This window comes from Cuculus canorus, chromosome 6 (assembly GCF_017976375.1).
Source record: "Cuculus canorus isolate bCucCan1 chromosome 6, bCucCan1.pri, whole genome shotgun sequence".
NCBI classification, from domain to species: domain Eukaryota; kingdom Metazoa; phylum Chordata; class Aves; order Cuculiformes; family Cuculidae; genus Cuculus; species Cuculus canorus.
In genome coordinates, this window is record NC_071406.1 from 24,861,789 (window position 1) to 24,933,313 (window position 71,525).

The following is a 71,525-nucleotide window of genomic DNA, read 5'->3' on the forward strand; positions in this document are numbered from 1 at the left end:
CAGAATATATTCTCACCAGTCAGTCAGCATTCATTTCATTGTGTTGGTTTACTGTGGGATGCAGATCATTGGGAGCCTGGGATGTCTCTTCTAGTAATGTATGGCGTGGGAAGAACCGCCAAGTTGCACAAGCAGATGCACCCAGCTCAGCAGCCCTCAAGTCACTCACCAAGGCCTTGTGTCCCTGTTAACAATAATGATAAAATCTGTAACTCCCGTAGGATTATTTGCCACCTCACCAACCAATATCTTAAGTAACCCACCTATGTTATTGCCATTCATTAGCATTTCATCATTAACTTAGGCAATCCTCTTCTTTACAGAACATGCACCTTTGTATTCTCTCCAATCTGTTTACAGATCTAAAGGGGTGATAACTGTAAAGCAAGATATGAGAACCCTCCAATAAAGCCTTTTGTCTCTTGTTTTGCCATGTAAGCCCTGAACTACAGAGGCCTGAAGCTCTTCTGGGGGCTGCACGACTGCTTGCGGACACAGGCCTCGGCTTCGAGGCTCCAGCAATACGCACATCCTCCATTGCCGTCTGAGGACAGGAAAGGTTATTGGGAGTGGTTAACATGGATTCACCAAGGGGAAATCACGCTTTACCAATCCTACAGCCATCTATGGTGCCATAACTACCCAGGTAGATGAAGGGAGAGCTGTGGACATTGTCTACCTCAACTTCAGCAAGGCTTTTGACACTGTCTCCCATAAAATCCTCATAGGTAAGCTTAGGAAGTGCAGGTTAGATGAGTGGACAGTGAGGTGGATTGAAAACTGGCTGGATGGCAGAGCTCAGAAGGCTGTGGTTGGTGGTACAGAGTCTGATTGGAAGCTTGTGGCCAGCAATGTTCCCCAGGTGTCAGTATTGGGCCCAGTCTTGTTCAACATACTCATCAATGACCTGGATGAGCAGACAGTGTACTCTCACCAAGTTTGCTGATGATACAAAACCAGGAGGAGTGCCTGATACACCAGAAGGCTGTACTGCCATACAGGGAGACCTTGGCAGGCTGGAAAGTTTGGCAGAGAGGAACCTAATGAATTTTAACAAAGGCAAGTGTAGAGTTCTGCATCTAGGGAGGAAAAGCCCCATGCACCAGTACAGGTTAAGAGTTAACCAGCTGGAAAACAGCTCTGTGGAGAAGGACTTGGGAGTCCTGGTAGACAATGAGTTGATGAGCCAGCAATGTGACCTCCAATGTTAAACTGAGGTGCATCAAGAAGAGTGTAGCAAGCAGGTCAAGGCAGTTTATCCTTCCCCTCTACTCTGCCCTAGTGAGCCCCTATCTGGAGTCCTGTGTCCAATTCTGGGCTCCCCAGCTCAAGAAAGAGCAAGAACTACTGGGAGAGTCCAGCGGAGGGCTACGAAGATGATCAGGAGCATCTCTCTTATGAGGAGAGGCTGAGTGAGCTTGGGCCATTTAGCTCAGAGAAGACTGCGAGGGGACCTTATCAATACTTATAAACATCTAAGGGACAGGATGGGGCCGGAGGTGTGCAGGGACAAGACAAGAGGCAACGGGCACAAACTGGAGCACAGGAAAGTCCACCTCAACATGAGAAAAAAAATCTTTATATTGAGGCTGATGGAGCACCTAACAGGCTGCTCAGGGAGGCTGTGGAGTCTCCTTCTCTGGAGATCCTCAAGCCTGCCCGGACACCTTCCTGTGCAGGTGATCCAGCTTGAACAGTATCACAGAACGGTTTGGGATGGAAGGGACCATAAAGCCCATTCAGTTCCAGGCCCCTGGCACGGGCAGGGGCACCTCCCACCAGACAGCTGCTCAAGGCCCCATCCAGCCTGGCAGGAGGACTGGACTGGGTGATCGCTGGGGATCTCCGCCAGCCCTGACCACGCTGCCACTGTGACAGCCGAGCGCCCCCCGCAACCGGCACTCCCCGTACCCACCGCCCCCCGCTCCCATCGCCCCCCGCAACCGGCACTCCGTGCACACCCCACTCTCCGCACGCAGCGGCCCCCGCACACGGCAGCGCTCCCCGCACACAGCACCCCCGGTCCCCCGCACACGGCGATTCCCCCCGCAGGGCGGTCCCGGCCCCGGGGGCGGAGCGGCCCGGGCCATATGAGGGGTGCGGCGGGCGGGCCCTTCCGCTCCCCCGACCTCTCACCCGGCGGCGGTCGCGGCGCGGCAGCGCGATGGCGGCGGCGGGAGGCGGCGGCGGGTCCGCGTCCTCGTCCTCGTCCTCGTCCTCGTCCTCGTCCTCCGCCCGGCGGCGGCTGCGCATCATCTCGGGGCACCTGCGGGGCGCGCCGGCCCCGAGCCCCTGCAAGGCGCAGGGCGGCCCCGCCCGGCCCGCCTCGGGCTCCATCCCGAAGAAGCGGTGGGTGCGGGAGCGGGCGGGAGAGGCGCCGCGGAAAGGGGCTTCGGCCGCCTCGGCGGGACGTGGGGGGGGTGTCCGTCTGTGGCTTAAGGGGCGCCTGCAGCTGGTGGCGGGGAGCGCGGGGATGGGGCACGGGGTAACGCTTTTAACCCGAAAGATGGGAGATTTAGGTTAGAAATTACGGATGTCTTTTCTTCTGAGAGAGTTGGGGCGCTGGCACGGGTGGCCCAGGGGAGCTGTAGCTGCCCCATCCCTGCAGGGCTTCGAGGCCAGGTTGGACGGAGCTTGGAGGGAGGTGTCCCTGCCCGCAGCACGGGGATTGGGACTGGTGATCTTCAAGGAAAGATCTCTTCCACCCAAAACATTCTGTGATTCTGTGAAGGCGGGAAGTCCTTCATAGTCACTTCAGTGACTGGAGAATCATAGGAATCCCTAGATTGGAAAAAGACCTTTGAGATCATCATCTCTAACTGTACCTGTTTCACTACTCAATCGTATCCCTGAGCAACTTCACCTATCCACCTCTTAAATACCTCAAGGAATGGTAGGTGACTCAGCCACCTCCCTGGGCAGCCTGTTCCAGGTGCTTGATAAATTCTTTTTGTGAAGAAATTTTTTGTAATATCCAATCTAAACTTCCCTGATACGGCTTGAGGCCATTCCTTCTGGTTCTATCACGCGTCACCTGGGAGAAGAGACCAACACCTGCCTCTACAACCTCCTTTCAGGCAGTTGTAAAGAGTGACAAGGTCTCCCCTCAGCCTCTCTCTCTTCAGGCTAAACAACCCAGTTCCCTCAGCCACTCCATGTAAGACTTGTTCTCCAGCCCCCTCACCGGCTTCATTGCTCTCTCTAGACACGCTCCAGGACCTCAGTGCCTTTCTTGTAGTAGTGAGGGGCTCAAAACTGAATGCAGTATTTGAGGTGCGGCCTCACCAGTGCCGAGTACAGGGGCAGAATCACTTCCCTGGTCCTGCTGGCCACACCGTTTCTGATACAAGTCAAGATGCTCTTGGCTTCCTTGGCCACCTGGGCCACTGCTGGCTCATGTCCAGTCAGCTGTTGACCAACACTCCCAGGTCCTTCTCTGCCAAGCAGCTTTCCAACCACATTGAGAAGAGGCTCAATGTTTGTGAAGTACTTTGAGGCTGCTGTAATGAAGAGTGCAGTGCATTTGAAGGTTGAGGTTTGTGTAAGGGCTTTCAGTCCTCCTCTGCTCACACATGTGGAACCCTCGCGTTATGTGAGTGCTGCTGAAAAATGTACTAATGTGTTAGGGTTCAACTCAAGTTTCTTAGAAGTGAATGGTTTTAGGCATATTAACTACCTTTTCTGTTTCTTACTGTATTTAGTAGTAAGGAATCTCAGCACATGAGAGACCAAGGGAAGAGAGATAGTCAAATTGTCCAGTTCAAAGTTGTTTCGCTGGCTCTTAGATTTATTTATTTAGTAGATTCCTTTAGATGCTACAATTATAATACTGTGATGTGGTTTCGTGTAACTTATCATGTGACCCACCTTTCTGTTGGGGTGATACTTGTTTTGTGATTTCCCTATTCTATCATGTGGATTTTCTGTATGGTGTGTTGGCTTGCTATGCGTAGGAGAATTTTAAGTTTTCTGTTACAGGCAACCTACAGTTTCTCCATCGCGCTGTGTCTAGGGACTAGTGTGGTTAATGTATGGGGGGCAAGCGGAAAGAGTCAGTTCAGGCAAATAGTGGACAAGAGAGTTGTTACTTCTTTGAGGAAAAATTCAATTCATGCCCTTGGTGTTGCTCTCAACTTTTTTCCAGAGAAAGAGCAACGGGGCAAGTAGTCTGAATTATTCTAACAGACGCTTTGTGCCAGGGCCACAAGCTGAGCTTGTCTGCTTTGGGAGGACTGGCGTGTTATGGGCATGTAGTCAGATGCTAACGACTTTGGAAAGCCTTTAGCTCTCACTGAGGGCGATTTGGTGCTCTTGCAGGAGGTGTCAAACAGTGCTGCTCATAGGAAAAAAATGAGTCATTCCAAATTTGCCTTCCATGGTGAGTGTTTTTCTTTGGTTTGAATTTAGGAAAGGAATTACTTTTCTGAAAGAATGCCAGTTTAGCTAGTCTTCAGGGATTTATTTTAAATGGATTAGTGTTTAATTTCTACAGCCAGTTATTGCACCCTCAAAACAGGAGAAACAGGCCCTTGTGAAGATGCATGTGATAAAGTGTGCATTTTTACATAGCTTCTTTCTCTGTGAAAACACAGGCATAGCAAACTTAACGCTTGTGCTTCTACAGGTTATCAACATTACTCTCCCATGTTAAGGTTTAGCTATAGGATCATAATGGATTGCTATTTTTGTGGTAAATAATTTGTTCTGGATTAAGAATAAAAATTACATTGCTTCAAGGAGCTTATGATCAATGTGATGTATTCCCCCAGGGAAGTATCCAGCAGTTGTAAGAGAGCTGCTGGAAAGCTTGGTCTGTACAATAGGTACAACTGTTCTGATGTACCTAGAGCATAGCCTTTTTGTATGGATAGAAACAAACAAAAACTGTAGAGCTCTCCAAAGGTTCCCTCTGAACATCTGAGATATGGTTGAAACATGTTTGACACGTTGCATGTGAAGGTTCTGAGAATTAAATATAGCTTGAATATGAAGATCTAGGTAGAGTTTGGGTTTAATACCCACATTTTGAAGTGAGCAGTGAGGGAGAAAGACAGTTCTGTTGCTTATACTGATTTGGAGGCGGCAAGTGATGAACACCTGAGGCCTGATCTAGTGACTTCCAGCTAATCGAGAGCTGGTTGATCTACTCGAGACACCTAGAAGATTGGTTGAAAAAAAAAAAATGGTAAAAATAACTGAGCAATAGGTGAGTACAGTGATAACTGTGTGGCTTTTATCAGCAATATTAGGACAGTCCAAACCCAGATGTTTTTCTTGCAGTCTTCCGTACAATGATTCCGTTTTTCTGCCTCTTTTGAACTATTACTTTAATTTTTCATAGAAAAGATGCAGCCAAAAGTATCTTAAGCGAATTTTTTGTCTGTTATACCTGTTGCATCTTTTCTGTAGTATTTGAAATAGTGTTAGAGCTACAAATGCTGTTGTACCAGATCTAGGTGCACTCTCCTTACACTGCATTTCTTCTGTGAAGTAGAAGACTTTCTGTCATGGAAAAAAGAAAGCCTTTGTAGTACTTTAGACGTATGTGTCTGCTCAGTAAAACGGAGTTGTTTTTTCTGGCTGCTTATCCAATAGTCACTAGACAGTGACCTGCAGAAGCAGTTTTATTGTTGATAGTTCAAAAACCAAACTGTAAGGATCTTATCTAGATGTTTTTAATCACCAGTGATTGGAGGATGGAGTGTGCATGAAATTGACTGAGAGTCTGTAGGTTCTTATCTAACTTTTCCTGTACCCAAATGAAAATGCTGCTGAAGGCTAAATAATGTGTCTGCGAATAGATGTGTTTAAGGATTGTAATACACTTACTACTTTTTAAAGTGACAGTTGTTGAGATGGGGAAATTCCTCTAGAAAGGCAGTCATCTATTCTTAAATGAGTATCCTTTTGAGGGAAATATTAGATATTAATAGAGTGGAGAGGTGTTATTTCTTGGTGGCATTTCTGGCTTGAATTTAACTTTTCAGTTTGGTATTGCAGTGGAAGATGGAGATCGTCGTTATACATTTTGTGTTGAAGCCTTAACAGGATGATAGGTATGCTGAAAAACTTACTAAAAAATCAAGTTGGAAAAGAACCCTTCCTTCAAATAACTTTTTCTGAACTTGCATGTTATACTGCTGACTTTTGTGTATTGGTTATTAGTAAACTCACTTTGCTGGCAAGACTTGTTAAAAACACATAGTTATTTTGCAGATAAGTACATGAAGTGTTCAGTTTGTGCTGCTTTAAAAACATGAAGGTACTACAACTTCCTTGAACACAGTTGTACCAGAGTAACTGTTATGTATGCTAGTAAGTAAGTGCCTCAAAGGTGGAGCATACACCGATGTTAATCTTGCCGTAATAGCTTGTATTATAACTTACTCAAATCAAGCTTTAAACAATTTGTTCCTTGCTGAAAGGGAATATTGATTGAATGGAACTAAATGTTCATTCTGTAGCTTGTAGGCTTAAAATTTTTCTGTCCCAGAGCAAGAGAAAACCAGGCAGGCTTTTGTGATTTTTCCTATCTCTTCAATGGAGAAGCTTCTTTTCTGTGAGATGGAGAGGCTTGTGGATCTCTTTTCATTATTATGGGCATAGTGTTATCCAGGGTAAACTAAGGGATGAGTGTATAGTCAGCTCCTGCTCTGTACCAAGTTCACACTTGGGTTGCTCAGGGTAATGTGTTAGTATTGCCATACCTTTATATGGACTCTTGAAATTCTTATTGTAATTACTGGTAATGGTTATGACTATACTGAGCAGCACTGTGAATTAACTCCTGCTTGGCTGTGGAAAACCTTCTCTTGCAGGAAGTTGTCAAGATGCTTGAAAATGTGGTAATCATTGGGAGAGAGATCTGGTGAGTAAGCTGGGGAAGGTAGTTTGGTAGCCCGGTTCATGCAGCTTCTGTGGAGTCATTTGTGAGATGCAATTAAGTGTTGTGATGGAGAAAAGCCGGTCCTTTTCAATTGACCGATGTTGGGTGCAAATGTTGCAGTTCTTGGTGCAACAATTTCCTGGCAGTGCTTCTCTGCTGTGATGGTTTTGCAAGGATTCAAGAAGTTATAGTGGATGATTCTACTTGCCAACCGCCAAACAGGGACCATAACCTTCTTTTGATGCAGCATCAGTTTGGGGAAGTGTTTGGTGCTTCACCTCAGTCCAGCCACTGCACAGATCACTGTTGGTTGTTGTATGGAAGCCATCTACTGTCACATATCACAACACGATCAAGTAATGGATTATTTTTATTGTGCAGAAGTGCAGAGCAGAGTTCATAATGATTTTTTTTTTTGGTTTCATTCAGCTCATGTGGCACCCATTTGTTGAGCTTTTTTGATTTTTTGATGCAAATGTAGAACAACTGTTAATGAGCAACTTTTAGTTCTGCAGCCTCTTGAGCTGTTTTGCAGGGGTCTGCTTCAATAATGTCCCTTAATTGGTTGTTGTCTATTGCAGCAGGATGTCCACAACTTTCCTCATCTTCAAAGCTCTGATTTCTGTTACAAAATTTTTGAAACCATTGTTGAGCTGTACATTTGACAGCCCCCTGGCCAAATGCTTGATTGATACTGCTAGAAGTTTCTGCTGCTTTACGCCCCCTTTGAACTTGTGCAACAGGATCACTTGAATTTGCTTTTTTAATATCTTTAATTTGACAGCATAATATAAGAAGGAATAAACAGTGAAAACAAACCAATTGCATAAATAGGTAGGGCTAATTGTGCTTTAAAATGGTATGCTACGTGAACACGGTCAAAGCTTAATCCAAAATAAGCATCACAGTTTACAATGACAAAACCAGCAATTATTTTTGCACCAACCTAATAATATCAAAGAGGCTTCGTATCTTAACACCAGTGCTCAGAGCAATCTTGACTTAAAGGCTTAACTTTTTAGGCAACAGCATTTAAGCAACACTTAACAATACACGAAGTCTTGATATAGCTGACGTCTGAACTTAAGGCGGTGGAGATTAGGGTAGAGAAGGAAAGGGCTGATGCCACCAGACAGTCTTAACAAATCAGAATAGTAAGAGTCTGCTGCAGTAAGGAAGGGTGACTGTTTTGCCAGAGGCTCTGGGACTGTGTCGAAGTGGTTAATTGCTAGTCAGTGTTAATGCTTAAAGTGGAGGGAAAGATAAGATGATTATCATCATATGGAAACGTTAATCTGATAACAATGTCATAATCAGAAGGCAAATGTGACTTCATGTGCAACATCAACTCATGTCTGTCATCTAGCTCCAAGTAGTTCAATGTCAGGCAATAACATGCCAAGAAATCTGTGAGAATGCAAGTAATATGATAGGTATTATTTGATAATTTGATACAAAGTAAACAAACTGGATTTATTCATTATTTATTTTTTAGGGAAAAACCTAAAGACAAGATAGGAGTGTAAGGTATGTTTAATATGCACTGTACAATATGGATTGTTGTATGAAAGCAAGAAGTAATTAACAGCAAAAACTGAAGGAAGTAGATCTACTCCTGACATCTACTGAGATACGAATTGTTATGTACAAGATAGTGAACATGTGTATATATAGCAGTTTCTTTAAACATTATTTGTTTATTTAAACTGAATAGAATGATCTGTTTATGCAATAGACTAAAGTAAATATTTGAGCCTGTCTAGAAGCTGCTTTGAGCCGAAGCAAAGTAAGGACAGGTGCAGTGTAACAGGTTGCAGCCAACTAGACTTTCCTAAAATGCTATTTGATAGACAACAAATAATGCAAAGTATTAAAAATCAATTGTAGGCTGCATGTGATGGACAAGCATAATGCCTGTGTAGTGTTATATCCAAAAGTGGGCTGTTGTGTGCAGGTCTTCGGGGCTCATGTTGTAGAAGAAAGTGTTCTTCAGCAGTTAGCTCATGTATTTGCTACAGATCATGCTAAAAATTCTCTGTGTAATAGGTAAAACAGTGTTGCCCAGGAGCTGTTGGTTGAATTATCTTTGGGTTTGACAATAAATGGCAGGCAATAGATTTCTTTGTTAACTCATTTCATGTCACAAAACAAGTTTTCTTTTTTGCAAGCTTTCGAAAAATACTTCTCAAAGGACTGATCTCTAGTGTTTTGAAAATATTTAAGTGCTTGTTTTTTTACTGCCTGGAAGTAGCCATGTGCATGCATGTTTTGTGGCAAAGCAGTCTCTTCAAAGATAAAAATGAAGCTGGTGTCAACTGTAGTAGGAGAAGTAGAGTTAACTTTTAGTTAAGTGTTCTGTTGCGTATGAATCATTATTTGGCTGTGTGAGAAGCACGGGTATAATGTCCTGGCTTTCCTCAATATTTAATTCACCCTAATTGACTTAAGAATTCTACAAAAGAACACTGGAGGAACACCAGTTTTCTTATTCCCTGGGGCTTTTTTTTCTTATTACAATGTGGTGGAATGAAGAATAATGAAATAGTTGAGGCTAGAAATGTGTGTAATGAGTTAGTTTGTTATCAGAGCAGTGTTCAGAAAAGCCACCACTGTGCTTTGGAGTGCCTAAAAACCCCTTGTCTTAATTTATGCTTAGAACCGTTGTATCTATATTAGCCACCTTACAGTAGATATAAACTGTAAATATGACCCTAGAAGCTTGGTGATTGTGATATCAGATATTCAACAAACAGAACTATCACTGAATTTGTGGTGTATGTGTGGCTGCAGGGGTTCAGCTGAAAATGTGAGCTAGAGAACTTGAATGTGTCTGGTGCTTTAAATCGGATGTTATTTGACTCAGACTTCAAAGTGATTACGTTTAGTTTGCTGTAGGGAAGATCCTCCAAGAGGGAAGAATTGCAAGAATGACAAACAGCAGATACTCCCTGCCTACAGCATGGCATTCTTCTCCAAATAAATCATGCTTTTGCAGAGTAGTTCTTGAAGAGATACCTTGAGCTACATTCCCTTTCCTAATTTCCAGGCACCTGATACTAATTTACTACTGGTTTAAGAAAACACTCTGGAGGGCTTGCTTTCTTGGTTGTGAAGTGGCATGATCCAGACAGCAAATGCTCCCGAGGAGAGGGAGAATGACTTTCTGGTCTCACCACAAAGGGTTTTGAATTTCCAGCTGATGGTCTGAATTGGTAACCAAAAATCCACCTGAGGTGGCTTTGAGGAGTTACTGTTTGCATAATGTCTTGTTTAAACTCCTTAGTACTACAATACTACCTCACTCTTGCTACATCCATGTACTGAGTTTTGTGCAGTCTACAACCTGCAAGACCATTTGCATTATTATATTGGCAAATCCTTGACTCATTTCTAGCCCATGTGGTAGCACTTAAAACTGCCACTTAAACTCATTTCCAAGAATATGCTGGTTCTTGGATCACAGATCAGGAGTGTCTGAGTATTTTTTGTATATGTTGTTTTAAAGTCTGAGCATGCAGCTCGTCATTGAATGGAAAATGCTTGTTGGTTATTGTGAGGAAATGTGATGTAAGCATCTTGGCTTTGCTTCACCTGAGTCACATCGTTTCAGCTTGGTTGAACTGAACTTTCTATCCTCCTTTTCTGAAGAAAATAGGTGAAGCCTGTCAGTTTGTCCTTAGAGCTAATTAGCTTGTTTGTCTAAGCTTTTGAGTACAATGTATCAGATCTTCAGATTATTTTGGAGAAGTGGGAAGTTCTGTTGATATTTGTGCTCAGATGGTACCTCTGTGTAATAGGCAATTCCATTCTTTGTTAAATCACATGCTGGCTCATGTATTGAAGTTTCATTTGTTACTTTATCTTCCTTGGGTCTTTCGTTGAAACATAATCTTATAACTTCATTGTAAGTGAACAAACAGTGTTTACTTCTGATGTTATAATATCAGTGTGCTTTAGACCTTAGAAAATAAGAAACTGTAACTGTTGGTGATACTTTTGCAGTATAAAACTCTTCTCAGTGGGCAGCTGTATGTATTGTGTATACAGATGTCTGATACGCACTTGTGATGTGAATTTGAAACTACTGGAAAATGTTTTCCATGGTGTAACTTCCATGGGGGTTAAACTTCGAATGCTGATTTTGGATACCTGTGGGACGCTGTGCTTGTTCTTCAGTTTCCTAAGGAGAGAAACTTTTTTAGCCAGTCGCTGTGTATCTCACTAAAACATGAGATTTGGAGAGTAATGGCAGGTATAGATTTGTTGAAATAGAATCACAGAATTGTTTAGGTTGGAAAAGACCTTTAAGATCATAAAGTCCACCTGTAAGCCTAACACTGGCAAGTTCATCGCTATGCTGTGTCCGTAAGCACCACATCCATGCTTCTTTTGAGTACCTTCAGGGATGGTGACTCCATCTATTTCCTGGGCAGCCTGTTCCAATGCTTGACAAAGAAGTAATTTTTCCTAATATCCAGTCTAAACCTCCCCTGGCGTAACTTGAGGCCATTTTCTTTCATCCCATCTCTTACCTGGGAGGAGAGACCAGCACCCACCTCGCTACAGCCTCCTTTCATGTAGTTATAGAGTGTGATAAAGTCTTCTCTCGGGCTCCTTTTCTACAAACTGAGCAACCCCAGTTCACTCATCTGCTCCGCATAAGACTTGTACTCCAGACCCTTCACTGGTGTCTTTGCCTGTGCTTCAGCAGCTCAATGTCTGTCTTGTAGTGAGTGGGCCATAACTGAATTTGAGGTGCTGCCTCTCCAGAAATGGCATAGGTCTGGAGGCCTCTGCCTGCCCAGCTCAGTGACCGGAAGCCTCAGGAGCACTGGTTCAGCTGGTGGGCTGGGGGCCACCCGCCTGTCCCCCTGGCCTGGGCATGCTGCCACCTTTTAAGCTTCTGCCTGATTTGTAGGCATCGCAGTGGTTATTTGAGGACTTAATATAATGCCTTGTGCTGTGACCTGAAGGGGCTCTGCCCATTCTCTCCTTGATTATTCCATAGCCAGTTTTCTAGAAAAATGCAGAAAATGCTTGTACTTGTTGAACAAATATTTTGCTGTAGAAATCCTTATTGCATTGAGTCAAACTAGTGCTTCAGTGCTGGGCATTGTAATGAAAGTTAAATATCTAAATTCATTAAACCTAGTCACTGTTTTCAGCTCCTATTGTCACTGTTTCCATGGTAACTCATTTCTTTTACGTTTTTACCTTCATGCAATGTAGTTTTTTGTGTATATATGTGAATGTATATATAAAGTATGTATTAAAAGACATTAAGTGAGCTTTGCTTTATAACGTTTCATACACTTCAGTAGTGATTTTTCTGGCTTTTAAGTTAAAAGGCAAGAAAGAACTGGTCACTTCCTAGTATTTCTGGCTAAAATATTCCATATTTCTGTCAAAGACTAAAGTGAAGTTTAGTGAGCTTGGTATTTTCTTGAAGCCAATGTACTGAATAGGAAATGTGTTCTGTAAAATGAGACAGTTCAAGTATAAATCTAGAGGTGAGTCAACATCAGGTTGTAAAGCCAGAGTCAAACTAAGTGTTCCTGAGTCTGTCTTTGCTATTATATATTTTCTGTGAAAGGGGCAGGAAAGAAGAAGGAGATCCCGTGCTTTGGTGTGATTGTACTTGAGGTATTTCAGTTTTGTCGATTGTATTTTGTCAGTTGTGGGTTTGGTTTTTTTTTGTATTCTCCTTCTTATATGACCTCAGAGCACGCCACCATTCAGGTTACATTTGGTATGTTATTCCTGCAGTTCTTAGGGGGTTTTTTTAACTTTCCTAAATGCGTTTTTCAATTCAAATGCGTCTCTGGGAGTGCCTCATCAAGTGAATGTTAAGAATGCTATGGGATTACAGTAGTGATGTCAAACAACTAAAATTTAAAATTATTATTCTTTGTCAAGATAATAATGTTAAATGTTTCTTTCATTCTGGAAATATTTAGCTGTTACCCATGTTAGTATTTATATATAGATATAAAAGAAGCATCTTTCAAATATTGCTCTTGCCAATTTGAGAATATCGCCGTACAGTGTAGGTTGACTTCAGCTTGTTGTTTTATAAAGCATATTGTCTTTCAGGTTTTAGGATTTAATCTGGAGGAGGAATGGTTGAGACTGCAGAATGGCTTTTTGCTCTATTAAGCTATGCACTTTTGATATGCATTTGATTTCTTGAATTACTATCTGATTAAGGCATTTTTCCAAAGCCATATAACTGCAAGTCATTTCAACCTCACAATATGCTAACTTTCTCACTTACATATTTTTCTCCCTTTAAGGCAAGAACTTCTGAAGTGGAATGGATGGGGATATAATGACTCCAAATTCATCTTCAATAAGAAGGGTCAAGCCGAATTCACAGGAAAAAGGTAAGCTGAAAATTTATATATCTGAGTATCTTATTTAGTGATTTTTTGAAAGATTTAAAAACCCACTCTCTTCAGTAATCCAAAGAAAGGCAAAAAAATTGCTATATCTTATAGAATAATTTGTTTAGTTATCCTGCATTTAACAGGCTTAGTGATTCTATACACAGTAGTCTAATGTATAATAAAGTATATCTCTGTGACTTATTGAAACATTTATTAAAAGTATTATAAAGACAAGTTGAATGTGAGTTTTCTCTGTAACTCTCTATACTCTACATTAAATTTGCCTTGGAGAATGGAATCAGACTGAGAATCTGCACTGTTTCTAAAGCTTTAGATAACATGCAGCTCAGTGCAGTTTTTGTTAGTTTCAAGAACCATTGAGCATCAACAAGTTGTCAACAACTTCCAATTTGTATTTTAGGTTTCTTAAATACTGTCCATTTGAGCTACTTTATCTTCTGAGCTTAAAATTAAAAATATGCTCCTCAGTTTTCATTCTGTAGTGGCAACACTTTTGATTTTATTACTGCTAGCTGTTTGTAAAACAAACTTGGGTTTTGTTTGAGAAATATATTGGGCAATGTATGGGGAAGAGAAGTTGGTAATACGTACTGTCTTCAGAAAAATTCCTTCTTGGTATTTGAGTTTCGTTGTAAAACTCATATAAGCTAGCTTAAGTCGATAGCTGTAAAAAACTAATAGGATGTTGAGTACTTTAATCCTTAATTTCTTAATTTTCAAACCAAGATTAAAATGCAGAGCCTTGATTTAGGCGCTTGAATCACTGTGTAATATTCAGGGAGAGCTAGATATTCTCTCCTCTGCCAGGATTCTGATCTTGTCACTTTGTCACTGTCTTTCATCTGATATCTTTAATTTATCTGGGGTAGATTATGCTGCACAGAAAAGTTAGGTGTGTGCTTTGAAGGAAAAAACAAAAAGCTGCACTGGATTATTTTTTGGGGGGGGGAGGAAGCATTGAGGCTGCTATTGACTGAGTACCAGTCACTGTTCTTAGAATGGGAGAATTGTGTTGTTTTCCCCCCGAGCTGTATTATCTCTCCAACTGATAGATAATGTAAGAAAATGCCCTGTTGGGTGACACTAGTGTAGTCTCTATGGAATAGTTGATAGAGGCAAAAGGAAAGTGTTTGAAATGAAGATGGGAGAAAAGGTATCTTCAAAGATGATGTACATGCCTCATCCATTTAGTATCCACTTACAGATCTGTTATGCATGCATTTGTCAAGTCTGCTGATACTGTCTACCTCGACAGTATCTCATGGCAGCAAGTTCCAGGTTGCTGTTGTGTAGAGTACTTGTGTTTTAAACCAAGTGTCCCTTTACTGGTTTGCTATGATTAGGTAAACAGTAGTTCTTCCGGTGTATCTTCTGCTTTGTTGATTGTATAGGACTTAATCAGACCCTCTCTTCCACATCTCTCTGTGCTGAGTCCTGGGGCCCTTTAGTCTCTGCTTCTCAGGACCCTTGGTCTTTACAGTTGCTGTTCTCTGAACCTTCTCTAGCTATACTGCATCTTTTTGGAGATACCAGGACAAAATTGCATGAAGCACTCAAGGTGTGGCTGCACCAGAGTTCTACAGCAAAAAGAGAACTGGTCTTTCTTATACCTGCCTGGTCTGTAACACTGCTGGCTGCTGTTGTATGTTGTCACTGAAGATGCCATGATCTTTCCTGTACTGACTACTGGTCTGATTCTGCAAAATGTGCAAGTAATGCTTTTCTTCTCCCCTGAAATTATTTACATCTTCCATCTTCATTTGTCTGCTCAGGTTTTTTAAGGTCGTGAGTTCCTTCCTACCAGTATAGTATCTGTCTTCCCAAAAGAGCTTAACATTGTCCACCTGGTTGGAGAGTCCACTGATGAATCCAGGTCACTGATGAAGACGTGATGTAAAACTAGTCCCAGTACCAGTGTGTGACGGTGATCAAAAAGCCTTGCCCTTTGCTTCTTATCTTAGCCTCTTCTTATCCTTCACCATGTAGAAGGACCTTTCCCTCAGTACTGTAGCAATGTATTTTCTTAAATAACTTTTGGAGTGAGCAACTATTGAAGTATAAAGGAATTTCATGTTTGTTGTGTCACCTTTATTCAAGTTCTGTTTTCACACACTGATAGAACACCAAGGGCTAGTGAAACACTATTTTCCGTTATGGAAGTCATATTGACTTTCCCAACAGACCACGCTTTTCCGTGCATCAAATGATCTTTTATTATTGACTCTTCCATCTCACCAGGGATAAATGTTACTTGCTAGTCTAAACAACTAAACCTGGTTTTGGGGTGGAGGGGGAGGTCTTCTGAGGAGCTTCTTGCACCATCAGCATATGTACTGAACTTGCTTACTGAGCAATCGTGCTTTGCATTCGGTGCAGTAAACTCACTAATTCCCTCTGTGCTATGACTCCTGTCTGTCTATGTCTTGACTTAAAAGTTGTCGGGTTTTTTTGATAACTTTAGTTTGAGCTTTGAATAAGCGATTATGGTTACCCTTGCAAGCTAGCCCTAGTAATATGTTTGCAATTCCCAAGAAGTATATCTGGAGAAGGAAAAACACACTAAGCTGACTTGAATCACTCTGTACCTTTGTTGCAAACTCCTGATGCAAATGCTATTAAACTTCCATTGCTTGTTGCATTTCTCTCTTAATAGAATTCACTTAATTGTTTCATGTGGCTATGATGATATGATAACAGCCTGCCACAGGAAGAATAGCTGAATTTTGTCTTCCAGGCTGAAGAATCTAGCTTTGAGTTGAGATATGGTTGTAGCCCTATACCTCTAGCGGTTTAGAGTAGGGTCTCTTTGCAGTTGAAGAACTGGAACGTATTTGACATGAGGGAAACAAAAGGAAATTGATTCTTTCTGCTTAATAGGTGATGAAGTTGTAGAGTTGGTTGCAGCAGCTTTGAGGGACAGGGTCATAACTGGGTAAAGAGTGAGTGAATAATCTTAGACCCATGAGGCATAATGCAGTGGCCCAGGTGCAAACTATAGTAAGGATTCTCAGCTGCTGAAAGCTCTTCATAGTCATAAAGGTCCTTTTTCTCCATGGAGAATGCTTGTGTATAAATAGACATGCACAAGGTATGTAAACCTATACAATTAATAGCAATAGTTTCTACTTGTTTAAATGTCCCCAGCCTTATTTGTTTTCACGTGTGGTACACATGTTCACAAACAACTCCTCTGACCGTTGTCTGTAAGTCTTCATCTGTCATATGGCTGAGCTCCTGCCAAAGAGATTGCGGTAGAAATAAATTTTTATTGCTTGCTAGATTCTGATGTCTTCTGTTGATGAGGGAAGAATCTTTAACACTGTCTTTCTTCAGAACATGTTATGTGTACAGAGCTGTGTTTGTGTCTGTAACTGGCATGTAATACTGTGACACCGCTGTTCTGCATTACTGGAAGGGAGAGACCTTTGTTATAAAGTAAATATGGGGTGGGATACTGCCCACAATTCCAAAGATCATTGAAGGAACATACTACCTAAGATGTTGACAATGTTATTTGCAATTTATTTGATTTTTGGTGAAAGTGCAGAATACAATGAATATGTGCAGTTGCATGCAAACTAAATGTTTAGTAAGCTTTGGCAGTCTTGTAAGTAAAGGAAATTTTATTTAAAACTTATCTGTTTGTTCATACATAGAATTGAAAGAAGTGTATCTGACATACAGTCTTTTTAATTTAAAATGAACCTATGTGATATTGACTTTTCGAGGTACAGATTAGGTGGTATGGTTATTACCAACTTTTAAAGAATGGATAGAAAAAACCTTTGGAGCAGTCTGGAGCACAAAACTACCTCTAGAGTAAGTAATAGCTGAACTAGTTACTCTGAACATTAGTTCTTGGCGATAATCAAGACCACATTGTTAAAGATGATTCAGCTGTTGTCCTGAAGGTCCTTTGCATGTGATTTAAATATAGGTGTGTTGATACCTCAGAGTTTTTGAAAGAAAGTGTTCTACATGAGACATTTAATGGCAACAACTTGTGTCCCAGATTAACTGGTAGTACTTTTGTGGGAATGAAGGTCTCCACACAGGAAGAGGCTTTTTTTGTCAGTGTTATGTAGGTTGCTTTTCAAGGTTGTTGAGAGTGTTAGCCTAGAGGAAATTGTTTATGCAACTTCAATGTTGTTCATGATAACAAAGACCAGAAGATACAATAAAGTTGTGTGATTGTTTCAGTGTATTTAGTGATAACCAAGTTCGTATTTGACCAGTAAATTTTATTTTCCGTGTGCTGAAAACTGCGTACTTGGGAAATGCTCCAAGATTGAATGGAATGTTTTCAGAAAAAACACCACATTTGGAATGTTCTGGGTTTGTGAAGCATCCATGTTTTGTCTTTGAAGAAAAGTAACTCACATCAGACTCGGGAGACCTTGACTCCGTTCTAAGAATTCCTGAGTGGAGTATAGCTGCTTAAGCAGTGTGGAAGCATGCTGTGCTTGTACAGTGACTATAGCAGCCCTGCTTTGGTAACAGTTTTATCATTTCTTGAGTTCAATATTGTCCATTTTTTTCTGAAGTAGGTAATCTCATACAGTCTGAAAACATGAACATTTCTTCCATCTTCTGTTAACCAGGACATTTTTTCATCTGCTATGATTTGCATCTGCCAATAAATTTGGAAAAAATTCTCTTGATGGTCTTTCCTTGACCATGGTTTGGATCTTTAGTAGCTGCTTTAATTTCCTGTGACGAGAGGTCCCAAGAGACATTGTTCCTTTCTACATATAGAGGGAATATAGAACAAAGTAATTGGAGGACATGGATGGATTCTTCAATAGTATCTTGATACAGCAGCATGTATTGCAAAAACAGCTCTTTGGCTAGCTTGCCAGCAGTGTTGAATGCTTTCCTGTCCACAGTGTGCCCCTCTGCTTCTGTTCTTGTGATCTGAAACAGGCTAAGTATCTTAGCATAGTATAGGACTCTTTGGAGTCTCCAGTATGTATCTGCTGACTTCTCAGAGCTATTCTTAACCTGCTACTGCAGGTCCCCCACTTGAATTTTCTTTTGTCATAGTTCCTAGTTTTATATTGCAAGTTGTCATGCTGGATTGGGATTTCACCTTCTATCATCAGAGCACGGAGGAACTCTAGTATAGGAACAGCAGGAGGAGCAGGGATCTATTGTCCTGTGTCTGTCTTCCCTTCCTGCCTCTCTTTTATAAGATTGGAGGATTGCCTGTTTGCATGTAATCATTCCATTATATGGCAAAACACTAATTTTTCAGACTTGAAGATGAAAACTAAAGGATTAAAATACTCATGGAAGAGAGATAAAAACCAAGATACTTAAAATCATCTGCAAAAGAATTGTTATAGCTTTTAAGAGTTTATATCCCACTTATGGAAAACAAAGATCTTCAAGGACTTGATGTTCAACTTGAAATGATAAGAAATAGTTCTGTCTGTGGAAATGCATGAAGAAAAAGGTTTAAAAATAGAAAATGTAAGCATAGCTAGTGGGGAATGTTTTTGGGTTTTGTTGGGTTTTTTTTAAATTGCTTTAAATATCTTTATTTGGCACCAACTTATTTGTTTTCTATGTTTCTGTCAGAGCTCTGCTCTTTAGTTAGCGAACAGCACTGTGTGGATATGTGTAATAGCAGGATAGTAAGAGCTAAGAGCAGCGATCCAAACCTGACTTCCTCTGCTTATTGTGACCTGGCCTTGAATCAATGTATATTTCAGTAGTGGCATACTTCCCGCCTAATCAACACTTAATCTCAGCTTCTCTGTTAGTAGGTGACTATGTTGGGAGGGAAAAGCCTTTTCCTCAGCTGTGAAACACCTTATTTCAAGAAGTATATTATCCTTAAAGCAAGTCAGAACAGCCTATATCCTCTTCTAGATGTCAGATCATTGTTAAAACTTTTATTTTCATTAGGTCATATCTCATATGAAGACTCCAAAACAAACGCTTGGCTATTGTCTTGAACCTCTAAATGTTGTTAGCTATCAGTTATGAACACCTCTCATGCAGATATTGCTTTTCTGCGTTGTCCTGTTCACCAAGTTCACTTAGTTTCTGCATAACCTTAACATAGTTTCTTGTAGGGTGGATGCTGGTAGGCAAGTTCATCACCATGGATCTTTAACTACCTGGAAACTTTCACATTTCCCTTTCTTTGGCTTTCAGTACTTTGAGTCTCAAACCCATTTGTGACAGACTCCCATCTCATCACAGCAGCAGACTTTTAGCTTGGTAACTGATGCTATTCTCTAAGCTTTCATCTTAAGACATATGTTGGTGAAAAGTATCAGCTATTCTGGAGGTTATGTAGAGCAAAGACAGGCAGAACTCCATTCCAGGAAGTGAACTTGGATGGCTGGGTATATTCTTTTGTAGCACACTGAAGCTTCAGAAGGTGAAAGGAAAGTGAATTCAGTTTGCTGCTTTTAATTTTACTTGTCAAGAAGCATAGGCTAGGCTTGTTGGATGAATGGGCTGAGTTTCTTTGGCTATGTGGAATATTTTGCATAAAATCATTTTTTGTGGTAGGGCTGTAAAGGAAGCTCTTCCTGGCATCATTAAGCAGCCATAGTCTTTCCTGATAGCTTTATGACAAAATTGCAGCAACATTCTTCTATTTGAGTGATGTTAGTTAATTTGCCAGCAAGGTTTTCATGACAAATGTTAGAGAGCATTTTGCTCCATTTTAACTAATTTTTGCACAACTTTTTAGAGTGTATTTGAAATAAAAGATGAGGTACTGAAAATGTTTCAGTTCTCCTGTTCTTGGACCTGGAGGACTTTGAGAACTAAAAATAAGATCCTTGACCAACTTTTCCTTTCAAAATAGGAGAAGTCTGGAAGGAAGTTTAGTCAGAAGACAAGCTTTATATCTAATTAAGGAAATCCTTAATTAGAGGCCATTTGTAATAGAATGCATATTCCTTTATGGAGGTTACCCATGGCAAACTGAGTTTTTGTTCCATTTTTAAGGAGGGAGAAAGAGCGTGTTGGTTTTTTTGAACCTTCACAGCACTTAAAAGCATTATACTTAACGTCTACAAAATTTTAATTTTTTTTGAACTGAACCTGTAAAGAATCCTCGTTCTATAAGTGGGTTTAAAAGTCACCATGTGAACTATGTTTTTATGTTCCTGATATCTATGTGGACTTAAGAAAATTAAGTGGCTAGTTTTGCAGTTTGAGAAGCCTTAGAGTACAAGACATCTTTTCTAAGAAACTGGAAGAATGGATTGTTAGAAAACCTTAAACAGGAGTTCTCCCTTCTGAGTAGCAGAACCTTGATTCAAGGCTTGTTGGTAAGCCAAAATGTCTGGTGTAGCTTCTTTGAAAGAAAAACTTTTCTCCAAAGTGTTGATCAGGACTTTCTGGAAACACCTGCATGTTAGTGACCGAACATGAATATTATGAAGTCTAAGATCTGCTTAAAGTATGCTGGTTATGTTACATCAGTCAGACCTAGTTTTGCCTTGCTTTGGCATTCTCATTAAGCTTTGGTCTGAGGTGGATTTGACTTCCAGTACAGGACAGGAGGAGGGGAAGTGAGCTCATAGAAACAGAACTGTAAGTAGAGGAATTTGCAGAGCAGGTAGTTGCTTTAGTAGGTATTCCACTGTAATGGAGAAGGTATTTATATTCAAAAAAGGAATTCTGTCTTTCAGTCTGTACCTCTTTATCAACAGGAGACCCTCTAGTTTGTTTCAGGCAGCTGTTTTCCTTGGGCTTTGAAGTCTTTAAATTTTGTGCACTCATAAGCTGGTGCATTTCTCTGAATTTCTCAGGAGGAAAAAGGGTAAGAATGTGCTACGGAAATGAAACTGGGATCAGTAATTGAAAAAGGACTTCTCTATATCTGATTCTTAAAATAGTTGTGTTTGGGAGTCAGTGTTGACCTGTTCTGATTGCTTCTGTTGTACAGAAATGCTGTAAGAGTGAACCGATCTTTAATGAACTTATTTTCTTGTTTGCAGACATCCTTAAATGTTAATGATGTACCTCCATCTGTTGTAAATGAAGAATTTCTTCAGGATCTTAGAGCCACTAAAATCTCATATTCACAGGATGCAGAAGATAGGATATTCAGAGCTCATGGTAAGAGAACTTCATTTACGTAACTGCTGCTTTCGATGCTTCCTTGTTTGTATGTGTTAACTTATTGTTTGTGTTTCAGGTCACTGCCTGCATGAGATATTTGTACTCAGGGAAGGAATGTTTAAGCGAATTCCTGATATAGTTGTATGGCCTGGTAAGCCTTAATTGTCTTTATTCTTCCTTCTGATAGGCCACTATTTATTAAACTCCTATGCTTTCTTGTTGTGGGGAAGCTGTCTCTTGGTTTGCTGACTTCAGTTGTTTTTACAGAAACAGAATTAATTTTTCATGAATGGTAATCATGATTGTTTAGCATCCAGTTTCCAGGTTCTGCGTGTGAAATCCCATCACTTTGTGGAGAAGTCAAATTTATTATTAAACGTAACTGAAGTTTCTATTGACACTGAATTAATGACTTAAGTAACCACAGTGTAATTTGAACTTGTATGTTCACCAAGAATAGTTGTCTGTTGGTGATAGAGAGAAAGTAAAATGTTTGTATTAAAGAACTTTGTTGTACTTTAATAAAATTAACACCTCTAACTCCTGTCAGAACACTTGAGAAACGATCATTGACTTGAAGAAAGAACAGTGCAATCTGAGGGTAGGCTTAGGCCAGTTTTGAATAGAGTTATAACTAATGCTGTTGTATATATGTCGCAGAAAATATGCTTGCTTCTGTGTAGTAGAAGGATACAAATACTTAAACTGATATGACTTTTTGCACACTCGTGGATTTTCTACTTGTTTATCTGTCACTAGGAGCTGCTTTCCATGTGCCATTCTTCAGTAGCTAACCAAAAAGTCATTTCATCTAAGTACCTGTCAATTTCTGTTCATCTGTATGAATCCAACTCTTCCCTTGCCTTTTATATCTTTCTGATATTTCAGTAGCTGAACTGCATTGGAACCCCCCAGAATTCTAATAAGAACTTAGTCCTGGCTCAGTGTTGCTTTCTTTATTTACGGTGAATAAGATGCATCTCATTTCTCAAGGACAGGTGCTGACACTGCAGCACTGGTGACTGTGAGCAGCACTTGCCACAGTGTTGTTTTGTGCAGCTCCAAAAAGCAACCAAAATTAAATGATTGACTACCTTTGTTAAAAGTTGATTTGCATGGCAAGAGCTAAGTAGCCAGAGTTTGTGAGCCTTTTTATTTAGTCCTGCTCATTCTCTGCTACTTGCATAAATGCATGTACTTGCTGTATTTGATCTTTTATTTGATCCTTTTCCTTGTCTGTGTGCAAGTGTTTGTCTGGTCAAAGGAGGAAGCAGAATGCATTCTGAAAAAGTAAAAGTCACCAGTGACTTTTTTTTCAGCCAGGAAGAGAAAGATACATTGTTCAGCTCTCAGAAGAGCCTCACTTAAAATAAATTCAAAAGCCTGTTTTCGTAAAAGCTTTAAACTTGTTTTGACCTCCAAGATACCTACATTCATTTTTAAGTTTGATGGCCTGTCTTTCCTTGAGAATTTGCAGGAGGTCTCAATCTGTGAGTAGAGAAGTCATCTAAGGATGTAGTTAGTTCTTCAAATGTAGGATTGTTTCAGGTCTAAACTTTACTCCAGAACTGATACTTCTGAGCCCATCTCTTTAGTGCACAGAGGTGCACATAGTGTCATCCTTGCTTGTGTCATAAAAGGAACTATTATTCAAACTGCAATGTTTAGTACAATGGACAAATAACAGTACTGAACTCAAATCCTGCTTTTTTCGGTTTTGACTTTTTTCAGTTTGCCATGAAGATGTAGTTAAAATTGTGGAATTAGCCTGCAAACACAATCTCTGCATAATACCATTTGGTGGTAAGTGTTATGAAATCTCAAATCTGTTTAACGCTACTAGTGAAAATGCATTCTACTTGAATTCAATGTTGATATATCATCTTAGTAATAAATTGTATGAATAATTCAATAGATTGTTTTAGCAGTGTTGTAAGCATGGTGTTAATTTTTATGATCTTGCAGTATAAAAAGCTGCTGCATTCAATATAGTGGAAGTCATTAGAAGTACATCAACACCTTGAATGTTGAATGTGCAAGAGAATTGATTATATGAAGCTGAAATCTACCTCTGTGACTTGGTAGTCTTTTAGGAAACAAGAGATTCAAATACCTGTGCTAAAGGTATCATGTTTTTGGACATGTTACTTATGCTCTGTTCCCACAAACGTGTATAAATTAGGGGGGCTTTGTTGGACAGTTGGAGCTCTTAGATCCATAGAGGATTATGGACAAGACACAGTACTGCAAGATCATTAACGATAATTCTGATGAATCAGTTTGCAAGTTAGAGTAGGCTCCTGTGGCAAGGGTCTTTCAGGAAATCTTGCAGGTCCGGAGTACAGGTAAAGGCCTGTTTTATCAGCATCCTCAGCCTAAAGAATTTCTGAAAGACTTCAGGTTTTTAGTTGTGGATGCTTTTTCCTCTAAGCCTGCTGAAGTAGGGTGGTGAGCTACCTTGTTTTAACTTAGAGCTCAGGAAACATAGGATGTTGGCTTTCATGAGCTCATTCCATGAGAAGCTTGTTGTCTCAAACTCTATCGCGGGATAAATCTGTGTGTTTTACTCGATACTTGCTTACGCTGTAGTTGTATAGCCCCTGTAGGAAGGACACTTGCTATTTGAGAAGATGGGCATGTCACTTGAACATAATACCAAACTGATGAAGCTGGTTTCTCCCTAAAACACTTTCACCCTTGCCAGATACATCTGGAGAGGTGCAAGACTGCCACAAGTCACCTTTGGTACCAGTAAATTGGTATAGCTGAAAGCAGCAAAATTCACTATCTCTGGTTCACTGACCAGGATACAGAAAGATCTTCGGATTGTTTTTGGGGTGCTTTTATATTGAACTGTGGTCAGATTCTGGGAGTCACTTGGTTGTCGTCTAAGGAAAATGCCACCTTTCCCATAACTGGAAACAAAATTGACAGGCTTTACTGCTCTTGGAGAGTGTTTTATTAGTTGTCACTGTCTCTGTGCTTGCCATTGGCTGTTCTTCTGGTAGCTTGTGGATCTCTTCAGCATCCTGGTCTCTTCCTGTGATTTTTTGTAGTCTTTGAGAACTAAAAGGCTTCTTGGATGCTAACGTGTGACGTCCTTTAAAGATAAATTGGAAACCTCCAGAGAAGTTTGACATTTAGTGTTATCCATATTTTATGGTTATAGCCTTTCAGTTTCTTGCTTTCAGTTAAGTATTGCATTCCTATGTTAGGTAGACTTCTTAAACCAACTTTCTAGATAGAAGTGTAGCAGCTTCCATAGTCATCTTAAAAGAATACATAGAAGCCATACCTATATCTATTTCTTGGATGCCTTTGTTATTTCTTATCCTTCTTTTCTTTAAAACTCTATTCTGGACTTAACAGGAACAACAGAGGTGATCACAGAATTTTATGGTTTGTTATCGAGTGCTATTAGAGCATTTTCAGCTTTAATGTTGGCATGATTTTGTGAAACCAGTTTGGGAGAAGGGTCAATCTTAACTGTTTGAGGCTAGTGATTAGCTTTTTAACTTCAGTGATCTTGCTTTATTCAGTTCAATATCGGAAAGGAAGAGAGGGATTGTATTTGAAGAAAAGCTGTCTGAGAATTTTATGATCAGTGTCCCTCCCATATTTGCAGGAGGGACAAGTGTCTCTAGTGCCCTTGAATGTCCTGAAGAAGAAAAAAGAACAATTATCTCGCTGGATACGTCACAAATGGTATGTCTCTCTTAGTGTGGGTTGGGTTTGGTTTGTTTGTTTTTTAATAGTTCTGTTGTTTTGAATGGTGATCACTAGAGAATGAACACTTTCTTAGCAAGACTAACATAGGTATTGAAGTATTAATCTGTACCATGCATGATTAAATTGAACTGTTTCATTTTAAGAAATATTTTAGTGTTGTTAGTCCTGTACTGCTTCATATGACCTGTATTTATGCAATAAGGAAGAAAAAAAATCACTGTTAAGTCTTCTTGTAGCAGCTTTAAGTGAAAATCAGAGGAAGCTACTGTTCTTCTGTGCTGGAAACTATGTGAGGTTAAATGAAAGGCTCAGAGGAAGCTGTTTGTCCTTGCAGATTTCACTAGTTTTTGCAGACTTGCAGCAAAGGTTGTTAAGGTGACCTAATATCTATAAATCAACTTGAAAGATCAAGTTGAAGAAAAAAGCTAGGATTTTGTGAGATAACATCTTGAGAATGTGAAGTTCATAGCTTTATGGCAGTTTAGAGATGAAGTCCTGTAAAATTTAGTTTTCATCTTTACATTATGAAGGAGCTTTATACTTGTAAAATGATAGTTTTATGACTACATAGTAATGAGGTGCTTTAGAAACAGCTTTATCTTTGATATAAGGCTCTACTGACTCTGAGCACCTGCTGAGCTTAAGTCCTTTAGCCTTGAAGGTGAGACCTGGGGTTTGGCTCCATTTTTTCTGCTCAGTCAGTGGTGCTTCAGTTAAACTTGCTTCTCAGTGTGTCTGGCTATAAAGTCATCTCTTCTGCAACTCTGGCAGTCGCGTATTGAAGGAAGCTTTTCGAGTATGTATAGGGAGAGAAATCCAAAGACTACAGTACTGACTCAGGCCTGTGTTTGAACTCGGTGATTCATAGCCCACAGGTTTGACTTCTGGCTATTTTAGGAGTGGGAAAAGAATGTGGTTAATTCTTACTATCGTTTTTTGTCAGCTGGATATGTAAGTATACACAAAGTCAGAAATTAGACCATTTTTGTAGATCTGTAATTACTCTGCTAGCCAGTTCTTGTAATCATTAATGAGGAAGGAAAATAAGGAAATTAAGGTGAAAAGCATTGTCAGAGTTAACTGCTCCAAGACACAGGTTTTATGATTGTTAAAATAGTAAACTTTAGCCAAATGCTTCATGGGTATCTTCATCTCATGTGTAGGGTTTACGTATGCATTTCAAGTCAGTTAAGCAGTTTTTTGAAACTGAAGGTGTCTGAAAGGAGATGAAATAATAGCTGACTTTGAATAATTACCTACCTTAGATGTTGTGAGGGGAGACAGTTGCTCTAAAGTATAGCTTCGGTTGGATTACAAGGTGCCCACGTTTTTATCACTTGAAAAATCAGGGCCAAGGGAAGTTAAAGCTGTTTTACAATATTCATATACAAAATTATAGAAGCACACCAGAAGCGTACTTGAGAATGAAGAGTGGAAGCTGAAGCTTCTGTGTCATCCTTACTGTAAACAAAGCTTAAACCATATTTAAGTTTCTCCTTCGTGTGGATTGTCCTCATTGCCAGTTGTGCGTAGTGCACTATGTAAGTTGTAGTGTTTACTACTTTTCCCATTTAGTAGATTGTACTGATGGGACAGCCTCACGAGACAAAATCCTTCTAAGTATCTTGAATTTCTGAAGTGCATGCATACTCTGACATCCTGTAGTATATTTTTATATACTTCTATAGTATATAGCTGTACTTCTAGCTCACTGTGTCAAAATCCAAGAACTGAACTGGAATAACTGAATGCAGTCTATTTAACCCATGGAATATGTTTAAGGATATTGTTCTTGGTTTACACTTAATGTCCAGATAGCCAGACTCAGGCACCTTCAATCATGTTAATTGTGAAAATCCTGTATTGCTTAACTTCTGTAAGAGTTTTGACTTAATTCTTTCTGGCTTTTCTGCATTTTATCTGTAAACCTTCCCAGTATAAATTGACTACGAAGTATCTTGCTCTCCTACAGTGGTGACTTCCAAATTGTAACCTCCTTAACGCTTATTCTTCGTTTTAATTGGCTTTTCAACAGAATCGGATTCTCTGGATAGATGAGAAAAACTTAACAGCTTGTGTGGAAGCTGGCATTGTTGGACAAGATCTGGAAAAACAGGTATTTTTAACTTGTCAAGCATCTAGTATTTCTTTATATTTTTCTTTGCTGTTCCTCATGTCTAAATCATGGAATTCTAGCTTAATTCTTGACCGTTCTCATGCAGATGGGTGTGGTAAGCATCAGATGCCTGGCTATGAACTGTATCACATTGAATGCTGTGTTTTATGAACACTTTAAATTTTTTTTTTCTTTTTGCCTCTAGTCACAAAATGCCATTACAGTAATAAGTTGACAATTCACAGGATGTAATGCTATGCTTTGTTTTTCAGACCTTAGATACACCCTTGTGGTTGCAAGGCATGACATTTGGTACTAATTACCAGGAAGAGTTCAAATTGTCATTTTTTCATGCATGTTTTAGTTATTTTGGTCGGAGTTAGTCTTCTCAGAAAGGTTAGAGCATATAAAGGATTTGATGTTTTTGCTGCTGCTTAAGGCCATCTACAGGAGAGTAGCAGAAAGGATGGAGGATTGCCCAAAACAACAGCCCAGTCAAAGATTAGTATCATAGAATCATTAGGTTGGAAAAGATCTTAGAGATCACCTTCATTTCTAAATGAACTCTACTGGTTTATAATTTCAGTTTCAGATGAGCAGCAGTACACTTCTCAGGGTCTTCTTGGTGCTCCTGTGTAATCAAGCAAGTTCTGGGTGCACAATGGATGCACAGTTCTGATTATTTAAAAAAAATATTCTAGGACTTGTCTTGCTTGAGAGCTAAATGTTGTCTAAACTTCTCTTAGTGCCTAAATGCACTTTACAAATACATAGAAATGAAAAGTTTTTCGGACTTTTTTTTCCAGACCACTTTTTAGAAGAAAAGTTGTTATACTTGGATATCAGAGTTGTTTATGATGAGGATACCCTTTCCTGCCTCATGTTTTATTTTCCCTTTTATCATTTGATATAATATTTTAAACTGTCCAGATCGGTTTGTTTCAAGCTAGGAATTAAAATGCAAGGTGAATGTTCTCTGCATTTAAATGACATTTTTCTGGGGTAGTAGTTTGGGACTTCACTACTATTTGTCCTTTAATTGTCACTACTTTTCTGCTCACATAAAGTAAGGGTCGGTGTTGTCTTGGTGCTTTAATGTATGGAGTGACTCTGCAATTCCTTCAGTGTGCAAAGAATATAAAATCAGAAAATCTATTCAAAGTGTGTGCATATATATTAAACTTATTACATATACTGGAATTTGAGCATTAGTAGCAAATGTGATGTGATTAAGCTAGGAGTCCGAATTGTGCTTGTTTTGTGTAGTACAATCTAAGCACAACTATGGTTTAATATTACAGTTAATGCCAATAAAGGCTTCCACTGAACTACAGGTAAAAGCAGATACACATTTGGACTGTGCAAAGAGGAAACTATTTGAAAGGGTTTGTTTGGTTTTGTTTGTAACTTGCTAGTCCGAAGTAAGCTTCAGATTTGTGGCTGATCCTTCTATTGCTTTAGGAGACTTTACCAGCATTATCTAGGAATTACGTTGCAGTGAAATGGTTTGGTGCTTCTTACTATATTCCTCATTCTTTGAGTGCTGAAGTTACTTAGTAGGCTATCTCACTTACAGATATCATGAACCTTACAACAGTAAGGAAAATCAAGAACAGAGTTCTGAACAAAAAACAAATTGGAAAAACCTGATATTTGACAAAAGTTAGACTGTAAGTCTTACACTGATTTTTGAATGCTCTGTTATATGCTTCACACGTTTGTCTGACTTAGCTATTGATTCCAGTGTGATTAAGACTATTTTCTGTGGAGTGAGTGCTTTAGATATTAGTGGGCTTTATACAGAAATCTCAAGTTACTTGTTTTTGTCAGAACAGAACTTGGAATAAGAGCTGACAGATGAGGACTAAAGGTGACAAAAGGACAATGAAGATAAAACAATATTTAATTTTTCTTTGTGATAAGCATTATCAGTTGGATCATGATTCTGTAGGAAAAGCTAGTACAAGCTCATATTTTCTGGATGAGGCTGTATCTTGCATCTGCAAAGTACAGGGCATAATCTCTCCCTGTCTTAAAAGTGTGTTTTAGCACATGCTGTTCATACAACTGGATTCAAGGAGTTGGACTGAGTGCTTCATACATGCACAATAAGTTATGAGTTTTCAAAAGCATGGTCTTCTGCTGTGCTTGTGTTCATGAAACTTGTAGAAATTGATAAGTTGTTACTGAAGCAAATTTCTTGTAATCCTGGGGAATGAGGAGGGCACAGGCTCCAACCCTTCTGTTGTATATGACCACTAAGCATCTAAAGCCACCAGCTACTCTAGTTTGAGAGAGGACCATGAACTAGATGGATCACCATAGGTGTTACATAGAAGTGACTTTCAATCGTTTAAGTTAGAACTACTTTGTACAACAGAACATAGTTAATGATACACTTTGTGGTATGCTTAACAATCCAGTTGGACATAGGTATTTATCAGTTGGTCAGTGCAGATTAATCATCTCAAATGCAATAACACAGTTATCACCTAATGTGAGACTGTTGGGCCTTTAATTCTTCCTGTCTGACGTCTTTGGTGTTGTGATTCTGAGGGCATCCAGTCAACCTCAGGTGCTGTGCAGATGGTGAAGCCAAGCTAACACAGAAAAATGAGAAACAAGTGACTACTTAATGTACAAGAATGCGTGATCTGCATCACAAATGATTGGCAGAGTTGCACATGGGAAGCCCAGCCAGATGGCTGTATATTAAAACACATCACTCCTTGAGAGAATTAAGTACAGGCAATTTGCTCAGATTTTCTGCAGACCTGCTGCATATCACATTCCAATAGAAAGAACAAGAGATTAAGTGCCTTATTTATTGGCAGCATTTGTGCAAAGTTGGCAGTTACTTAGTTATAATGTTTTTCCATGTGTTTTTGAATTCGTGTCTTCTCATGAACACTAGAGGTCTTAGTTTTAAAATTTGGGCAGGAGTATTATAGGTTGATATGTAGCCCAGCATAGTCATGGTAGAAGCAGAATCAATTTCATTTCATTTGTATACCAAAGGCAAAACTTGTGCTTGAATAAAACAGGGTATAATCAGGATGAGGTTTTTTAAGTGAAAAAAACCCAAAACCAATGAACCCTCGAATATTGAGATTTGGAGTACTAAGCCAATAATGCAGGCTCTGTAGAATGCCTTTTTTTCTCTTTCTTTAGCTTGCTGAAAGTGGCTTCTGTACAGGCCATGAACCAGATTCCATGGAGTTCAGCTCACTAGGAGGATGGGTAGCAACGCGAGCATCAGGCATGAAAAAAAACATCTATGGAAACATCGAAGATCTGGTAAGTAGTTCTAATATTTTTTTTTCTAATTAATTAGCCTGTTTCAGGGTTTAACTTCTGTGATGACTCGCAACAAGAGGGAAAAGAGATTAGTAAATTGCAGTTCTCTTAACAAGTGGTACAGCCTTGGCATCAAATCGTGACTGAAATGTTTGTTTGCTTGTTTTTGATATTAGTACTAATACCTACCACTGATCTAAAAGTCAATTTCATTTTGGTGCTCATTGGTGAGACTAAGGAATTGTTACAGTCTTGACTCTTCCATCTTTGACTGTGTTATGCTTTCTGTTAATCCAATGTAATACTGTCAAACCTTTAGGGTGATTTTAGAAGGTCCATATTCTCTCCTACCTGTTGTGCATTTCTGAAGTTGTCTAGTTGGATCATCTCATTCTTACAGCAAGCTAGCGCTTTCCAGCACCCCAGGCTAGCAGTTTTTTCCAGTCAGTGGGCTGATCTAATTGACCATGTGGATGCACAATGGGGAAATCAAATGCCACCATGTGGGCTGTAGGAACCCTGAGGAAAGAAGCAATGGACTGGGAATGGCAGTATTCTACTCTTGAATCTGTTATAAGCATTAAAATGGTTCGTCCTTATATTAATGCAGGTAATTTATCTTTTAAAGCATACTATTTGATGTAAAAATCTTACCTTTTCTATTAAAACAAATTTGTTATATATATTGAAGTTAAATCATCAGTGTTGAGACTTTCCCTGCCTTTTTGTTTCAAACGTCCAGCTTCCTCTTGTAGTTTGTACAGTAGCCCTTCCTCATGGGTGGGTTTTATCCTTCTTTCTTGCAGCACGCTCGAGGTAATGCGTCCCTGTCACCTCAGGCTTTTTCATCAACTCGTAGCTCATAGACAAAACGTTTTCTTCTGTGCACAGACATGACACTTATACTCTCAGTGACTGAGCTTGGTTGGAACTACACAGTTTTTATTCAGTAGGACTGTCTGAACTACAACTATTAGCTCTTATGAAGGGCTGTCTGTCCCAGACAGCCTGAAGTATTACTTAGTGGTATAGTTTTGCTTGTACTGGGAGATGTGAAGCAGAAATATTTTCTAGCATGGAAGTGTAACTTCAGGCTGAAACAGCTTCTGAAACTTAAATTAGGAGGGAATAGGACTGAAAATAGTTCCAGAATAGTTCATGCATTTTGAAATGGCGCAGTGAGAGTTTCAGGAAAATGTTTACCTTTTGAGGAGCCCTTATCTAGAAATGATGTGTTATATAAGCTGCCTAAAATCTCCTCATTGTAGAATCAACAATTTGGAAAATGCATTTAATGAAATCCTTGAACAACTTGGAGCAGGATAAAAATTACCTACCTACCAGTGCTTGGAAGTTTTAAAGCCATTAGTTGAAATTGAATAATTTTGCTTCATTTAAAGGCTTCACTAAAAGATGCAAAACCTACCCTTCCTTGGTATAAAATAATTGATTAAAGGATTGTATAATAATTGTAAGGGATGTATTGTGTCTGCATTAATAAAGCTGGAAGCAATAAGATTGGAAAACAATTTGGAAAAAAACCCAACTTACTGACTTACATATATATCACTTATGACAGATTTAATATTGATAATCTGTTTCACAAAACTTACTTCTGTCTTTCTTCCTAATAGAAATATTTCTGTAGCAATTGCCTGAATTATGTTAGTTTTATTAAGCACCAGTTCTGAAGCAAAATTTAAGCAAAACCCTCACTTTGCCTCTGAAGTCCTGTGTGTGTTCTGGAATAAAATCCTGAAGTACCATCTTCACTGAGAAACAGAAGAGTTTTAACTGGTACTGTCCGCGTGTAGCTAACAGCTGATTTGATGTGGCATAGAACTGGAAGCAGTCTGTTGTGTGGGTGAACCATGCTGTGTTGGAAATAATTGTTGGTAACAGTCCTCAGGTTATCCCAAAAGTTCTTGAGGCTGCCTACAGAATGTTGAAAGTCTACCAAATTGAACTGTATCAAGCTTAATAAACATTTTGTAGGAAATAAATATATGAAAAAAATCTGTGCTTAATGGTAGTATTTATAGTTGCTGCATGTTGTTTAAACAGGTGATTCATATAAAAATGGTAACTCCTAGAGGAATAGTAGAAAAAAACTGTCAAGTACCTCGCATGTCAACGGGACCTGATATCCATCATTTCATCATGGGATCTGAAGGTATAAGCACTCTAATTTCACATAACTGCATCTTATTCAGCTTTTGTAATGGCTTGATGATTTTAAGCATCTTTAATACTGAGTGGCATTATAGGGGCACAAATTTATTGTGATGAGATAATACATTGAGACTTTAAGTAGGACTGTGAAGTTAAGCAACTGTGAACAGGGCTTAAAACAAATCAGTGGAGTTAGCCTACAGATCCAGTAACAAACATCATGATTTAGAGGATGTCTTGTCAGGAATTCACTGTATAAAGCTAGGAGTAAATTGCTTACTGCTACAATACTGAATTTTTGGGATTCCTACTTTGTTAACTTAAAACATCCTGGTAAACAGTTGTCAAGCTGGGTAAGTTTGGTAACTCACAAGAGGTACATCTTGCAATGCTTTACTTAGTTTTTCTTTTTTTCCTAAAGGAACTCTTGGAGTAGTTACTGAAGTTACAATAAAGATTCGCCCAGTCCCTGAATACCAGAAGTATGGCTCTGTGGTCTTCCCCAACTTTGAACGAGGAGTGGCCTGCTTAAGGGAAGTGGCAAAGCAGGTAAAGAAAAACTGGATGTTGACTTCACTCAAGAACACAGATTCTAGCACTAGGGGTGTGCTAATGCTCTAGTATTTCTGGCAACTCATAACCAAGGATTTGAGATAATATAAACCTTATAAGTGTGTATGGTCCATGAGGTTTTTGGAAATTACGCAGTTGAGGATTGAGTGTATTCTGCATTTGCCTGATTCTAAGCCAAATTGTGGGTGTAGCTTTTGATGGTTCTTTTTCAGTGGGAGTTATTTGCATATCTCAGCACAGAGAAGTTTAGCTTTGTCTCCTCTTTAATAGAGAGCTTTATTCTCAGATTAGTTGAGGACTATGTAAACGTGACCACTACTTAAGGGAATTAAGTTGCAGCCAACAATTAAAAGGCAGTTGAATTTATGGCTCTGAAATGACAAAGGAGCAAAAGTCATGCAATGGAAGGATGTGGCCTGTGCTTAGAGAACACTTCCTGAAGCACGTTGATATGTTCGGGTGAGCTGGATGTTGTGAGGCAATGCGCTTACACTGTAGTATTAAATAGAGCCTTCTGTGTAGTATGGTGTAAGATGGTTTCAGGTAGCAAAACTCAGATACGGGTGTACAAATTGTGACGCTGTTTCTCACGGCTGTGCTTCCAAGCAAATCTTACACTGGCTAGCCTTTTTCATCATGATCTTGGACTAACTTTTAACTTTTCTCTGCTCTGTGCGAAGCATATCAAATCATTTCCATAAATGGTGGAAAATACCCTGAGTTTGGGAACTAATTTCAGAAATGTTTTAATAATTGCCAAACAGCTTTATATTTTTTCCAGTGATTGGTCTAAATTAATGACTTAATGTTCCAAGCCAGATGTTCAAACTGGTATGTGAATGACATGCATATACTAGTCAGCAGCACTTGCTAGTTCTTTTGTCATGCTTGTACTGCTGGTGCTTGTTCTTCATGTTAAAGATACTAAGCAGGCTGTTTGGGAATACTTAATCATATGACTGATCAACATTTTAAGTCAATAAAGGAACTAGTGTCTTTTCTAGCTGTGGACTTAGAAGAGGGGAAAAAAAGCACTCTTAGCCACGTAGTGTTGCTCCATTTCTCAGCTTCTATTGCTGCTGCTGCTGTTTCACTGCTTACTTGAGCCTGAACTACTTAGTCCTCTCTTCTTTTGCTCCCCACATCAATCGTGGTAATAACTACAGTAATTTCTTATTGAAAAGCTGTTTCTTGTCTGTATTGGTCTGCTTTAATGTAAGAATAACCAGCCTGCAGGTTGTGGATGGGTTAGTCTCATTTAAAACCACTCATCTAACATTCTTCTGTCAACCTGTTTGGTGAATTATCTTAGTTCTTCATTTATTTAATTCCTATTGTGTGACCAAATATGTATTAATGATGTGATGGAGGGTGAACATCTCAAATCCAGTGAGAGGAGTACTTCCATATTGATGTGACTAAATGAAGACTAGCCTAAAATTCAGGCTTTATCATATTCCTCTGGCCATACATTTCAATATGACCAGCCTTAGCCAGCACAGATTATGTGATATAGGCACTGGTATGACTAGAAGCTTGCCTGATTGAAGACAGCTCTTACTGGTTTTCAGATTTCTGTACAGTGCAGAGTCTAGTTTGGACCTGGGTCCAAACTAGGTTTTAATTGCGGTCTGGTAGAACATCAGTGTACTGGGTCTGGCTGGTATGAAGTTAATTTTTGTCATAGCAGCTGTGTGGCGCTATGGTTTGTACTTGTGTTAATGCACCATTGTTGCCGCTCTTGCTGAGCAGTGTGTACACGTTGTCTTTTCGCACTCTCCTTCCACCAGCAAGCATGTTTAGAGTGGAGGGGAAGCTGGGAGGGAACACAGCTGCGATAGCTGACCCACACTGTCCAAAAGGGTATTCTGTACCATATAACATCATGGTCAGAAATATGATAAAACAGGAGAGGAGAGCTCTCTAGGAGTTGTTGCTTGGGGACTGACTGGATATTGGTTGGCTGGTGGTAACATTGCTTTGCATCACTTTTTGGCTTATTAAATGGTCTTCATCTCAACCCACGAATTTTCCCACTTTTGCTTTTCTGATTTTCTTGTCTACCCCACTGGGAGGGGTGAGTGAGTAGCTGCGTGGTGCTTACTGCCTACCAGGGTTAACACACAACAGTTAGACTTTTCAGTGAGTTTGTAATATATGTGTATCTTCAGCTTCATGGTGACATAACCCGTGACATTCTAATCAAGTATGGTATCCTTCATGCATATGGCAATTTGGAAAGAAACTCAGTACTTGAAGGCAAAGATTTTTGGACTATTCCTGTATTGACTTGAGGTTAAACTGCATTTTATCAACATAGTATGTCTAGATATAGCTAATAACGGTTGCTATTCAAGTGAAAACAAGCTTATAGTAAACCCTCTGCAACGATGATGATGGCTGTAGGTCTCTGGTATCAGTGTGCTTTCTTGTATGCTATTTTTAATTGAAAATTTGATTGTCAAGAATTTCAGCAAAACTGTGTGCATGATTTTTTATTCTTCTTCCCTATTTCCCCTACCTTTACCTCCAAGAGATGTGCTCCTGCATCAATTCGCCTTGTTGACAATGCACAGTTTCAGTTCGGTAAGTATATCGATCTTGGATTAATATGTTTCCAAGGTTTTTAATATTTAGTAGCTTAAGTCTGTTTTGGAGGGTAATTCTTTTGCTCAAAACCAGATAAGAGGCAATGAACCCAAAGTTCAGACTCCAGATAGTGCCATAATGGGTACATTTTGGAAACCTAGGGCTGGGAAAACAGTATCAACTACAACAGTCAGAGCCATGCTCTGTATATAAATACATAAGACTTTTTTGCTGCCTTTCAGTTCTTGGTGTATAATCTACTGGAGAGTTTGAAATTGTAGAGGCACTTCCTCTGTTTTGCTGTAAAGGAGTGGAGATGATAGTTTGGCATCACAGTACCCAAAACACTTTCTTGCCAAGAGTACTACTGAGAAGTTAGGTGTGAAAAAAATAATCAGAATGAAGGCACATTGCCTTGAAGGTAATTTGACTAATTCCCTTAAATTTCATAGAAGCATCATGAGTGGTATACAGATTCCTTAGAAGTAGCAAGTTTTTTAGAAAATATTCTGATATGGCAACGGTTGCTTGTTGTTGCCTCTCTCCCATTCATACTTCTGTAAAGTGAGCTGTTTTTAAAAGAAGCTCAGTTGTAGTAAATGCCTTAACTGTATGCAAATAGTACTAAGCTGGGGGCCTTAAGTATAGAAGGTCAGTGGGGCTACTAGAAGATCACTGAGCATGGTTTCCTTGAAATTTCTAGTAGTTCATATACCTAAATAGGACTGTCGGACATGCTGAGCAATCATTTTTGAGCACTTGTTAGGGAAAGCTGTCCCTTTAAACTGTAGGCAGTTTGGCAAAAGTTATGTTCTGGCACAAAAAACTCTTAAGGAGTACCTGAACTTCCATTACCCAGAAGCTAATAATTTACAGGACTTGAAGATCTTGAGACAGTCCTATTTTGATTGTAGCCAGAAGATGAAAGTGTGAAGCGTGACTGACCTTGAAAACCTCTATTTCAATACCATTCGTTCAAGTCAGACTTTGTGAAACTTCTTTTGGACAGAAGCCTCGGTGATGGATCTTGATTTCAAATGGCATTAGTGTGATGGTGTTGAGAAAGTTGAACTTTGAACTTTGATTTTCAAACCAAAGAAATCGGGATCTGTAAGACTCGAGAGCCCAGAAGCCCTGTGGCTTGCTTTGGTCACTCTTATACTACATTCCTAATTTCAGACATGTGCAACAGAAGACATGCATTTTTCTTTCTTTTTAATTGGAATGAAGTTTTGACCAATTATGAGCCTTAAATCCAACACTCAATAAATCATTCTTTTACTTTTAGCTTTGATCTGAGGTTGCAGCTTATACAGTTACCTGCAAAACATGGTTTCAGGTGTGTCAATATAGATTTTTCTTGTAGTTATTAAGTAGGCTTAAATCCATTAGTTTTTACAAATTGTGGTTTAATAAAGTCATATCTGTTTATTAACAGATGCTTTTTTCTGTGCTCGGAAGTGCAGTCCGTAGGTTTTGTTTCTATCTGCAGGAAGAGTCCCCCTTCACTGAAGACGAAAGGATGCTAATCAATTGCTGAAGTTGATGCTTTATTCAGGAGGAAATACTCTGAAGTAATTTAGAAGAAAGTATCATGTAAATGGTGCATAACTTTTTTGTGAATTGGGCTCACAGCACGTAGGCCAGATGCAAGACTGTTAAAGCAAAGCAGTAATGGGAGTTCAGAAGTTGCTTGTGACTGAAAACAATAGAACAAACAGTAAAAGACTTTCATCTCAATTAAACCCAGTCCTGAGGCAGAGATGTTAATTTCACAGACTCCAAGACACCATTTATATATCCTGGTAATTTTAGTTCCCTCTATGTGATTAAGGAAGCAATTACTAGCTTTATGTAGAAAATTTTGCACGAGTGACATAACCATTACGGAAAAAATTGCCTGACTCCTAACTTGCACCATTTTTGTCTATTGGTTTCAGTTATTTTGGCATACTTTTTAAAAGGTCACTGATTTTGCTTAGTTTTGTAGTATAAAAACTAACTAATTGCTCTTTTAAAATTTTCTGTGCTGTATACTTGTAAAGATATAAACTAGGGCAGCCTCAGTTAAAGTACCAAATGAAATACTTGTGCGCAGTTTTGTGTATGTATTTAAAAGGAAAATGATAAAAACCTTTTCCTAAATTGATTTTTAAATGATCGGAGAGAGGTGTCATTAACTATGATAATCAAAGTGGTCCAAGCATTCTTGCAGTTCTGACTACCAAGCTATTTTTTGTTTGCCCATCGAAGTAGGAATTTTAAGAGCACTGTTTGCCTGAACACCTTTTTCTGCTTTTTACCAAAGGTCATGCTCTTAAACCACAAGTTGCTTCCATTTTTACATCGTTTTTGGATGGACTGAAAAAATTCTACATCACAAAGGTAACTTTTTTGGGTTTAACATTCTTTGGAAGTTGCATGCTATTTGTACAGTTCTTTTTGGTCTGTTGTCTCTAATGCAGCTGAGTTTGAGCGTAACAGATTCTACATTGTAGTATTGGTTAACTTCAGATTCTCAAGGTGTTTTAATTCAAAATGAGATTATCTGTTTCAGGAGTTATTCCATGAGAGCTGTTCTCACTGTTCATATCTGTAGATGAGATTAATGGGCCTTCTGTAATGGTGAGTCGTGACAGAGCAGGACTGGAACCAATTTATCTAGCTTGCAGACCACTGATCTTCAGTCAATACCAATGGAACAAGGCTAGCACCTGATGTTTTTCTCTTTACAGATTTTGTCAAGTCATGATCTACTTTGTTGCACTGAACTAGAATTTTGGAAAATGAAGATTTGTCTTGAATTGCCCATATATATATATATATGTGTATGTATATATATATATATATATATTTGGGGTTTGTCTTTCTGGAATTCATCTCAATGAATACCCTTTTTCATCCAGAATTATCTGGTCCTTAAATTATTTCACCTAGGCTTTTGTATTAAGTAATTTGTCTTGTTACTGATTTTTTTTCCTCCAAATTGGTGAACTAGAGTTCCTGCAGATATGGATATTCAAATGTAGAAAATGGCATCATTCTGGATTTAGATAACTGTTGGATAGGAAGAGGTAAACATTCCATTCTAATCTGATAATATTGAGCATCTTCAAGGAGTGCATTTGCTTGAGAGACAGTGGCTAGTGTTGATTCTGCTTTTTCTTGAGCTACTGAAGTAGGAAATGCCATATATCTTGGGACTCGCTTTGCTAGAGAATTCCTGTTAGGTTCAGAGAGCCTCAAAATTACTTTGTCTTCAGTCCCCGATCTGTCTTATTGCAGGAATATCTAAAGTAGTAGAGATATTGACAACAAGATTGCTGTGGGTTTGAAAGAGTCCTAGTGGGCAATATCCACTGCTTCTGTAGGCGGCAACAAATATGTTGCTTCTTGGGATATTGTATCACCAAGGTAGGGTGTATACCAGTTCCAATTCTTCCAGCTCTGCAGGAGAAAGAAGGTGGAGAAATGAGAGAAACGCTGTGCAATACTGATACAGAGATTCCAGGTTGGTGGCCAGTCTGGAGCTCTTAGGTCAGGGCTCAGTCCCCTGTTGTATACGAGTAACTGTTACTTCAGAGAGAGTCCCATCTGGGACAAGAGGCAGGAGTAGAGGAAGGAGCAAGTTTAATGACCCCGAGACTGATATTGCAGGTGTTACTGGGACAAAGATACTCAAATCCATCTTACACTTCATTCATGAATTGCTCCATGGAAAAAGGACAACAAACACACCACCACCAAGCACCAAACCCCAAATGGAACAAAACAAGAAAAAAACCAAACAAGACCCACAAAGCCAAACAGCACCACCCCTTCCCACCCCCTCCCCACAACACATCAGACTAACAGTTTTTTTTAATTGAATGGAGCAGTTGTTTAACTGATACCACGTAAGTGAATAGGGACAAAATCTTTCTGGTTTGCTCCTCCATGTAGTTTGGAACTGTTCGCTGATACATGGAAGCTCTAGGTATTGCTTGTCTACTAGTTCATACTATAGCTAGTTCCTCCAGTACCTCTTAAAGAGAACTGTAGGGTGTTACCTGAGCGTTACAGCCAAAAGGTGGCAGAATAGACAAAAGGATTCACACTAGATAAAATACAAGTGGTTCTAGAACAACCAAAGACTCTATATAGCACCTTAATAGACATCTATTCCTGTCAATGGAGTTTCACTTTAGTAACAATATTTCTTTATATTAACTATGCTGGTTCTGTAGGACTAATGGGTAAGACAGATCCTTTGCCTGGGGAGGTATATTCTGTTTCACAGTGGTTGATATGGATTTTGTTGGAGTGGTACGATATCCTTTTCAGAAATACTGATTTGGATGTGTCTGACCGTGGCTTACTATACAGCCACTTTGAACTCACTGTCTGGGTGACTGAGATGCCTGAAATACTTTGTCTCTTTGCTGCTTTTTTGCAATGTCTTGTCAATGAAAAAGTTGATAATTTTGGGAGTAAATTTTTGCAAGGTGTTTTTTTTTTTCCCCCTAGTCTTCCTCTTAGATAGAACAACACTTAACTACCAGAGGACCTGCTGTGAATTTGATAGGTGAAATCTGGTTGCTTGTATTCTACCATGTAGGCTATGACATAATACAAAGTTTTCTCTCTTTACAGTTTAAAGGATTTGATCCCAATGTACTGTGTGTAGCTACCTTGCTCTTTGAGGGTGACAGAGAGAAGGTTCTTCAGCATGAAAAGCAAGTCTATGATATTGCCACCAAGTTTGGGTATGCTTCTAAAAGAACTTTTTCATATGAAGCTGGGAGTTAGCTGTCCAGGAAAAATAGGATTACCGTATTTTTATAGTGACTACTGTATGGATATACTCTCAGTTTACTATTGAAGTGGTAGTTGTAAATATCACTTCAGATTATGGAATGAAAAGAGAAATGTGAAGAGTTTAATCTAATTTGAAATAACGTCTCATTTCTAGTGAAGAAGACTATTATTTGCCACTAATGTGACGCAGCTCAGAGACAGCCAAACTTGCACATATGTTTGATAATCAGAGTATTATTTTTTAATTGTTTTTGGAAACCAGTGACTAGTTTGCTGGAAAGTTAATTAAACTCTTATTAATTGCAGTGGTTTGGCAGCAGGAGAAGATAATGGACAGAGAGGATATATGCTGACATTTGTCATTGCTTACCTTCGGGTAGGTCACCCTTTGCCTGCTGAAATTTCTGTTAACATAAAAGAAACGGAGATATCTTGTGGAAGATGCTTTCTCAAATTTAAATGCAGGTTACCTTGGATGATATCTCAGAATTCTCCCAGAGGTTCTATCCATTTCTGACTAGTGTTTACTCATAGAACTTCATCTGCAAAACACCATTAAAACATAAATTTACACACTTTATTAGAAACTATTTTCTTAATATGAGCAGAGAAAATTAGACTGAAGAATCTACTAGCAGTTGCTAAGTAAACGAGATCAGACTTATAAATCTACAGGCTGAACGCAATCGGAGGCTGGAAGAGTACTTCAAATACTCATGTACTCACTTGACTCTTACTCTTCTTTAGACATCTGCTTGGCTGTAGTTCAAATCAGAATTCCAAGAAAAATGGACCCATAGTCTAAATGGTTGCAACTGTTCATATGAATTTTAGTCTTGCTGTTTAAGAGATTTTTTTCAAATAGTATGCACATTCCAATTGGTAGATTTATTTTAATATTATAATCAGGGACAAATCAGTGAATTTCCCTTATTTCAGCAGGTTATATATAAAATGGGCAAAATATTTGGTTTTATTGTACTGAGGTAGGAATTATTTTCCAACTAAATAATTCCTAAAGTTGTGTATTTCAAATAAATTAATTTCAAACAAATAATTACTTTCCAAATGAATAATTCCTCTAGGTGTTGTTTGGCACAGTGGAGCTCTTGGCTTGATGCTACAGTGATAAAAATATGATTAGTGTAGGCATACCAACAGTCTGACAAGTTGTCTCACTATAGCTATGACATGAATATCTTTGTCATCTGTCTTCAAAGAGCTGCCATATTTCTATAATTATAAATTAATGTCACTGGGGTAGATGGGTGTTTTTGCTAAATGGACTTTCTATTTTTCTTATACAAACGAAGTAAAGTTGCTGAACTGTTAGCTGTGTAGCATACACTGGGATCCCAGATGTTGATGCTGAATGTTACTGATAATTTCTCCGTTTTCTCTTTCTCAGGACCTGGGCCTGGATTACTATGTAGTAGGAGAATCATTTGAGACATCTGTTCCATGGGATAGGTAAACTGTGATTATTCTTTAGAACTGCTTAAAACTTGTACTTTGTTTCATACCAATTATTCATAAGCCATGTGTGCTCGTGGGGTAACTTAATTTAATTTAGGCCTTATGTATATTGGAGGCTCCCTGATGTGCCTCAAGTTCTGCACCTGTGCTCTTTGTAAAGTTGCTAGTAAATTATGCATGAGGATTTTGAAAATGTATTGCATGCATGCATTCAATAATATTTCCACTTAGGTTAGCTTACTGCCACAAATTGAGGAATTGAAATTGCCCATTTAGGAAGCTCGACAATGGTGACAACTATTGTGTGAGCAGCCACATGTGTGGGATCAGCAATGTATTTCAAGCAGAAAAGCTTGTAGAGAAGATCTAAGAAGTTATTTAAATGTATTTAAGTTTTTTCTTTTCCTCAGTAATGCAGAAAAATGAAATCTGAAAAGATAACTTTTGCCCGAGATTAAGGTCTTTTTCCTAAGCTTATTTTATCTGCTAGCTATGGTTGAGAAACACTTGACTACAACAGAGTTGAATATTAGAAGTTGATTTGGGTGCTTCTGTCCATTTGGTAAGCCAAAAACCTCTTAAGCAGAAGGTAAGGAGACTCAAATCAAAACTGTACAGTACTTAGTGCAAAGTGGAAAATATGCGTAGTGTGATGACATCCGCTGGCAAGCCTGTATCCTTGCTATTGAATTTAGTGGTGGCAAGTTCCAGCTCTTGCTTTGAAAATTGGCATAGTATCTTAAATAGGTGGCAGATATTTGAAGACAATTTCAAAGCAAAATTACTCTTTAATTTACTTTAGCTTTTTAGATTTGAAGTATGCTAACTGCTTAGTCACTAGTTTGTTTTGCCTCTCCCTCATTTCACAAGGGAATGAAATGTTATCTAAGAATTTAAGAAAATATTTAATGCTGTCCTCACTAAAGCAAATGCTTTCAAAACTTTCTCTACTTTGACTCATAAGAACTATGTAATTTTCCATAAATCAATTAGTTGCTTTGTTCCTGACAGGCCGAAGACAGTTGAATAAAATAGTTAGCTTTACTTGCTTATTCACTAAATGGGTAAATTTCGCTTATGTATTACTTCTGTCAGTCTGCAAAGTAGTTTTAAATCTGTGTCAAATGTCTTAATCAGAATTGTACACTGTAGCGTGGGAGACCTTTGTGGGAGACCACAGAACTGAAGAAATGGTCATTTGAAGAACAGTAATTTCTTTCAGTTGTTCTAGAACTTTGGATGCACCTGCATCTGCCCTGGAAGGAAAAAAAAAAGGCAAAACAAATATGGCTTATGAGAAGGTTTAATAGCTCATTGCCATATTAGAACTATAACATTTCAAGCTGTCAAACTAGTGCACAGCTGGAATATCTTTAGTTTTGGCATCACAACATACCAAAGGTATGGTATTAGCAGAGTATAAAAGACATTAGAGTTCTCAAGCTTTCTACTGTGAGCTGTATTTGTCAGCGACTTGGCAAAATATATATACAGAAGTAGGTCCTCCATTTTCTGTTGAACACTTGACTCCTATTCCTTATGGTAAAGAGCTTTCATTATGTACTTTGCTTCAAAAGTACAAAATACCCAGTACTGGTGAAGTCTTGATGAGGATTGTTCTTAGAACATAATCTAAGCTAGTTAAAACTGATTCTAGAAGGCAATCTTCTGTTTTACTAGGTTATACTTTTTTTTTAAAAGTGTGTTGAAGCTGAAGTTGTGTTTTTTTAGGGACCTCTATAAAAAATATACACTTGTCTTCTGTTACAGGGTTTTGGACCTTTGTAGAAATGTAAAAGAAAGGATAGTAAGAGAATGCAAAGAAAAGGGTGTTCAGTTTCCTCCTCTTTCCACCTGCAGGTAAGCCATGCAACAACCTCAATAATAACTTTTCTTGAATCTCCCATTAGTAAAAGAACTAAGGAAGAAGTCATTAAGCTTGCTAGCTACTGGGTAAAGCGTATGTATTAATGATATTACAAACACTAGTAATCTTGACCTTCTTTAACCTGCAAGTGGATTATGTGTTGAGTAGGTAATTCAAGACATTAGTAGCACTTGATTTGTCTTGACACTTACTCTTGCTTATGTGCATGAGAGTCAAGTGTAACAATTTACGAGCTTCAACTCTCAGAGTCATAGCATTGAGTCACTTACGAAGTATGAGCAAAGGAGATGCAAAACATTAAAAAAAAAAAAGATCCCCTTTTAAATAAGATAAGTAAATGTGTAACCTCACATAGTGGCTGGCTTAATACCATAAAGCTTTGTTTGTAATGCAGTTCTCTTCAACAGGGTGACACAAACTTATGATGCAGGTGCATGTGTCTACTTCTACTTTGCCTTTAACTACAGAGGAATTAGTGATCCTATTCATGTCTATGAACAAATTGAGGTAATGTATGTAAGAACAATAGTTAAGGGGGAGGAGGAGAAGCTGATGTCCCATAATATATGCTTCTTGATGGCAGAAACTACCAAGCATAAAACTGGAATCTGTGGGAAATGAGACCTATTTAGTTCCACTAATTAGAAAGCTACTTCTTTCGCTTAATATCCAGTCTTTAAAATACATGGTAAAAATATCAACATCTTGCTTTTTTTTTTTTGATAGTGCTGCTTGTAGAGACTAATGAATATGAGGGGGTGTCTTGTGCTGTTTTGGAGGATTTACTGCCATGGTTATTTCTGTTTAGGCCTAGGTAAGCACTGGTCTAAGTCAGCTGTGTTAGACCAGTTGTAAATTGCTTTAGCTTTTACCAATGAGTTGTGGAATAACTCTTCTTTAACTCTTTGGCTGGTGAAACACTGTCCTTAGCTAGTTAAGGGAAACTAATTTTCTTGTTACTTTGATATGTAGACATAGACTATGGCCAAACTGCTATTCATCCTGCCTTTTGGTTCGTGTGCTCAGACTTCAGCACCAGAAAATTGCTTACAGGACTGTGGAGAAACAGTCTGTATGAATGACTAGGATCTCATTCTTCTCATGCTTATTCTTCAGGAATTTCTCTTGAACTTTGCAACTGGATGCAAAGTTTTATCTACTACTTGTGAGGCTTCCATGCTGTTCAGTCTAGGGCATTGGAGAGTGTAATGCTTGAGTGTTTATTTACTGAAACTTTATTAATATTTGGATGCTACCATTTATTGAAACTAGTTAGCAGTGTGATCACCTGAATGCATGTCTTCCCTTGTAGGTGCCTAAGTTTAAGCTAACAAAGTGAGTTTGCCAACCAACTAGATGCACTCTATGGCAGCCTTAAAAATCTTTTAACTGCATAGGTATCATTAATACATTAATCCTAAAAAATGTACACTTCTGTGAATAAAAAACCAAAACAAAATGTTTGGTGCTTGTGCTTAGAAAAGCTTTCTTTGTTGCACCCAAGCTGTCTAATTACTCATAGTTGGAGCTGGATGGGAAAGAAGATTCCAGAGTTTAAAAGTGTTCATATATTTCTCAATATAAAAATCTAATATTTTTTCTGCCACAAACATCACCTATGAAAGGATTGTCAGTTGTAAAGTACCTCCAGCCAGGATTTTAGAGATCTGGGTCTAAGCTTTGGTCTAAATAAGGATTTTGAATCACTCTGGCTAGCCTGTACTCAAACTTCTTTATTGTCGTTTCCTTTTCGGTAGTCACTTAACCATCTTCCAGATGAGCATCGCAGACACTAGACTTTTTTTAGTTTTAGCAAGGGCGAAGTGAGTCAGAATATTCCATTCTGAAATAATATATTTACTGTAACAGATACCTTTTTATATTTATTTGCTCTGATAGTGTTTTTTGGAAAATCCACGCTTACATTTATCTGCAGACCAAAATGTTCACCTGTATTGTTTGCCCTAATTACTTCTGGAACTTTTTGAATGCCTGTGTAAATGAGTATGCTAGCACTCATTAACTAAAACCAATCTTGTGTATTTGCTGTTGAATAAACACCTTATCTTTCCAATTTAGAGGGCTGCTAGAGAAGAAATACTTGCCAATGGAGGAAGTCTGTCACATCACCATGGAGGTAATGTTCTCAGTCTAATATTAGTCTCTTTGATTTTGCTAAGTATTAATGAGTACATGAAATAGTTTGTAATAGAACTTCAAAAAATATTTCACAAGCATTAACTGAAATTACTGGAGGGATGAGAGGGGGTGGGAAACTCCTGGCAATCTTAGAAAAGTCTCGCCTGTTTGCCGGAGTTCCAGGGAAAGTGTCCTTAGACCTGGTTTGCTCAATGTCAAATCACACATTGTGGTGTTTTTATAAGCACCAGCTTCAGATTTTTGATAGGAAGTCTACAGGCTGTCCGAGAACCTGAAAATGTAATCAATCAGTTTTGATTTGACAGCATTGTCTTAAGCAACTTCTGCTGAACCTTGTAGAGGTATATTCAATTACAAAGACCTCAAATGAGACTTCTACAGTTTTAAGGCATTTTAGTGTCCCTTTTGGCTAGGTGAACAATGTTAGTCCTAATTCCGGAGCACTTAGTGAATGTATCTGCGTGGAAGAGCTAGTGACTTGTAACTGGGCTATGTTGCAATCTACCATTTATTGTGTGACTGATATTATGTGAATATTAGTATTACTGTCTAGCTGTCTGCTGACTTCTGATAATTCAGTTTCCTCTCTTGGAATGTGGCAATTACTTACTCTGAGTAGCTAGCCTCTTTGCAAGCTATTATTTGCTTTAATAGTACGTGTAAGAACAAATGTTGTATGTTAATAGCACTTCATATACCTGATTCTTTTACATATGTTTTTCTCAGATATTCAGATAGCCTAACTTGATTGCATGAGTGCTATATAATGCTGTGAACTTGGAAGTCAGGAAGACTTGTGAAGTCAGTTTGATTTGTGTAGCTATCTTCTTTAAACTGGTTAACTTAGTGTATTTTTTCTTTCTGTTCTCTTGGGGCATTATCTGGCCACAGAAATAAGAGCGAAGGAAAACAAGTCTAATGCTTTATAACTAGATTAAAATTTTCTAGTTTTAAGAAAGCTCTGTGTGGGAAAACTGAAAGGCGGAAGCTGTGCTTTAAAACATGTTGGTGACTTCTTGGAGTGCAGACTTTTAGCTAGGGCTGTTTACAGGCATCTAGCTGTGATAGAAACTAAAATGAGCTCTGCTTTAGCCATATTAGGGTATTAGAAGATGTGTAGGTGGTAACATGAGTGAAAACACTTTCAGTATTTTTTGTTTAATGTATCTTTATTGTGCTCTGTTTAAATCTTTACTGTAGTAGTATAGTAGACCAGTCAATTCTTGCACATAGTACATCAGGGGGGAATTTCACATCCCATTGTGCTATCCCCTGCTGTGGCAGCTGTATTTTACTGTGACTAGCATTTCATCCATTAACTTGCATGCAGCTGGAGCCTGTCACATGTTTGGATGTATTTGCCCTCACCATATGAAACCTTTTCTATGGCATATGTTGAACAAGAAAAACAAATCTTTTGTAGCATTTTCAAACGCTTGCACACTTGAACTTTCTGACTCCACAGATATGGAAGACTTCGTTTTTGCTAGACTACTTATGCTCCCATTGTATGCCAGACTGCCTCTTATACCAATAAATATTTTCTGTTCTTAGTGTTTTTGTCTGGCAGTTCATTGTGTATGATATTAAAGATCCATTTTTTCCAGCGCTTAGTAGATGTGCTGATGAGAATTAGCCTAATAGTATCAGTTTTATTTACTGCCCTTCTGGCCTTGTCACTCTTAGCACTGCTAAGACTGGTCTATTTTGTGGGGTAAAAGAAAATACTGGTGCAATTTCTTTTAGTATTTGTCTTGTAATTGTGATTAATAACAGTTGTTTTCACTATCGGGAAACAGGCAGGCCAGTTTGCCTGCAATCACACTGTGATAAATGGAGCTATTTTAACTCTGGTTTTGTGTATCAAAGAAAACAGATGTAGTCTGGGACTTGAGGCTATGGGAAATACAAAGCCTACTTAAGTCAATCTTCATGCGCTCCTTGAGTGAAGAAGTGGTCATATATGACAGTTTGAGATGCATAAAGCTCTAAATTACTTTACATCTGGGGAACTACTAACTGCATATAGAGATGTAGCTACAACCTACAGCGAGAACTGAAATCATGATACTTTTATGAAGAATAACATCAGAAAGGCTTCACTTTGGATTCTGTTTTAATCTCAATATCTCTTCTCACCTCCTTCTAGGCTAGTGAAAAACATTAACTTTTAGGCAAGACTCACTAAAAGTAGCAATGCTTCGAGAAGATCATCTCCCCTGCCCCTTCTCCCCCCCATCACTGTTGAGACTTGGAATATATAGTCCAATATACTGCAGCACTACCGTGGTATTAGATTAACACACTGATCTTTCTCAGTATTCCAGAGTTCCCTCTCGAAGAGTAATAACCCGTTAAGCAATTTCTAAGATCAGAGGAATTCTTTCTTTAGAGACAACCAGCTTCAGGAAGAGCACACAAGAGCTGGAAGAGTCACATCCTTATGACCTGTTACTGCTTCTGATTTTACAGAGCTATTGTTCTGCAATAACTGCCTCTAAGTTGAAGGTAGAAGGAGCAGAGGAAGCCTAGGGCCATGTGCGGTGCCACTGGAGCCTGTTTCCACTGGGACCACACACTGCTGTAAATCTGTTCTTCGTGGGTGTACAGTTATTCCTGGGATCCCTCAGCTAAACTAAAACTTTCCATACAAGACTGTTCATGAGTGCCCAAGTACTTCATATTCCGAAAGTGAGAAAAACGATTGCTGCCTGATGCTTGCTACCTTCAGCCTTAGCAGCCAGATTTTTTTTTGCAGCCTTCCAGATACGTTTTCAAAGATAAATGCTGCACTTGCTTATGAGCTATGAGAGCTGTATTCCAATTTTATATTCTTTGTGCGAACAGGTATATGCTGTCTATCTAATACACTTCTTTCTGAAAAGCCATGCACACAGGGAAACAGTTCTCACTTTTGGCAGAGAATGTAATGTCAGGGCATGTTTTTTTTCAAAGTGGGGGAGGGTTCTACAGGAGCAGCAAGTGTATTTTATTCCCTAACAGATTAAAAGGGCGCTAGAAGCATGAACAACTTTCCTAATGAAGCCAGCTAAAGAGCTGGACCAGCATGTATCTGAAATAAGAAAAAGTTACTTATCTACCTCACATTTTTTTTCACACATGGACTATAATGATGAAAAAACTTGAAAATACTTCAAAAAGTGTTGGACTGTCTTTGAGCGTTGCTTCCAAATAAGCTTCTTGGCTTTGTGGTCTGAAGTACATTGTATGAAGTAGAGTCTATGTCACTCTAAGGTGTGTTATTCTGTAATAGTCTGGGCTTCAGCTTGAAGACTTCTGGCTTCCTAGCAGTGAATATTCTAAGACATTAGATGGCTCAGCAGAGCTCAGGAACTTGCCGCTTGTAAAACTTAAACTAATTCTGTCACTCTTTATCTTGGATAATTAAGGTGCAAGATTAGGTGTCTTCAGAGGAAAATTATGCAAGAAGGAAGGGCTGTATCTGTTTCATTTGGGGCAACAAGGATTGAGTGTATGTAGCAGATTTGACAAGCAGTGACTTGTTAAGCTACTGCAAATTGATTGTACAATGTTATGCTGATTTGTGAATCTGACTAATAATGTTGTGTGGTAGCATATAGAATCCAGTGAATTTCATCTCTGTTTCTAACAGAGAAGTATACTGGGCTAAGAGCCTGAAAGTGGTAGATACTGGGATAAAATTGGTTCTGAGCACTGTCTCATGTCAGGTGTATATAAATAGCATCATCTAGGCCTAAAACTAAGAAGTAGCAGTCTGCTTTCTCTAGGCTGGAAACAGAAAGGTGGTTTTATCTAGTCCATGGTAAGATGAGACTTAACTGAGACCTTTTATTGTTGGGGAAGTTAGGGCTTGCTTGAGCCCAGAGCTGTTCTTTGGCTAGATTTAGAGTGGAGTGAAGACACTTTGCCACTTGGAATTAGCTTTCTGTTCATGGGAACATCTTTTACTATTATGACATTTTCTTCCTCCTTTTCCCTTCTCATTGTCAAAGCCAAGTGGATCCTCCTATGAAGGAGGAACAGAATATTATAGGCTAGCACTAACCTGAAGTAAACCAAATATAAACATTGCTTTTCTAAGTGGAGCTCTCAGCTACATGGAGCCTTTCCTTATCTATTTTCTGTGTATCAGGTGGACCAGCTTAGCATTCTAAGAGCAAGACTGCTTCAACGCTTTCTTGCTGTAATATGAAACCTTGAGTAGCTGACAAATCCACGTATATATTATTAGCATGAACAGCAGGAGCAGTGGCTCAACCTGCTTTTATCAAGGGGTTAAAATATTTCCATTGTACATATTTGTGAAGGACCACTGGTAACTGTAGTACAGCTTTTTTTTTTCCAGTTCACTAATCAAATGTATGTTAGATTTATTATTGCAAAAGTATAAACCATAGAAAATTTGACAAGATAGATGTGTAAATTATCACTTTGACAGAACTAATGATGCACTCCAAGCACCTTCTGTTTTTCAGCACTTGGTGAGCGACTTCATTAAATATGCAACGACTGTTTGGTGCTGCTCAGACAGTAGTTCAGTTCCTTGTGGAATTGCATTATTACTGGAGGTGTAAAAGAGGCAGGCATACTAGCTGTTGGGCATCCTGCTGTGATTCTAATGTGCTCCATCTTGTTGGAGCAGTTGTTTGCAGTCTTTTCAGGACAATTACATCCATAACCACAGGACACATTCACTGAAACTACATTACAGATAACAGTTGAGAATGGTAATGAGTGTTCTTCAGCTGCTTGTGCAAGAGCCAGTGTGAGTGAGTTGAGGTGATGGTCAAGCCACATTCATGACTCTATATGTAGTAGTAGCATTGAAGTATCTCCAAATAAAATTCAACTACATCAGCTTCCTTAGTCAAATTTTAGTGATGGTATGTCTACACATCGGTTTTTGGTTTGTTTTTTTTTTCCCTTGAGCTGGGCTGCAGAATGTAACCACAGTTCCTGCCACGTGACAAATTCTTTTGTCCTTCAATTATGATCTTTGCTCTTGACATGCACACTGCTAATACTTGTTTCCTAACACGCTATAAATTTCATTGTTTCTCACATTATTTGCTTTTTCTTTTGGCATTGTGACTAGCTCATATTCCTTAAGGTATAAACAAACATACTCTGCTCTCCAGAGGCATCCCTGTAATTTATTATTCTGATGACAGTTTGATGGTTACTCTGAGAACAGGGCACAAAAGATGGCTTGAATTTAGCTTCAGATACTCTGAAAGCATCTGTCTCTCAAACCCTTACTATATCACATCATACTGACAAATGGATTGTGTTTAAGGCTGACAAGTTAAATACTATAGTCTGTTTAATGAAAAAAATGTCCTTTATTTTGAATGATCTGTTAAATCAGGGTTGATGACTTGGTTAATTAGTATGTGAACACTCGGCCATTTAATAGGACTATTGTGAGACTAGTGAAATGAGTTCTTAAATGGCTGGTATTTCAGCTTTGCTTTCTATTTGGTATATGTTGTGAATATCCATTTTTTTCACATGGGAAACTAAGCTGTTGTGTGATAGTAGAAGCAATTACCAGGTCATCTAGAAGATTTTAAATAAAGTATTTTGTTGGTTTAAAATAAAGTTTTAAGCCTTCTCCTTTTTTTTGTTATTTAAACCAATACTGTTTTGATATGTTTTCACTTTAAAGCAATCAAGAGGTGTGGGGTTCTGCTTTCTGGGTTTTTTCAGTCTTTTTAGATTCTTCAGTTTTTTAAAATGAGTTGGGTGGCTTTTTGAAACTTATTACCAATTCTCTATTTTAATAGGACATGATTCTAGCCTAAGCTTCATCTAAATTTCATAGTTTCTAAAGAAAGTAGACAGTGTGGAACACAATCTTCCTCTGGGAGTATGCTGAGCTTAATGAGCTTGATAGTCTGGTGGGCTCAATAAATCAAATAAAGCAAAACATTCCTCATTTTTGAATAAAAGCATTTATCACACAGTGTTTATTCATTCATGGTCACAAGATTGATTGGTTCCTAGAATCCAGCCATATATTGAAACACTGTTTTTGTTTTTCCAGTAGGCAAACTGCGGAAGCACTGGATGAAGGAGAGCATCTCTGATGTTGGCCTGGGAATGCTGAGATCTGTTAAAGAATATGTGGACCCTAAGAACATCTTTGGAAATAAAAACCTTTTATAAAACCCTTGCACCACATGATGTACTAAAACTTCTTCAAAATTACTGTTGAAATTCCTCTGCTTTCATTGTATTGATATCCCAGTAATCAAATATAACATAGACTAAACTTTAAAAACTAGTAACGCACATTGATTTTTGCCACCCCCTTCAACCCCTCCAATAAAGTGTAAACATCACTGTTAATGCTTATGGATTTTTACTTACAATGCTGTTAAACTCTCAGACAACCCACTGGACACAAAGTGTTTCACCAAGCAGGAAACACAAGTTTGGTTTTCCAAGTCTGGATAGGCAACACAGCTGACAGTATTTTCAGTGCTGGATGCTGCCAGATGTTTCTTACTAAAGCATCCCCTGCAAGGAGAACAAAGACTGACAACAGTGTTTTCTGTAGAAGCAGCTGCTCAACCCAGCCTCCTGCTAATGGAAAGCTGCTAGGAGACAGATGAGAGAACACCAAGGAGTACTTCACTGTGCAGAAGGATTAAGTATGTAACAGACTTCTAACCAGCAAATACTTAACGTACAAATATAGGCTTTGATCAAAAGAGACAATGTAAGTCAAACTACTTCTAAAAACTCAGTCTCCAACTATAGTACTATTGGAAAATCTTACACAATTGAGCTGTTCTGAGTTGTATTTGCATTGCTGGGATAATCTTAGTGACTGACCTACAATTTAAGTTTTGTACAAGGGACATTTCTCGCTGTATGTTGAAAACAGGTTTGTAACAGAACTTTGTCTTCATCTGTACTTCAGTCCTAGTGCGTATGGGTTTTGTTCCCGATTTGTTTCTTTTGCAGTGATGCAAAATACCTTTTTCAGTTAAAAAAAAAAAAAATTTGGCTATTCAAATGAAACTGCTCAGCACTGTCTTTTGAAACAGTCTCAACACTTTAATAACACGCTTAAGTGGACAACAATACTGTCATCCTGCATCCTGAAAGTGAGATTTCCCATTTTAGTTTTGTACAGTTTCCTATGGCCTTTATGAGTAACTTATTAGCTTCACTAGTAGCCAAGATTTTGATTGTCCATTTAACTTTAAGAAAATGAAATATTTTCTTGATCAGTATCGTATAAGAATAAGCATTTTTACATTGAAACTTGAATCTTAATAAAACAAACTACAAGTATTTGTCAATAGTCATGATCCATTTTTAAGGTGGGTTCTTTTCTTAAAACAAGTTATCCAACTTTTTGATAATTAATGTATATGATTGCATAGGGTAGAAAAAAATACAGACGATCTTTTGAGGACACTATCTCTCTAGCCAACCACTTCACAGCTCTGTAGTGTCAGTTTGGACATCTTTTGTATTGGTAGTGCCCTTAACAAGGAGCAAAAGAGAAAATTGCATTTCTGTTTTTAAACTATTTTAGAATATGATCTAATTAGCTCTGTTTTGGTAATGTACCAAAGCCAGTGTAAAAGGCTTGAAAAATACTGCGTATTGGACAACTTTGAACTTGTTTAAGGATTAATTTCAATTCTGTGATTTATCAAGAAAACCAAAACCATGAACCCTTGAAATATCACTTTAAAATGCATGCTCTCAAGGTTCTTAAGGAGGACCTTTTATGATCTTCAGGTTGCAAAACAGTGTTAATTTTCAACGCAGCTAGATTTATTTCAAATGGTCTTTGTTTCACAACGTTTCAACGTAAAAATCAGTTCTTCTGTATCTTTGGTTTTGGCCCCCAGAGTTCATATTTCAGTAGCAACCAGAGCAATAGGTGTAGTCTGGTTTAGGAAAATTACTTTTCCCACTGTGCTTAAGTGTTCCTTAAGTACACAGTGGTGTCTCAGCAAAGTGAATCTGTACCTGTTTAAACAGGGGACTTCCTCTCTCATGCTGTGTTATGATGACTACACGGCCACAGCTGACATCTTGCTGATGACTTATATCACTCTGAAACAGAGACCTTTCTAGGTGTTGGTAAATATGTGGGTGAACATGGAGGGTGTTTCTGTGCCTCAATGAAAGTATACATCAAGCTATAAAGCATCAATGTTGAAGGAAAGTACGTGAAGCCTTTTTTTGCAGAATGACAGCAGAAACAGAACTAGGAACAAGTAGTCCTAGCTCAGTAATACTGGTCTCTTAATGAAGATTTTGACTTAAGGTACTATACAGCTCTGCAACATCCTTCCCCATTTAATTTTCTGACTGCCTTTTCCTATCTTTTTTTTTTTTTGGCATTGAAATTACACAGGCAAAAACTCCTTACACTCTATTTCTAGCCTTTAAATAGCCACTGGCTTCTGATATGATTTAAAATGCCATAAAGATTTTTACTGCATGTCAATTGTCCTGTGGGAAGGTGAAATAACAGGGTATAAGGGCCTCAAAGCAATGTCACTGGATAGTTCTGAAGAAAAGATTAATTACAAATGTAGAGGAGTTGGGTTTTTTTTCTCTAAGGGCCACCCTATGGTTGTCTTCCTGAATATTTTCTTATCTTATGAACTGGTCAGAGCTTAGTGAAAAATGCAGCCAAAAAGCAAGTATTGTCTTTAATTTCACATTTAAATTCCTAATGAAAATACAAAAACGTGTAATGCAAGTTCAGGAGACCTAAATACACACAATTCATTACCCATTTAAAAGAAATCTTCCCTTCTCTAGCACTAAGTCTTCCACCACTCCTCCTTCTATGTTCTCTACTTTCTTTCTAAAGACTTCACTTACCGTAGCTGCAGTCTGTTTGGAGATGGAGTTTAATCCATGTGCAACAGAAGCATATCTTGGCATAACGCATTAGTCTTTCATTTGCTTGACTATTTTGGCCATATGTAAGTTACAAGCTTGTAATGACTTCCAATTGCACAGCTTCTGCTCTCTTTGAAGGAGGAAAGGTGCAGATTGAGTAGGGTTTCACTGCAAAATGTATTTGCATTAGAGATTCACAGAAGTTTTGAGGGGAAAGAAGAAAATCTGTTAGAAATTGATCCCAGTAGTCACAGGAAAATGTCTCTCTTCTTGATGTGACTTACATTAAATTCGCTGAGCGAGAGATGTCATCTTCACCTTATAGCTGTGAAGAGAGGCCAGGCCAAATAGTTCTTCTGTGGCAATGTTCATTAACTGAAACCAGTTTCAAAGGCAGGGATACGTTAGCACTGAAATCCAAACCCACAAATTGCTTCTCAGTCTTGGAAATGTATGTTTATCCAGGTTGTAATTTAACTTTCTGCAAATAAAGCCAAACAGTGTTTGTCATTTTAGTGTGAGATTAACTGTAAAACTTCAGTTGTAATGTTAAGAGATTAATAGAACCTTATATTATTAATAAAAAGAAAATGGGCCTAAACAACTATGTGGTTTTGTGCTGAAACTAAACAAATATATTCTACTAACTTGTCATCTTTGGGTCATTTTAATTTGATGGTGAACTCTTACCCTTGGAAATTTTTTAGGAAAGCTTTGGCCCTTGTAGAGAGGAAGGAAACTGGATTTTAAGCCTATGCTAATAGAATCTCTGCTTCTGTGTCCAATGTGATGCAAACCAGGAAAATGAGAGAACATCAGCAAAGGAAGGGCAAAACAACACCCGAACATCGGTCTGCTTGGTTCAGAAATTTCACCTCCTGTTTGGGCAGCAAAGGGAACATGTTCAGCTGCTCTCGGAAAGGTCTCTTAGTACCATACAGAGGCATACCTTGTCTTGCTTCGCTTCCTTGTATTTCAAAGACCTATTTTATTAAGCTATTGTAACAAGTGTATACTTCTGCGTTGTTGCACGCCTCTCTCACTTAAAACCTCCTTACTACAGGTCCTGGAATCTACTTGAAAATTCTGTGCACAATAATGCACTGCATGTGAGCAGAAGAGGTATTTCTCAGTTACCTGCATTATTGCTATAAAATCTTTATGCCCTTAAAAATGGCTGAAAAATATATCTTGCTTGAAGAGCTGTTGAATTGTCTTATGTTGATGCAGTTTCTTCAAGAAGTATTATTCAAAACCTGCAAAAGTCATAGTATGCAGGGGACGGGAGAAGTAACGACACGGTTTAATTTGTAGAACCATAACTATTTTTCAGTCTAGGTTTTTTGTTTGCTTGTTCCTAGGAGGGCGAAAACTACCTGACAGTCAAGCATTTTATTTGTATTTCCATTCAATTAAGAGCATAAAAATGCATTGTTTTCACCTAGTCTCAATTTGAAGGAGATCTTAGGTGATAATATACTTGTTTTGGGATGACAACCAGATCTCATCAATGTTCCCATTGTTTAAAATAAATAAGTTTGATAAAAAGTTGGACCTGAACTCGCAGCTGTATAAATACTATAGACTCACAGTTTATGGTTTTGTAGTCCCAACACTGACTCTGAATCCCACATTACCTTTAACATAAATTGATGCTTTTCCCTAGGCTCTTTATGGAGACCAGAATTGGTAGATGGTTGTTTTGTTAGTGTTCTGCTTTAAGGTCTGCCGAGGTCAGCAGAGGTGGTCAAAGATATTTTTCAAAAATGCTTGCCATACCGTCTTTGAAAAATACTAGCGCTGTCATTTTGAAATTATAAATTCACTTTTAACAATATGTAGTATATAATACTTTGGATCTTATTGTTACTTGCAATATTTGCCAATATAAGTTGCAATAATAGATACCTCTACTGAAATGCTGTGAAGTGTTTCATTTATGAATTTGGTTTTGCACTTTGGAAAAACAAGGTATTGGGCTTTTTATGGGAAACTTTATGAATGTTTCATTTATATTCAGAATAAAGGTAATTTGTTTCAATCAACTGTTCAGAAACTATAATGTTCCTATTTGAGAAGCATTCAATCTGTTTCTGCCTTCATGGTAATGCACAGCAGTCCCCAAGTATGAGCATATAATAGTTCTTAAATGAATTTATGTATTGTAGTCTATAAAGTATCATTACTAAAAGTAAAATTGAAGTGTCGATCACAGCAATGAAGTTATAGGTATACAAAAATACGATGGACAAAACCCTATGATGTGACTGCAATCATGTAACGTTTAAACTGATGTTTCTAGGACTTCAGATCAAATTAGGAAATAAGTGAAAAATATTTTTGTTTAAAAAACACATTTAACCATATTTTCCAGTGATGAAGAATGTCCAATGATGTCACACTTTGCAGTTCAATATCACATGGCTTGTCCTAGTGTGGCTGACCTCATAAGATGCTTCTACAAAGCAAAATATAAAGTGGATGGTCTCAAGACATAGCCTCAATAAAGCTATTCCCATTTCATGCTGCTGGCAAGGCTTGGCTTTGTTCCCATGGCTAACACGGATACTGAGCACGGGGATATTGCTATTTGAACCAGTCAGTAGCTCAGCAACATAATATTCAAAGCCGTTAGAAGACAATGAATGGCATTGATGTTATGCACTCAAAAGAGGTTCCGTAAATACTGAAAACATACAAGGGCAATTTGGTAAGTTCAGTTATTTGTAAATCGGTTATTTATAGTGGCATTGATAAATGCAGTCTTGACTAGACGCAAGCCTGAGGATGTGGGAGTAATGAGAAGGTACAAGCACAGGCACTGACCTCTCTCCCTCCCAGGCTGTGGCAGCAGCCAGCAGTGTTTCCTGTCTCACTCTGTTCCGGCTGCTGTGGAGCAGGAAATCCTGGCTGCCCAGAGGCGAGGGTTAACAGCCCTTCTGAAACATGAAGTGACACACATGCTCACCTAGCAAATACATAGCAGCTGGGTAAATACATGTAGAGATGAGGCCATAAAAGCTGGTCATTAAGGAAAATAAATCTGGCTAATGTTAGAAAGCAAATGTAAGGGAGACATGGGTGAGCTGAATGCTGCATGGAAATCTCAGGTTTAGAATGACGCTTGCTGACAAGACTTGGGTATGATACTGACCATGCTACAGGCTTAGAGTATAATGCCAGACGTATTTGAAGTTTGTTCCTTTACTTACTCGGGACGAGATTCTGGGTTAGGCTAATTTGCTAGGAAAACAAAGGAAATGCAATCTCTCCACTCCTTAGTTTGCTCCTCATCCACCCTTTGTCACTACCAAAGCTTTTGAGCTTCGTGGACAGCTTCAGCCAAGCTCAATTAAAAACAGAAGTCTTAATGCATTAAATTATTGACAGTTTTTGTGGAAAATACCAACTTTAACTTGGGCTGGCAAGAAAGTTAGAAGTTGAAATGTCCGATCAGCCACAAGGCAGACTGGCCTTCTTACAGCTGCTGACTCTGGAAGCACAGGACAACACTGTTCTTCCAGTCAGTTTTTTTTTTTAGTTAAGATTTTTTAAATAAATATTCATTTTGTCTTTCTGTGTTCACGCTTGTAGCTATGTTATGCCCAAGTTCTCAGTTGTGCTCAGCGTTACAGGTTAGCATACTCTAGCTCAGCAACGTGAAGAACAGAAGCCGTTGGCTTCCTTGAAATGGTGTTGGAGCTCAATGTGTGTGTGCAGAAGTGCCTCATATGCCTTGTAGCCGGTAGCCTTCTGCTTAAGAGGTGAGATCCCTTTAAAGCATAGTGTTAAAAACAGTCTGCAGGGAACAGGAACAAGCTGTGAAAACGGGCTGGGGGAGACAAGGGGAAAGAAAAAAGATGTTGGAAGAAGACAGCAACAAGCTGGATCTGTATGTGTGTTAACATCCTGCCTCTTCTCCTGGTGAAGAGTTGCTCTAGCTTTACACACGTGAGTCCTTCCACGTTGTTACACAGCAAGTGGTTGAGGAAGCAAGGTTTGCTGTCTTGGAGGAGATGAGCGACTGCTGACCAAGGGGCACTGGAGAAAGGCTTTTGAGAAGGCTTTTACTCCCGTGCAGGGTGAAGGTTAGCATTGCCGCCTGGAATGCAGAGATGAGATGCCCATCTGTGAAGATGGAGGCTATCCAGGCAGAGGCTGTCCATCTGCAAAGCTTCAGCAGACAGCACAGCCTATCAGCGCGCTTAATAAAAACTTCTTTGTACAACTTCACCTGTCTGTTGCATGACTTATTGCTAATGAAATAGGGACCAGGAAGCGGGGAGAATTGCTAACACGGGAAGCAAAGCAAGGGCAGTGCAAGCCAGTGTCTGTGTGTATGGTTAAATTACACTGAAATGAACATCTGGCAGCAACAGCCAGGCAGAAGGGACCTGGTTGCTATAGAGAAATGATAAGTTTAGGATGGTAACAAAACTGCTGCCTTGGTTACAATTTAGTACTTTTTTAAGGCCGATGAGAGGAAATCATGATCTCTTCATTTGTAGAGCTGTGTGCTGCTCTGTGGACATGAATAAAACATGACATTATTTCCTGTTCTTTTCAGTAGCTCGTATAACTCCCCTACATATCTGGCTTGGGTAGTCAGCATTCAGGTGTTTACAGCTGAGCATTTGCGGGCTGGCCTGCTCAGCCGTGCTACAGTGCTTTCGGTCCTTCCACACAACCTCTATCACAGCACGATTTACATTACTAAAACCATCTGTCGCTCTTGCAGAAGGGATAGATTATTACCTGCTCCTTCAAAAAAAATGGTAGGAGAGCAGAAGTGTTGCTTTAGTTTTCTTTTCTTTTCTTTGTTTTAAACCCACATGCCGATATGTTACAGCTGCAGACCAGCCAGCAGACAGCAAAGTTAAACCAGCTGCGAGTGGTAGTGTAGGGTACCTTGTGATGAACGACACATTTGTAATGAGTTGCACGATTGCAGAAACACTACAGCAACCAGCAAGACCTTCAGAAGCCAGAGCACAAGTACTTACCTCTGAAGCCAAACACAAATCCCTTTAACAGTGAGCTGAGCAGGTTGTCCAGACACAGGGACTAGTGTCCAGGAGGAATTGTGCTTGCATCCATTAGCCTCTGCTTGCAGAGCTGTGTGTTTGGCGCCGGTGTTCAGCTTCTTGAATCATAACTGTGGCGTTATGCTTCTACTGTGAGTCTGAACGACAGGATTTGCTCGTTGCTTGCGAATAAGCTCTTCCGAAGCAAAATGGTTGTGTGCTCTGACTTCCTGGGGAGCTGACTGGAGAGCCACGTGCGCAGGCAGAGGAGGTTTGCTGCTCTCCTGCCAGGCCGGGCTGCCTGGGTGTGTAACACACGCAGAGCTCAGCCTCCTCACCATCTCTGCATTTGCAAACACCTCCATTTGGCTCTGGATAGTATCCGGACATCAGCTCCTCGCTCTGGCTGTGTATGTTCAGGCCCTAAGAGAGGTGGCTTTGTCCTTCACTTGGCTTCCAGACCTGCCTGAGCACACTGGGCCTGCCTCTGCTGCATCGCACGTGGCGCACACAGCCCACCTGGCCGAGCAGCCACAGAGGGAAACTCCTTACCTTTGGGGAGGGAATATTTAAGCAAGGAAGAAAAGTCAGAAACTGCTGTCTGAGGGCTGCAGGTCTGAAAGACAACGGTCAGCCCTATCCCTCCTGTAAATGACTCGACCTAGTTCTCCTCCACCCCAATGATGACAATGAGTCCCAGCTGGGTTTTTGTGCCAGATGAGGAGGAGATTGGTGCACCTGGTGGGAGGCAGGGATCAGCCCTTACCTGGGTGCCCCTTCCTCTGGCACAGCTTTTGTGTGCTGGCCGAGGGGCTGCTGGCTGCTCCTGCCCCGGCGCGTGGTAAGGTGGGGCTGCGTTCCTTGGAGCAGGTGGCTCTTCCCAGAGCCACGTGGCTGACTGCAGCGGGCAGAGGCCGGCAGGATGCTCGGCCCCTCTTGAGGATGTGCTTGTGAAGGTGCTGGTGAGTGTGATGCCTCCCAAGCTGTTTGCTGAAAATAAGGAGAGGGCTTGCAGCAGATGCGTTGGGGATTTAAATGACTTAAAGAATCTATCCCACCTGATCCAGGGGAAGGTGTCCCTGACTGAGGCAGGAGAATTGAAACTAGATGATCTTTAATGTCCTTTCCAACCCAAACCATTTTATAATTCTACAATTTCATTTCCATGTAGTTATATTGGCTGCTTATGATAACCATTCTGTAAATCATGTTCTGCCCTTGTTTATAAGCAGCCAACGTGTACATCCAGCCTGACTTTGCTAATGGATCCATTTTTTTCATGTTGAATGAGCTTGAGGTTAGCAACTGTGGCAGAGCAAGGACAGTAGTTGTTGTTTGCCTTTGCTCTTTGAAATCACTTGGTGATTTTTAGAAGAAAAGTAAAAAGAAGTATTATCCAAATTTTCATAGAATGGTTTGGGTTGGAAGAGACCTTAAAGATTGTGCTGTTTCAACCCTCTGACACGGGCAGGGACTCCTTCCATGGGATCAGGTTGCTCGAAGTCTCATCCAACCTGGCCTTCAACACCTCCAGGGATGGGGCATCCATGACTTCTCTGGGCAACATGTTCAAACTTTGCTTGGTATGCTGAGGCTCCTGAAAGCAGGAGGCTTCTGTGGTGCTGCTGTGGGTCACTCTTACATGCCATGTGCTCTGGTTTTGGCCTTTAAGTCATCCATCTTTTCTATGCCATTTCTATCAGCTTTGAAATATGTGCCTGTGAAATGTCAATGCACATTCTTACATTTTTGGATGCAAAGAAAGGCTCAATTTCGATCTTTGCTGATTTTTCAAAACGATACATATGAAAAAAAAAGAATAAAATTTCCTGTACAGTGGAAGCTACAATCAAACTTGTTCTTAACCACTGTATTACAGTGACTTGAGTATAACTTGCTCATAAAACTCTCCAGCTGCTCCAGCTCTTTTCCTGTCGGAAGGCTGGCCGTAGAGTAAATTAAGAGCACAGAACTGAAACCAAGATGTGAAATTAAACTTTTATTAAAGTAAATCAAGTCCTGGATTTATTTTAAGAGAGTGAGGCAATAAAAGTGAACATATAAAAAATTGCAATTTAAAATAATGTACATTCTTTTATGTCATTTATCTGTCTTCAATTTCATTGGTACAACTGAGTTATATTCATTTAATTTGCATACCTGTGTTTTTCAGACTGCAGGGGTGGTTTGTGTATTTGATGCCCTGTGCTTTCAGGATGCCAGGGAAAAAGCAAGGGGAATATATTGGAAAAGGGAAACCACAGAGAGCTCATTGCATCTCCCCAGTTTGCTGCCATCTGGCACCAGTGCAATGCAGGGCTGCCCAGAGCTGTCCCTATTTCACAGCAGGGGAAGGTGAGGTGTCCCGCAGCTCTCAGGGCTCCCCATCTCTTGTGGGTAAGCAGCTGCCTGAGCTGCAGAGCCCCAGCTGCCCTCCTGCACGTCAGCGGAAACCCAGCCCCTTCCAGGTGCTCCGCACGTGGCACAGGGGCAAGAGGGAGAAGGGACAAAAGGATGCTGTTTGTGGACATCAGGCCTGTTTTAACAATTACTATTAGATTTGTCTTTTTAACTAGTGAGGATAAGTGTCCAGTGCATAATTTCTCTGTACCTCGAAAGAAACAGTGGCAAAAGTGAAACATTTGGATTATATTGAAGTGCATTACCTGTTGATATAATCGATGTGTATTGCTTAACTTCACTGGAGGTAAATAAAAGGGTCTTCTCCCTTGCTTCAAGATTTCCTGCAGTAAGAAGGGAGAGCCCTGTTTTATTTCCTAGATTTTTCTGAATTAGCCATCTTTGCATTGAAGAAAACATAATTCCTGTAAAAAAAATTTTTCCAGTGTGCTCTGCCAGGAAGGCTGGAGGAGGACAGGGAAGAGCAAGTCTGTAAGTAGGCAAGGTGCATCTCGTATCCAAAAGAGATGTTGTGTTTGCTATGGGTGCAAAAGGAAGAATCACCTGAGAGGAACAGAAAAATGACTGTAGAATAAGTATTTAGCTCTGCTTGCATAGTTCGCTCATTCTCTGTCTCCACCCCATTCCTTTGCAGAACTTTGGTCTCAGTTCTGCAGCTTCCAAGGCCCTTCAGTCACCAGTGTCTTTGAAGACACGCTAATTGTAACGGATCAAGCTTACATCCTACAAACAGTCCAAAATGCTGCACTGCATATACAGTGGTGCCATCCATAGGTGGCTGGCAAGGTCAAGCATCTCTTTCATAGGTTCTATAGTTGCTCTGAAGCATAAAAATCAATTTTTCACCTGTTTACAACTGAAAATTGCCCTATTTCTATGAAGTGTTGGCTAGTAAAGGCTGCAGGCGCAATACATTTTACGGTATTGGGACAGATTTTCTCATTGTGGGTACAATACAATACTGTGGTGTTCTTCTGTGTGCACTTGTTTCTTGTGCTTCTGGTGGTGGCTTTCTTTTTTTTTTTTTTTGTATTTTAGGGATATTACTTGGTCTACACTAGCAAAGTTGTGCAAATGTTTTTCGTGCAGGACGCTTTTCTGTGTCATTGGTTCTCCTGGCATTTGATAAATTCAAAGTAAACAATCTGTTCTGCCCAGTTTATATAGCTGGAGGGAAATGGTTTAGGTTATTTCAGCTGGACAAAATATGAGATTTATAATCAAACATCCCAAGTCAGGGCTGTCCACTCTGAGGCACTCAAGATTCATCAGAAGGAAAGTGAACCTACAGCAGATCCGTGCTCGTGCTGCCTGATAGTTCCAGTGTAAAACCTTCTCCCCTCAAATCTGAGGTAAGCTGCATACTTAGTTGTGGTCTAAATTCACATCAAGGTAGTCTACATGGAGAATTATCACAGATTAGCGACAGCAATGCAACTATTGTGTTGCTAATTCATTCTATAGTTTACTAGGCACAGTTAATGTCTCTATATAGAAAAAATGCTAAATTATCTATCCTGGAGATAGTGTTTCTCAAAAACTGCACAGTCAAGCACTAGCCTGCAAAGCTGATATTCCCCTCTCGTATTTGGGAATGGGTAATGCCATTATCTTGACACAAGGATCCCATTCTTGCCTATCTCATTACTGTGTCTCTCTGGTCCTTCCACTTTAGGATGGGAGAGATGCAAAGGATGTGTCTGCAAAGCTGGGACAAAATGGAGAAGGTTAAAGCTCTTGTGGTTTCTCTACTGTTACCAGTGTGTTGCCATCTGGAAATCACCGAGGGAGCCTGTTAATTCAATTTTATTACTGCATATTTCACAGACTGTCAGAGAAGCCCAGGGCTTTGGGACAAGTCTTCATTTTAGTTTAGTTTAAATCAAAATAAATACTAAAATCTTCATGAAGATGTACAGGCACTGTGAGATACATATCCAACCTGACATGATGAAAAAATAAACTAATGATGTTTTATAGGCTCATGAAAAAAATATTTACTTACCTTATATGACTGTGTCAATAAAGTTTTAAACAGATTAAAAGCAAAAACAGATGCCAACGTTCATACCAATCACTTTTGCATACGAAAAGAAAAGGAAACACAATTATCCCAAATTTAAATTCACCAAATCTGATTTAAATACATTAATGTCAGTTGCAATATGTAGATATTTCTCTTCTAAGACTAAGGAAGTTTTGCTACAGATTTGGCAAGCCTCCTTGAGATAGTTGAAGAACAATGGTACAAATGTATATTGGGTAAGATTTTGGATCAGAATATCCGATTTAGGAATGTAACTAAGCTTGAAATTAGGCTATTTTGGCCTGTGAAGTTACATTTCTAAACATACACAGACCAGCAGCTGTTAGAGTAAGGTTTTGTTCACCAAAAAGATGTGGCACTTGCAGAGTAAGCACGTGAACCCAGCTGAATGGAGATGAATGCTGTGGGAAGCACAGGTACCTTTAAGTGTTCAAGGGTTTAAAGTGTTTGCCCAGGAAGTACAAATGCCTAGGAAAACTGGGGAACATGAGCAAATCCTCTACCTATCACAGTATTTCCAAAGTCCACGCTATATGGCAGAAACAACTAGTTTTGGTTGTATATGTGTTTCTTTGATGGGGATTACTTTTGGCACAGAGGTACATTTCTGCTGTGATTTGCATCCACTGCTAAAAGAAAAAAAATTAGAAAAGCCAGATTGGTAGCTCTAACATTAGGAAACTTTGGAATCAAAATTTACTGTATGGATAGCTGCACAATGAAAACACCCAAGTTTAGTCTCTACAGCAGCTGCCACACCAGTCCCCATAAAGGCAGCGCTGAGGCTGGTGAGGGCTTACAAGCTGGCTCAGCAGCGCACCGTTCAGGCGTGTGTGCAAACATATTTGTGTGAGCACAATTGGTTAATGAAGCATTTGGTGGACGGTACCAAGGAGATGAAGTTTTGTTTCGAGGATCAAAGAGTTCACAAGAAAGATGGAGATATCTACAAATGACCAATTCAACACATTTGTGATACTGACTGCCATACAAGCACATATCTTTCCTCACAATGTATTGACACTGTTAGCCTTTCTCCTGTAGGCTACAGCAATTAACTAATGAATTTTTACATGGCAACAGTCCTCGATGGCAGCTCTGAGGAAAGACCCCCTGACACTCCACCACATCCTTGCTGAGGACCTGCAAAGTCCTGCAGGCGTGTAGCACTGGCTTTCCTCTTTTTTCCTGGATAAAAAACCAATGGTGCATTGACAGACTATCTAAAAACGCTTACTTTTTTCCCTTGAGCTTGGTCTCCCACATAAGTGAGTACGTGATGTGCAAATATAAAAAATGTTCAAATAAAAAATGGGAGAGTATGAGGTCAGGGCATCATGAATGAGTCCAGACAACTGCCTCAGGAAGGGTTGGGGTTCACAGTAAGACAGTGGTGATCTTAAGACTACTGAGAAACGTATGACATTCTGACATGGAGCTGAACTTGAACTTTGAATAAGTGAAGCTTCTCTTAGCAGTGTAGGCAAGAGGAAGCATATCTCAGCTCTCCAGATCTTCCTGGATTTTAGTTCTGGCTGGGAAAGACACATATATATGATTTTTATCTGGGAAGAGGTTTTCATAAGTCAACACACCTCTGAGAAGGATAATGTTTTTTTTCCCTAACTTTTTTATTTTCATTTAGACCTGCAAACTAGCTTGTAAAACAGTGTGCAAAATTTGCCTAACGTATTCCTGCCCAGGGGAGATCTGTAGTTGGCTTTTATTTTCTTAAATTAGATTTGAAAATATCTGAGCAGCCATGAACGTGATCAAGATTAACTGCTATGCAAAATGATTGCTTTCAGAGGAGAGTGCTGACCAGAACTCAGCAAAAATAAAAGGTGTGAGCTCTGGTAGGTGATACAAATCTATTGTGAAAAGACTGGAAATTCTTATGATCTTAACTCTATTTTTTTTTCTACCTTTCTCTCCCTTAAAAACAATATATATGTAAACCAGAAGCACAGCAAGGTATAAGGCATCAGCATATGTCAAACCACTGCAAGTAAGCAGTGACAAGAGTGGAGGCTTGCCTGGTGGGATCTGGGTCAGGCTTATAAATGGGCATTCAGGGTGGCATATGAGCCTCTTAGTCCCACCTCTCCCTCACATGTATGTGTCATTGTTCTCTAGTTGGCCACCCTGGACTAAAGTGGATGTTTCTGGTCTCTTCTCTAGGCATGACGGTAGCTGTGAGTGCTGTGTGACTGTGCAGTTTGGTTTGTTTCCTTCCTGAGCTGCTTTCAGGAACACTCCAACCTTTTTATCATGCAGAGCTACAGCAAAAGCAATCTACGCACTCACTGATGGAGACAGCAACCCCATTTCCCACCCCTTGGAACTCCCTGGTGGATAAGTCTGCTGCTGCCTCCTACCCGCCACGCTGGAATCACATACTGGACAAGGGAGTCTGTCTCTTCTGTCTTCTCTAATCCTGGCTCAAAGCAGTCTGAAAATACAGTAAATCTTCATTTAACTCTAGATCATAGATCACCTCGTGACTGCAAAGGAAGTTAACACTTGCTTTAAAGCCAGATGGTGCAGGTTTAAATGCTAGGGAAGAAAGATGTTGAAAAACAATGAATGATGGAATGTTTACTTTGAGTTTCTGCTCTGCTCTTAAAAAGCATTTGCTCTTGCCACCACGCAGCAGCCAAAGACCAGTCTGATGATAGTTCAGTTTTCTGAAATGAGTTTTAGTTGTTTAAGATTAGCACAAATGTTTTAGCCACAATTAGTAAGCTGCTCCCTCTTCTTTTTAATTTGAGTAAATGCCTCTCAAAGCCCTTGTCTTCATTCTCTCATGGCTTGCAAATTATGCAGCAATCATAACATCTTATAGGAAAAACTGAGCAATCTGATCACTACTTATGTCACTGTACCCTAGAAAAGCACCAGCTGGGGTTGGCAAGCTTCTTCCATTAGTTCTTTCACAGTGTATATCATCATCTGGAGGAATCTTGGTCAGAGGAGGAGGAAGATTGCCAGTTCCTTTCACCTTCGGACTTTATGGGGGCATAACAACAGGAGTATTTATTACTGCTGTTTCTTTTTAATGGCCTTACTAAAGGCCAGCAACTCCTCAAATGTTTGGTGGGCCCTTAGCCCAGCTGTGAGTAATGAACTGTCTGTGACGATCTCTGATGTGAATTCAGCCCGCACATGGCAGTTCGCTATAAATGTGACTTCACTGGCTTCCCTTTTGACAGTTATCTTTATCTCTCTTGTGGATTGAGCCAAAGGATCTGCTTCAAAGATTCCAAACTCTAAGACATTCAGAGTCTCCATTCAAACACTGAAGGCCTTTGCTAGCCTGGGAAGAATCAGAGGAGCAACATCATAAAGAATAGTTCTCTTAGAAACACCTGGGGAAAAGCCTCAGCTGAAAAGAACTAACTTGTTGGGTTGCCGTCCTCTCCCTATCCCAGGTGACAGAGGATGTCACTTCTATTGACAAGTCCTTCAGTTTCACCATAGTCACTTACAGGTTTGTTTTCCTTGTCTCTCCCCTCACTGTCCCCACTGCCAACAAGGCATGCAGCTCTTAAGGGATTTCCTATCATGGGAAATTGCTGTTCATATACAGAAGCATAGGACCAAGTCAAGCAGCTGTCATAATAATTGGGCCTGAGACAAGGACTGTCCATCACTTTTTCCAGACTGACCCTTCCAAAGTTTCAGGATGCCTTCCTCACTTCATCATACATTTTTTTTTAAAATATATATATATATATATAATTGAGGCTGGCCTCTATTAGCTACTCTGTTTTACCTTTTGGTGGTTTGTTGAGCTTAGCTTAGTTTTTGTTTTGTTTTATGCAAAAATATAGTTCTTTCTGTGGGTGCTCATTACAGTTATGAGGTGTTAGTGGGCCCTGGTAGAGCTGTCATGTCCTAGAGCATGTTGGGGTTTATTTGGGGCCTTTATTTCATTCTTTTTACAATAGAGTTGAATATGTATCTGTTTGCTGTGTGGCTTTACTGCTGTCCCATCACTTTCACTGGCTTTTGTTTCTGCTCTGCCAAGCTGAGAAGTTTAGTGGGTTTTCTGCTGTGCAGCAATACAGCCATATAAAGTCCTGAACAGCATTGCTGGTAGTTTGCTGATAAATGTTGTGTTTCACCAGGGGATGGATAGAATTTCTCTGGTCCTATCTTGTTGTGTATTTGAAGTTGTTAACACTGATAGATTTTACTAGTTTCTTTGTTCCTTCTCAGGCTGCTTCTGTTTCAGCTCATTATAAGGATGTGCTTAAATATTAACATGCTTGGTCTGTCTCTCCATTCACACTTTGTTCTAATCTGTATTGTAACTTTCTGTGATCTATGGCCTCAGGCACAAGGAACTGGCAAGGAAGCGAATGGAATTGTGTTTTGGCTACAGATACCTGGTTTAGAGTCCCATCCCTCTATTAATCTGCATTACGGACAATAGGCCAGATCAGTGCAACTCCACCAGGCTTTGATTCAATGACGCAAAATTTATGCCAGCTGAGAATGTGGCCCAGTGTCTTATTTATAACTGAGATAAAATTTGCAGAGAGAGGTAATACCTTTTATTAGATCCACTTGATTTATTTGGCAGGGGAAGGAAATAGAGTTGGTTTGGGGCATGGAAGTCTCTTTTCAGGGAGAAGTATCTTTGTGAGGACGCCACAGAAGTTGCTAATCAGTCTAGCTGAAGCAAAAAGACTTTTAGAAAAGATGCGCATGAAAAAAAGCGTGAACAATGATGAAGCACTGAGCTTTCTCTCCTGGTCCTCCGCTCTCCCCTGCACTGCACCCACCTTTCATCTTAGCTGTATTACCTGGGGAGAAGAAAACTTGTGGTCAGCTCTCCTCAGATCTGACAGTCTCCGAAGCAGCTGGCCCTATTTCTTCCTAGAGCTGATCTGTTAGGGTTGGTGTGGGACCTGGTCATGCCTCCCTGGAAGTGCTGCTTCTCTTTTCCATTGAATGAAGGGAGCACACAAAACAGTGTGACCTCTTTAAACGAGACTAGAGAATAGACCAAGAAAACCAGACCAAGAGACTTTGAGTGAGTGGGCAGTGTTGAGTCCCCCTCCGTGGACCTGGGTTCAGCAGTGGTGGCACCACAGAGAGCTTTCCCTGGGGGCACAGTGAGGTGAGGGCTCTTGTATGTTTTCTCCAGACAGGAGAAACTGCCAGGTCAGTGTGTGTGAATGCAGGTGTAGGTATGTGATTCTGGCTGCGAGTACAACTGGTGTGACAGACCCCCATGAAGCAGACATGGCAATACCACCTTTCAACACTTGCGGGCACTGGGTGCTCGGAGTACCGCCTATAAAGTAAGACCATAAACCCCCTCGAGGAAGGAAATCATTTCCTCAAATCTCCTAAGAGCAAGAGAAACCAATGTGTTGCCTGGGATCCTCATCAGTCGCTGCTGGCAGGTGTCCCAGCCACACCACGGCTGAGGCCCAGCTCTACCGAAGATTTACCACTCAGTCTGTCAGAATCAACACGTCCCACCTTCTTCTTCATGCTTTCTGACACCCTGGCAGATTTTGCTGCAGAAACCACACGTAGATGTCTTCTCAGAACTGGTTGACAGCGTAATAGGTAAAATGATGGAGGGAGCTTGGGCCTAATCATAGGGGGTACAGAATGTAACAGAAGGAATAAATCTTTGTCCCCCCTTCCTGGCCAGATGCACCACAAGCCTGACAGACTTATGATTTTATACAGAGAGCAACATATGCTACAGTTTTTATTTCTCTAACCATTAATCAAAAGGTATTTTGTACAAACAATGTAATTGCCAGCTCTGTCCAGCTTGGGTGGGCTGACAGAAAGGCTCTGCAGTGCTCTACAGCACAGATAAGCTCTGCCAGACACTGGCTCTGGTAGCCAGCAGCAGCTGTATGGACCATACGCCGGCGCAGGTGGGTGTGCAGGGCTGCAGACAGGGCTCCAGCCTCGGTGCTGGCAGGAGCAGGCAAAGCTGCATTTTCAGCTAGACCAGTGTATTGCTCCTAGAACTGAGAACATAGCTGTTTCAGCAGAGACAAACCCTCTTGTGTCTGTCTGGGCTTTTTGTCATCTTCACAGGTTATAGCCTGGGTTATGTCTGCTTGTTTTGCTGTGACATCAAACCTGTGATTTTTCTTTTTTTGGTTATCCTAAAGAACATTAAACTGCAGACAAGGCAGCTTAGTGCACATTAGCAGTCAATTTCTTGCCCACAGCCCAAAATATGGCTGGAAACTAGAAACGCTAAGAGGACTTTTCCTTGGTGCAGGGATCTGGGAGTTGACAGGAGCCAAATGCTGGGTGTGGAGGGGAGTGCAAAATTCAGACAGTGGAATGCCTGCTGGCTGTGAGCTGAGAAGGAAGTACTGGGCTAGAAGCTTTTTCCATGGGTCTTTTGAAAACCAAGCCACAGATCCTTTCCACCTCATGCGAATCTTTGGGAGAGGAACAGCTGCACAGAGCTGTGCCGCTGTACGGATGCTTTAGTACCCTTCTCTGCAGGGCAAGGAGATTTCAGGCTCTGCATAGGTGACTGCAGTGAGTGGACAATGCTTGCACTGCTTCTGGGGAGCTGGCAGGAGAGGACAGCAAAGCTTCACAGCATCAGACTTATTTCTTGAAAGGGAAACATTTTATTGTCCAGTTTTATGCTGCTCTTTGGCACAGTGGTCATCTATCTCAAAGGACTGTTCCCAGGTTATTGACGCCAGGTGATGGGAAGCCACAGCCAGGCCAGGGTTCTGCTGCCAAGGTGATTTTGAATAGCAGCCAGCATGAGCAAGAAGTGCCAAGGTGATAATAAAATGCTGCTTCTGAAGGCACTTATAGGAATTAGTAATCTATTTTAATTTTAAGAAATCTGACAATTTTGTAAGGGTAATTTCTAGAGTGCTGGGATAGGTCTAACACAGAGCAAATGCTCTGATTCTCTTCTCCTAGAAGTATTCTTTGAGGAATTTAAAATCCTAT

At 39.6% G+C, this 71,525-nt stretch overlaps 1 protein-coding gene across 1 annotated transcript; it reads left to right on the plus strand.

Moving 5' to 3' along the window:
• Positions 1-2,209: 2,209 nt before the first annotated feature.
• Positions 2,210-55,307, plus strand: AGPS (alkylglycerone phosphate synthase; the record flags this gene model as incomplete). The annotated part of the gene is given in 22 exon segments (XM_054069823.1): positions 2,210-2,349; positions 13,180-13,269; positions 17,022-17,043; positions 17,045-17,081; positions 17,084-17,112; positions 21,261-21,381; positions 21,461-21,535; positions 23,116-23,187; positions 25,010-25,089; positions 27,149-27,229; positions 30,401-30,526; positions 32,591-32,699; positions 33,120-33,247; positions 35,806-35,857; positions 38,169-38,245; positions 40,493-40,605; positions 40,964-41,033; positions 42,066-42,127; positions 43,904-43,993; positions 44,429-44,528; positions 46,101-46,158; positions 52,231-55,307. Coding segments are annotated over 22 exon segments (1,854 nt in total), but the record flags the coding sequence as incomplete, so codon positions are not given.
• Positions 55,308-71,525: the final 16,218 nt, after the last annotated feature.